The sequence below is a fragment of the Panthera leo genome, chromosome F3 (assembly GCF_018350215.1).
Source record: "Panthera leo isolate Ple1 chromosome F3, P.leo_Ple1_pat1.1, whole genome shotgun sequence".
NCBI lineage: Eukaryota > Metazoa > Chordata > Mammalia > Carnivora > Felidae > Panthera > Panthera leo.
The window spans coordinates 37,656,261-37,728,349 of NC_056696.1; the positions used below are offsets into that span (position 1 = coordinate 37,656,261).

The following is a 72,089-nucleotide window of genomic DNA, read 5'->3' on the forward strand; positions in this document are numbered from 1 at the left end:
AGCATAAAACACAGGCGAACAGAATGCGTGTGTAACCCTACACACATGCACATGCACAACCACCAAAAGAGCATGGAGAGGACCAAGACAAAAACACTTTGTTTTACAAATATATGTAGCTAAGTGCCTCATCTCATTGAGGGAGGGCTGGCATCTGAGACTAGCACTCCAATGTAGTTATAGATGAACAGGTAAACGAAAAACAATTGCTTTTTGTTGGCCTGTGAACATTCACTGAAGCTTACCTTGTAGTAAACATGACTTTGGTTGTTCTAGACAAAACTGTGTAGTACTTCCAAATTTAACAAAGAAGAGAAACTGAAGACTAGATGTATTGTTAAGAAAGGACCCCCATTCCAGTAGGATCCAACTGAAACCCAAGTCAAGACTATCATATTCAAAGTGAGGAAGCCAGAGCCTGTTGGTGGCTCTCTGCTATTTTTGCAATGCAGGGTCTACATCTGCATCCATCCACATCATTGACATCTCTTGGATCTTCTTCCTTCTCTTGGTTCTCAGTCATTGTACTGCCCGGGGCTCGGGTCTTCTCGTCTTTCATTTGTTACAATACAATGCAAATTAATGTAAGTTTGAAGACATCTGGTACGTCTAGCAGCAAATTTGTGCTTAAGTTTCTTTCTCATGCTCCCTCAAAGTATCCCATATTTTGGCTCATTGTGGACATATTTCCTCTTCCCGCCACACAAGTGACACGCTTTGATATCTTCTCACTATTTCTTCTACATTCAACCTTTTGAGGAAGAGGAAAAAACACTAAAACACATGATTTTGAAGGCCTTTACCTTACTGATTGTGAAACTGTGATATGGTTCCTCAGTTTTCTTATCTGTAAAATGAAGATAACAATACCTACCTTACAATCTGGTTTCAAAATTAAATTAGAAAGTATGATTATGTAGTGGTCCTGCACTGGTGCTGGGTAGAGAGAAAGTTCCAAGTAAATACTAGTCTCTTTCTTGCAAAAGCATCCTACCCCCAAAATACTTTGTTGACTCTGGGCCAAATTAGTTACATGAATCACATCACATCATTATTCATTGTGAGAAAAAGAGGAAAAAGAAAACAAGAATATGGCTTGTCAACTATGTTGGTGGTCATTCTCTGTTACCAAAACAAAGGATAACTGTATGCTGTAGATAAACTCTCTGATAGGAGACTTTAGGGAATATTGTGATTAGGGAAGGATTAGGGAATTCTTGAAATGATGAATTTACCTTGGCAAGAAGAAGAATTGCAACCAAGACTATAGACTCAGGAGAACATGAGTACATTTTTAACTCTATATAGGAAGATCATATTCTATTCCCTAAAATACTCTGTGGGTTGAATGAAAAGCAGGCAGTGGATATTTTAAAGATAATACATCATGAGGTCACATTTGTATAAGTTGTTTTAAAGATTGGTATTACCGTCTCCCTTCCTCTTTTGTATGTGTAATATTGTGATTTCTAATAAGAAATGTATATTTGGTCTTCATTTTCATTTCTGGCACAGAGCTCCTAAAACCTTTGGGATTTCTTAAGTGAGGAGAATGACAAAGATTCCTTTGTTATGATAGTGTGGTAACTTTTGAAATGTCTCTGGGTCACCTAAGGATAGGGGATTGGTCACCAGAAAAACCAACCATATGATTAGAAGATTGGAACTTCCTTTTTTTTTTTCTTAATATGAAATTTATTGTCAAATTGGTTTCCATACAACACCCAGTGCTCATCCCAACAGGCGCCCTCCTCAATACCCCTCACCCACCCTCCCCTCCCTCCCACCCCCCATCAATCCTCAGTTTGTTCTCAGTTTTTAAGAGTCTTTTGGTTTGGCTCCCTCCTCTCCAACTTTTTTTTTCCCCTTCCCCTGGTCTTCTGTTAAGTTTTTCAGGATCCACATAAGAGTGACAACATATGGTATCTGTGTTTCTCTGTATGACTTATTTCACTTAGCATAACACTCTCCAGTTCCATCCACGTGGCTACAAAAGGCCACATTTCATTCTTTCTCATTGCCACGTAGTATTCCATTGTGTATGATGAAGGGATAAAGAGGATTGAAACTTCCATTAGCCTCCTCCTTCGGGGAGGGTAGAGGGGCGGGGGGTAGAATCAATCCCCAGTGGCCAGTGATGGAATCAATCATGCCTTTGTCACGAAGCCTCCATAAAAACCCAAAAGGTAGGGTTTGGCGAGCTTCTGGGGCTGTGAGCTCATGGTGGTGCTGGAAGAATGGCATAGTCAGAGAGGGCACGGAAATTTTCTGCTCCTTCCCTATACTTCGCCCTTTGCATCCCCTCCATCTGGTTGCTGTTGAGATATCCTTTTATGACAAACCTGTAACCTGGTAGGTAAGCAAAATGTCTTACTGACTTCTGGGAGCTGCTCTAGCAAAGTAATTGAACCTGAGGAGGAGGTGTGGGAACCTATAGTCTATAGGTGGTCGCCCAGAAGCATAGGTAATGACCTGGAATTGTGAATTGTGCCTGAAGTGTGTGTGAGAGGATGGAGGGTGGGGTGAGGAGTCTTGTAGGACTGAGCCCCGAATCTGTGGGATCTGATGCTGTCTATAGATAGACAGCCTCATAGCTGAGTTGTATTGTAAGACACTCCTCTGCCAGTGTTCAAGAACTTCTTGGTGGTTGGGAAACCATCCCCCTTACACACACACACACACACACACACACACACACACACACACGTATACACACACTGGAATTGATGTCAGACCTTTAGTATCTCTGTCTAGAAAAATGTAAAAAATATTGCTATTTCTTCAAAGGGTGAGATACTGGCAAACACTATCATTTCAGGTGGGGCTATTCATCAAGAGCTTCGTTTAGAGGGATGGCCAACTGTATCTTTCCGTGTCATAGTATAATATTTGAAATATAAAGATATATTTCTCTGATATTTTCTTTTACTTTTTGGCCTTTCATGGAATCAACGGCTAGATATGCATTGCCTCAAGGAAAGAGCAATGCAACAGTGAGAACTTTGCACTGAAATTTTTACCGGGTTGTTGAGTTTACAAAACAAAGACCATAGACAGGAACAAACAAATCTCCCAAAACAAAACCCTGGAGAATATGCGATGTCATTGCAGGGCATATCACCAAGTCTGGACAAGGTGCGTCAGGGAGGAAAAAGAGACCCTAAGGAGGGAAGTATTGATACTCTGAGTCTTTGGGAAAGACTCAAGGCTTGTATTTCACCAAACCTTAGCTCTTTTCCCAGGTTGGGGCAAAAAAAAAATCCCTGAAGGGATCTGGAGGAATTTAATCGTAGAGGCGTTTGGTGCTTCTCTTCCCGGGTAGAGCCCTGGTGTACAAGAAGACCCTAGACATGAGGTGGCTCCAGGATGTGTCAGTGAAATAACATGTGTGTGACAAATGGCCTTGGGTAGCACCATACGACCTACCATAGCTCTTAGGGTATTCAGGAGTAGGCAGTTCTGATGCTTTCATGGAGGAGACGTGAGCAGCTGGGTGAGTAAGATCTAGAGCCGTCTTGGGGAGCGTAAGTGAGGGGTGACTCAGTAGGAAGTCTTGTGGGCTTCTGAGGAACAGATGGAAATGCAGTCGGCTGGGTGGATGTCCCTCCCCCTACTGCTTCGACACTAGAGAAAACTTAGCTTTAACTTCAGAGAAAAGGGAACATCCATGTTGACTGAGATTGAGATCCTGTTAGGAAGACAGGTGGCTCAAATCAGATTTAAATTGGATTGTAGAAAAATAAAGGTGTTTTTGCACACATTGAGGACCAAAATAGTCAACCTGCAATTCTATATAACCTCTAGGGAAGGAGCATGATCTGGAAAATATTCATTTTGTAAATGTAAGCATCATCTGTGGGTTCACTGGATAGCTGACTTTATCTCTGGACATTCAAGGTTCAATTAGAGTGCCCTCACTGAAGAGTTTAAAAAAAGATGCAAGCAGGCGGGGCACCTGGGTGGCTGAGTCGGTTAAGTGTCCGTCAGACCTCTGCTCAGGTCATGATCTCGCTGTTTGTGAGTTCAAGCCTGGTGTCAGTCTCTCTGCTGACAGCTCAGAGCCTGGAGCCCACTTTGGATTCTGTGTCTCCCTCTCTCTCTTTGCCCCTCCCCCCCTCACGCTGTGTCTCTTTCTGTCTCAAAAATAAATAAATATACACTAAAAAAAAGACGCAAGCAGGCGATTGCTAGAGTTTTAGTTCTGTCTACCACAGTGGAGGCTGTGTAACCTTGGGCAAGTTTCATAACATTTTTGTGCCTTGGTTCCTCAACAGTCCACAAAATGGGAATACCTGTGACTCCTACTTTGTAAGATCGTGGTGAAGATTGAATTAGATACCATGTAAAGTGTTAAGAGCTCACTAAACGTTCATCAAAATAAATGTTTTCCATGTGATTTTGAGGATGTGATTTTACAAAAAGTCAACTATGAAGGAAGACACTTAGAACAGGAGTTAGAGTGAGCATCTAATGAAGCTTACTCAGGGCCTAGGGCTACACTCAGTAACACTGGTGCTTGCTTTTGCAAGGCTCATAGTACCTAATACCAACAAGAGTCATATGTATATGGTTCGATCAAATATGTACAATGTTTTCTCGTCTCTGATGCTTTTCCAACATCTTGACACACCATCAATTAGAACTTACAGCTTTTTTTTCATGCACAGTTCAATACTTTTTATGGGCATTCATGCAAATAAAGAAAAAAGTCTCAATATATTTCCAGCAGCTAGAATTTCCTTCGCTTGACTTTGTCTTTGGATGTAAGAACAGCACACAGTTGCAATGGATTGATACAAAGTATATAATCAGACAAGGAGACTCTCCTCTTTGAAGGAGGGAAGTAAAAAGTTTGAGGAGGGAAACTATTTCAAGGTGGGAAACAGAAAGAGAGTTTTAGTGCCACTATTTTAATTCGTTGGCCTGTTAAGTTGGAACCTTTCTAGAAAGATGAGCTCTTAGGATGCTATTTTTCCTTCTGCAGACAGGTGATTTTGCACCGTGGTTCCACTCCCTGGGAGCGTGCTGTTCTGAGGATGGAGCTGAACAGCCAGGCTCTCATTAAGCTTATTTGCATATCAGCTCTTTGGACTGTGTGCGATCTGTTTTCTCCTTATGTAAAATGAGCATAAAAATGCTACATCCCAGGGGCGCCTGGGTGGCTCAGTCAGTTAAGCATCCGACTTTGCCTCAGGTCATGATCTCAACAGTTTGTTGAGTTCGAGCCCAGCATCGGGCTCTGTGCTGACAGCTCAGAGCCTGGAGCCTCCTTTGGATTCTGCGTCTCCTTCTCTCTCTGCCTCTCCCTTGCTCATGCTCTGTCTGTCGCTCTCACTCAAAAATAAATAAACATTAAAAAATATTAAAAAGAATACTACATCCCAGGGTTATCTTTATCATATAAAAACATACATATAAAATACTATGCAAGTTTTAAAGAATTATACAAAATGAAGGATTACTTTTCATATAATGTTTTTATATATTTTATATAATATATTAAATATATATTTTCATATAATGTTTACTTTTTTTTTTTTTTTATGACTACAACGTTGGTAGAGTTTTTGGCATACAGCATCTTCTCCTAAGTCTTGCCATAGGTACTTGGCTTCTGTCCTTAGAAGAGAAAATAGCTTTTGGGTAGATATTAAGTATGTGCCTTAAGGAATTGTGGCCAGGTGACTTAAGTCTTAGCTGTGGAACAAATCAAGTGCCTGGTTACTCAGTATACTTCTTTCATATATTTATACCTTCATCCACTCATTCACCTCTTCATTCATTCATTTAATTATTTATTTATGTATTCATCATTCATCAAATATTTGTTGAATACCTGCCCAGGTGGAAAGGATCAGGACTCAGGCATGAATAAAGGGGTTGTGATCCATTATTGAATTTGAGATAAAAAATAGATCTGGTGTCAGTCCGCCTTTTCACTATCCTGTCATATATCTCTCTGTCTCTCTATCTCTGTCTTTGTCTCTCTCTCGCTTGCACAGCCCAGCCACAACAGTCTTATTTCAATCACTCAATCAAAGCGTTCTTATTCCTGACCCCAGGACCTTTGCACTTGCTTGTTGTTCCCAGTTCTTCACCTGATAGATCCTTCTGCCATTCAGGCAATAATCAAACTCACCTCTGCTGAAGCTCCTTTCCTGAGCCCTCTAGCTACGTAGCTCTATACTGTTTCCTGTGTTATAGTCTTTATAGTTCTTATTGCTAGCTGGAATTACCCTGTATATTTGTTCCATCTCCCACTACCCCCAGCCTTCCCCAGAATGTTATCTTCAGATCGGGGACGTGGCTATCTCCAGTGTCTCAAGCAGTGCCTGCCTCAGGTCTTCACATGGCTTACACAGAATAGGAGCTCAAAAATCTTTATTAAAAGAATAAGTGAAGCGGAAACCTAGCCTCTAGCTCTGGCTGAAAGTCAGGGCAGATGAGAAATAATTCACATTTAGCATCCATCATCCTTCAACAAAGTCATTACTGATCTTAAAGATAAGTGAAAATGGATACTGTCTTTCTCCCAGGGATTGTGGAGAATAAGCGAACTACATTCAGTTCTCTGACAATGAGCTGGGGAAAAACAGTATCTATAGCTACGTGAACTGGTGGGAAAAACATCCTAGCTGCATACTGGGTGAGAATAAGCAATAGCTAATATCCACAAACGTGACTTTTTGTTATGTACTTTTAAATAGACAAAACCTTCCTCTTAGGGAGAAGTGAAGAAGCCAGAGGTGGACCTTAATCTTATTTGGTATCTGCCTCTCCCCCCTTCCCAACCGGGCTGGACTAAATGCTCTTCATCTGTTCTAACCCAATGGGGATATTTTTATGGTTATACGTTGTACATTGTACACCACAGTGATCACTTTCTCTGCTGCATCTGTCCTAGACGCCCAGCTCTGTTTTTTGTATACCTTTGCTTTCCTGGAGTCAGACATGAGGCCTGAACAAAGCAGGTAACTAGCCATTGTTTCTGGACAATTCCTTTGTGCAATGGAAAGAGAAGCATCTGTGTGTGAGGGATGGTGGCAGTTAGAGAATAACCCTGTTATTTGCTTCACAGTTACAGCAATAATATGGATAGTCACCGTTCACTTCCAACTGTTAGACAGCAATAAATAGTTTAGCAAAGGAAAAGGATGGAAAAGGATGGGAAGGAGGGCCTTGATTTGATTGCAGAGTCTTACGTTATGCTAGATGGCAGAATCATTTCTAATAGATTTTGGTTAACCCCAAACATTAAACATTTAATAGGAATTATATTAATTAATTAATTAATAGGAATTAATTAATAGGTTATAATGTGATGCTTGTTACATCGAACTGCGTAGCATTGAGCAAAACATCATGACTAACGTTATTAGGAAACTGTTTTCTTTAGATATAAAAATTGTGTTGCTACTTTCTGAAATAATAGAGTGGTCTAAGTATTTCCAGTAAAAGATCTGGCCTGTAGAAAAAATGCTCCCAGAAATAAAAGCCAAAACTGCAGTGTAATTTAAAGCTCTCCTGGTCTCTTCTCTATCTTTCCTGTATTTGCCAAGGAGCAGATTATACTATTAGTCTGAGTTCAATGGAGGACTTTAATTATACGTAAGAGTTGGAATTCAATGATTCATTATTTCATTCAGCAACTATTTCCTGAGGACCTACTATGTGCCTGACACCATTCTACACTCCAGGAATAAAGGTAACAGTGGAAGGAAGGCAGGCAGTGCAAGCGAGGTTGGAAATGGCCAAGCTGATTTTAAATAATAAAATGAGATTGAAAAGAAAACTAGGTGGTTGGAAATGGGAGCGATTTGAGGTGGGATGGTCAAGAATATCTCCTTGACACGCAGATTTAAGAAAGCAATAGTCTGTATAGTTGAAAAGCTGGGAAAATAGGAGAAAAATCAATATGTCTGCGATATAAGAATGAGCCACATATGGTAGTATGTTTACCGTAAAAAAGGTCAGCATAGATCTTCCTAACAGTCTTAACACCTCTTTATCAAGGAAGAATGGCACTCCCCCAAATATATTACGTTAGCAAGTTGGCATGGAAATGCTACACTGATTACTGATACTATTTCAAGGTCATATTTACTACCATTTTGCAGTAATGATGTTTGGATCATGTATTCGCAGCCAGTGTGACCATTCCGGAGGGAAATTTCTTATGGTTTGAATTATCTTCTACTACTGTAGAGTGAAGGACAATTAAAGAAGAAAGCAAAACAACTTTATACTAGCTAAATATCGTACTTATGTGTGATATTTGCTAGGTCAGATACTTGCACAGGTTGAGAAATTAGCCTCTCAAAAATGTTTATTGGTTTAATGTTATAAGCAAGGCCCTGTCCTACCTACTGAGGATAGAAGTCGACCTTCAAGGATCTTACAGTCTAATTGGAGGACTAAATGTGTGCACATACACGCACATATCTTGCAATGTAATAGTGTGTAATTTAATAAGGCACCAGCAATAACTCCAGGAAATGAATAGATATAACACATGATTTATTCAGACACCAATCTATATTGTCCAAGCACCATTCTGATGGAGAATTCCTTTCCTGGTTTTCCCATTGTATGGATTAAACTTTGGATGACAATTATAGTGAATGAGGCCCATCTATTTCAGGGATCTTTTCCTTTTAACTGGAGCAGTTGACGTAAAAGACGATAAAAAAAGATTAGTTACGAGTCCCATATTGTGAAATCAAATTTATAGCAGCTTACCAAACAACTCACTTTGGCAACAAATACGTACACGCAGTCTGATCTTGATGTTCAACAATATATGCTCACTCCAAACTGGTGAAGCCCATAGCCCTCTATGGTCAAGGGGCATTTTCTCTGTCTTGATATTAGTAGAAGCATTTTCTTCTAGGTCTCTGATTCTGACTCCTATTCGACATTATTTCATCCCCTATACTCTGTGTATCACATACAGTGCAGTGGTTTAGATCACAGACGCAAGGGTTACACCACCCGGGTTTGAATATGGTTGTCCTCACTGTATAGATGTGAGATGGCTGCTGAACCTATAGGCCTTAGTTTACATTCTGCATAATGAAGATGATTATAATACTGTAATGGGATGAATGGTGGTCTCCAAAAATTTATTTTCACATCCTAATCTCTGGAACCCGCGAATGTTACCTTATTTGGACAAAGGATCCTTGTGGCTGTAATTAAATTGAGGATCTTGAGAAAAGATCATCTTGAGTTGGGCCCTCAATCCAACAAGTATGTTTATAAGACCTAGAAGAGGAGAAGATACAGACAGCACAGGAGAAAGTGATGTGAAGGAAGAGGCAGAGGCAGCATAAGGTGACCGCAAGCCATGGAAGCCATGGACTGCGGCAGCCATCGGAAACTGAAAGAGGCAAGGAGGATTCTCCCCAGAGCTTCCAGCCCTGCCGGGAGTACAGCCTACTGAAACCTTGACCTCAGACTCCTGGGCTCCCGAATTACGACAGAATACATTTCTGTGTGTTTCAGCCGCCTGGCTTGCGGCCATTTGTTTCACAGCCTCAAGACACTCCTATGGGTACCCGCATCTGAAATTTGTTGTGAGGGTGTACACCAGTTGGTGCAAGGCTCGGCACTCAGTAAAGTTTGGCTGTCGTTATTGGAACGATTGCCTTCTGTAGCAAGGTTGTTTTTCGTGCCCGACATTCATTCCTCTAACTTCTCAACGTCACCTTGACTTCCCTTTTGCGAACTACTGATTTTATGTCCTGAATGATACATGGACACAAAATGATTGCTGCTAATTTCATTCATCTAGGTGTCCGAAAGTGACTTCATTTTCTCTTGTCGTCAGACTTCACGATGCCCCATTTCTTGGTCTCTTACTCCATTTGGCGGCCTGCACCACACATAACCTCTTTCCCCTTGAGTCGCACTTGTGTGTAATATACAGGCGGTATCTGGAATGTGCATAAGCATCAATTGCCATGTGGTCAGTGCTAAATAAAAGAAGCTATTAGTATGATTTCTGGTCAGGCTCTCCCACTAATTTTGAGACTAGTTTTCAAATTGATAGATGTTTCCACTTGGCTGTTTTGAGATGGTTTCACTCTGAGTATGTGTAACATACAACTATCTTCCTCAAAGGCTCTATTTTTAGATTATCCTTTCCTGATAATTACATTAACTTTTTCTTATTCAAGTTTTGTTTTAACCGTCTTTAACATTTCTTTTTTTTTTTTTTATGTTTATTTATTTTTGAGAGAAAAAGAGGATGCCCGCGCGAGCTGGGGAGGGGCAGGGAAAGAGGGAGACAGAGGATCCGAAATGGGCTCTGTGCTGACAGCAGAGAGCCGCATCCAGGGCTCAAATCCACCATGAGATCATGACTTGAGCCGAAGTCAAGAGTTGGACGCTTCACTGACTGAACCCCCCAGGTGCCCCTTTAACTTATTTCTATCATGACTATTCCCCTATTAGGGCCGCACAATATCATTCAAAATTCATCAACATCTATCCTTTTTTTTCTCTCAATACTCAGCTTAGTCCTGATTCACAGTCTCTCCTAGTGAGACTAAGATAAATATTTAGCTGAATGAAAGATTTTCCCCTACTCTTTATTTACAACCCAGACTCCTGAAGGTAAGCCTTTCTTAAATACTGTTTTCATGCATGACATTTTCCTACAAAAAATTATAATTCCACTTATCTAACAATAGAACATGACAAAATAATGGATCCAGCAGTTACACAGTGGAAGGTTTGTTGTGATTAACAACGTAGGATACAAAACTGCATAGGCAATATGATCTCAATTTTGTTATATATAAGCACTCATATAGAAAAAGATTAATGAAATATGTCCAAATGAAACTAGCAGTTACTGGGGAGCCTGGGTGGCTCAGTCATGATCTCATGGTTCATGGGTTCAAGCCCTGCGTCAGGCTCTGTGCTGACAGCTCAGAACCTGGAGCCTGCTTTGGATTCTGTGTCTCCCTCTCTCTCTCCCTTCCCCTCTTGCGCTCTGTCTCTGTTTCTCTCTCAAAAATAAATAAACATCAAAAAAAAGAAAATAACGGTTCTCTTTAAGTAATGTTATTAGAGTAATTTTACTTCCTTTTTACGTTATTTCCCCCCCGACTTCTCTACAGTGGGTGTGTAAACCTTTTATAAGTAGATATAGGAAATATAAATTTAAGACACATTCATGCTCTGTAATAAAATTTGGATTCCCTTGGCTGTCCTTCAAGATCTCCTGTAATGTGACCCAGTTAACCTTATGTCCTGTTCTTTCCCAAGCAGAGATGTGCCCATTCCTGCCTAGTGTTTTCACTTACTTTGTCCAGTTCGGCGGATGCCTTTTATATCCAAATCTCACCCGTCTCTCAAGGCCCAGACCTGTGAAGACACTCTGAGACAGCCCTTCTTGATCTCTTTCTTTTTGAGAATCTTTGTGCCTTCTTCATCATTGACTAATTCAGCTGTGCATTCTGTTCTATCTCATGACTGTAAGCTACTGTTGTACATGTACAGGTCATAACACCTCAAAGACCAAACTTCCCGAGTGTGGCATTGTATAGCCCCCGTAGTCTTCCAGGGAGAGTTCAAAGCACAGCAGAGATGTCTCAGCTAAACATTTTTAGGTTGTAAATGAGAGAAGCCACACTCAAACCAGTTTTTAAACAGGGGCATTTGTTGGTTATGTAAATGGAAATCTAGAGGTGGGGTGAGCCTCATGGTGGCTTTGACCTGTTTCTCTGAGGGTTTCTAGGTTTTTCTCTCACTGTGTGTCTGCTTCATCCTCAGGCAGACTTGCCTCAGGGTAGCAAAGTGCTTGCTGTGATTATAGGCACTATGTCTGCTGAGACATACAATGTTCAACAATCCTCAGATTCATGCTAATGGGGCAGGACTGGGTCACATGACCACCTGGCACCAATATCTCTGACCACGGTTTAAAAGCATTGGTTGGCTGACTTGTGTCAATTTTGTCTTCGTTAGATTTGTGTCTGGAAGGTCTTTCGTCAACCACGTAAACCTATAGAAATCAGGGGATGATGGGAAGGCAAAGGGAGATGCACAAGTTCCACTATGGCGGGAATCCTATAAACAGTGGCTATACAAACTATAGCATGCCTGAAAAATTGGCTAATGCCATTGGTTCATCTCTGCATGTTGCCACAAGATTCAATTACAATGTGTCATTTACTCAAGGAAAGCTTTAAAGAACTGAAATATTTCACATATCAAAGTGCTTAATCCAGTATGTTTTCATGATATTTGCTTCAACAGGAGTTTCAGAATGAGACTGGCTGAACAATTGTTTGCTAAACCAACTGACTACTTTCAGAGAATAAGTTCACTGATGCTTTGCACATGCGATTATCATGACTTATAAATTTTTATTAACTACAAATTGACATATTGAGAAACAACCCTGGGCTTAGGACCGTTCCAAAATAATAATCTTCCAGAATCTTATCTTAAACATTTAATAAAGACTTTGTATTTTAAAAAGTCATTGGAGCCTGCTTAAAATTCTCTCTCTCTCTCTCTCTCTCTTTATCTTGCCCCTCTCTCTTGCTTGCACTCCCTCTTTCTCTCTCTCTCAAATACAACCCCCCCCCAAAAGCACATATGAAATAATTGTCAAAAGTATGGCACAAATTAGAAACAGTTTAAGTTTTACGCAGTTCTAATACCTTAACTCCTGTTCTCGTGCTTTAGATAAGCTTCAATCACTGCTGACAAATTCAAAGGACTTACGAAATGACAGATACGAGAACGCTTTTTATGTTCAATTTTTGCTTTCTAATATGTGATGTCTTTAATAAGTTAGTTTATTAAAAACTACTGTATTATCACTTACAGTTGTCACAGAATAATATTGTGCTCTGGAGTTGTGTTTACGTCTTTGCGATTCAGGAAGCCTTTGGGATGGCATATCAAAGCCAGAAGTTTTTACTCTAAAATGAACTTAGTAGAAAAGACATTCGCAGAAACAATAGAAGTCTTTTTGAACTGGGAAAAAAAAATTCAATTTCTATCCTCGAATTTCCATGCTCTTTATCTTCTCTCCTTCCCCCACCCCTCCTGCCATTCGAATGGACTAGAGATTGCATATTCAATGAGTCATAATTCTAGGCTGAAATTGTCCTGATTTCCTGGGCCGGCCGGCAGAGCGCTGATGGATACGCGATGGTAGACACACAGAAGAGAAGAGTCCAAAGACGCTGGGGCATCGCTGCCTGGTAGAGTGTGGAAAGAGACAGGAAGCCCCAACAGGAAGGTGGGGGGGGGGGGAGGTGTGTCTCTTTCAGACTTCTAACCCTTAAGATTGGTTAAATCTATCTATACGTAGCTAACATCAGCTGTAACCTGGGAATGTGGAAAAAGAGTTTGCAGTAGGAGTGCACTTTTGAGAATATAGAAAAGTTTACCCAGCCTGGGGTACTTCATTTGTTGGAACCTGGGAGAGAAAGCCTCAGGATAGGAGGAGAGCTTCAGAAAGAGAGGGGTAAGTAAGTTGCAACTTACTTGGTACAGGCAGCAAGCAGCTAATTGCAAGTAGCTTTTTTCAGTTAAGTCAAGGGAAGTGCTCAGCCTTTTAGAGGATTAGTGAAGTTATCATCATCGCTCCCAAGGACTGATTTGGGTGTGGGGAGCAAGGACATTGGAGAGTCCCTTGTCACAATGATACTGCTTGTAACTTTCACGGTGAAGGGCAAATCTCCCCATAGCTTGTTATAATGAAAGAGATTCAGAAGCAGCTGTGCCCTCTTCTGGCTCTGGGATGAAAGGGTCTGACAGAAAACACTGGAACAAGTCACATTAACCCACCTGAATTCATGGAGCTCTGGGGCTGTGACGGGAAAGAGCACATTGGAAGAGGCTTCTTGAAGTGAGAGAGAAATAAAGAATATAGAATTCTAGCTGTGGTGGGAAAACAAAGGAAAATGGACACAATAGCAGAGGGTAAATAAGAGGTTGTTCCGGGAGAGCAGCAGGAAGAAGACGGCTCATGAAGATAGAGAGCACTTCACGAAAGAGCTTTGTCTGAGTCCCGAGATGAAAAGCAAAGAGGAGGAAAAGAATCATAGAATTGAATGCCGGGAAAAGCAAAGGAAATGGGAATAATAGGTCTTCTGTAGATGGGACCCAGGCCCAAGACAGAGAGAGGGAGGGCTATGGAGCTTGAGCCGAGGGTAAAGCTTCATGCCTGAGGAGTGGAAAGAAAATGAGCCTTTGGAGAATGGAACCTAAAATTTTACAAATATGGAGCTAGTGCAGCTTCAAGTAGAAATATATTCTGACACTTAAGAATATGGCAACTAGCAATACAGTCTCTCAAACTCTGGAAGCAGCAAAATATGGTCTTCTTGTAATATGACTCAAAAGACTAACATGTATTTTAGACCTAGGTTCTGGATTTAAGATTTCTAAGTGGCCAAAAATGAAGGGCCCCTCCTGAGCAGGTTACTACCAGAATACAGTGCATACGTAAGGCATTTAAGGAATGGTAGAATGGCTACCCTAGCTCCTACCATATTCAAACGCTGAATCTTCTCAAGGTCAGGGAGAATGAGGGAAGCTCCTTTGGTAGTACCAATGTTCCAAGTGAGAGAAGTAAAATTGCTAGGTCATACGGCGAATGAGACAATTTCCGTGATATTCTTTGGATTTACATACACTCGGGTTGAAGCCCCTGTCTTACCAGTTACTGGCTCTGTGACTTGGAACACATCATTTAACCTCTCTGGGCTTTAGTTTTGTCATCTCTAACACGGGGAGAAAGGCGATTTCAACAGATCTGGCCTATAACGTGAAGGCGGCAAGCCAGTTGCCAGCACCTTCTTTTGATCACTTTGCAGATTGATGCTGGAGAAACTTCATCCTAAACTCCAGAGCAGAGGCAAGCCTAGGACATCTCTCCAGCCACTTACAGAGAACAGAAGGAAGGGTGGCAGCTGGCTGTAGGCTGAAGGACCAACATCTGTGACTGTGACCTCTGTCTGGAGACAGCGAACTTTGACATCAACCTCCTAGGTTGATAAGAAGACAGAAAAAAATGGTGCATGGAAAGAACTTGGTTCTGTGACTGGAAACAGGTAAGTGATGTACGTGAGGGTGATACTACTGTGGCTTTGTGAGTATTGTCAAAAATGTGAATCAGACAAGGACTGGAACTGCAGACTTATACTCCAGGATTCTTTCTACCGAGTGGGCAGCTAAATATGAAACCTGGACTGAGAATACATACACAGATGTGACTTCAAAATGAAGGAATGTTAGACTCTGGAATGTGAATAGTCGTTTTTTGAAAGACATGGGAAGGTATTTCCACTGGGCATGGGAAACAGTGATAGAAATCGTTAATAGTGATGAAAATAGTCTAAATGTTATATACAGATTTAAATATTTCCAAGGTTGATCACTACTTATTTAGACGAATATGTTAAAAGTTGGGTACTGTCATTGTTCCAGATCTCTCAGCTTATTTCATATTTGTGTTTATTAAAACAAGCCAAAATTTTGGGAGGTGAGGTGTGTGTGTGTGTGTGTGTGTGTGTGTGTGTGTATGTACTCATGTGTGCTGTCATAACTACACAATGTCATTTTGCTCAAATTGCCAAATTCTTAATGACAAAGCAGATGACAAACAATTCCTGTTTAAAATGTGAGCAGTTATGGGTCACCTGACTGGGCTCAGTCAGTAGACTGTGTGACTCTTGATCTCGCTGTTGTGAGTTCAAGCCCCATGTTGGGTAGACAGATTACTTAAAAATAAATCTTTAAAAAATTTTTAAAAATGTGAGGAGTAGTACAGGGCAGATTTAGATATTTTTTAACAGCTAAGTACCTCCACCTATTAGAGAGGTAATAGCATTCATTTCATTTTAACACTTGGAGCCCTCACCAAATTCATCTCAACATTTTTCTAGACAAGCTTCACACTTTCAAAATGTGCTTTTTAATCCTGAATCCAATCAGCCCTAATTCAACCTTTATAGTTATGTCTGTAGAAAGACATATAAAAGATAAGCTAACCACTGACATTCCCAATATCGCAGACCACTTAAATCACAGTAGAACACTTAGAGCCGAACCTGTGATTCATTAGATAGGCACAGGGCTGCCCTTGTTATTAATTTCACTATAATTTCCTAGAGATAGTAAGGGAATGTTTAGGTTGAGCTATTGCCCAAAAATGAACTCAATATTTCAGAACGTTTTGAATAAAGCATTGCATTAAAGTGAAATGTACTGAGTAAAGAAAAACTTGATATGACAGGAGTCTCAAAGAAAGTAATATTAATAACGAGTGTTACAGTGCAAGGCTGAGACCTTTTCTTTTTACCAGAAGAAAAGGAGGCCATGTAATTAATAGGAGTAAGAGGCCAGAGGAAGAGAGATGGTAAAAATAATGGAACATTCTTCCTTCCCTAAAGTTAATGTTTCCAAAACTTGGAAACATTGCAGAAATCTATAGAAGGTGAGCAAATTACTGTTAGAAGGAGAAGACATCAAAAATAGGTGAGAAGTCTTGGGGGCACCTGAGTGGCTCAGTCAAGTGTTCCACTCTTGATTTAGGCTCAGGTCATGATCTCACTGTTCACAGGGTTGAGCCCCATGCTGACAGTGAGGACCCTGCTTGAGATTTTCTGCCTCCCTCTCTCTCTGCCCTTTGCTGCTCATGCTCTATCTTTTTCTCTCTCAAAATAAATAAATAAGCATTTAAAAAAATAGGGGGGTGTCCCTGGGTGGCTCAGGCAGTTAAGCTTCCGACTCTTGGTTTCAGCTCAGATCATGATCTCACAGCCTGTGTGTTTGAACCCTGCATTTGGCTCTGCACGGACAGCATGGTGCCTGCTTGGGATTCTCTCTCTTCCTCTCTCTCTCTGCTCCTCCCCTGCTCTCTCTCTGTCTATCTCTCTCAAAATAAATAAATAAAAATAAGCTTTAAAAAATTTTAAGGGGCGCCTGGGTGGCTCAGCCGGTTGAGTGTCCAACTTTGGCTCAGGTCATATCTCGCGGTTTGTGAGTTCGAGTTCTGCGTTCAGCTCTGTGCTGACAGCTCGGAGCCTGGAGCCTGCTTCGGATTCTGTGTCTCCTTCTCTCTCTGCCCCTCCCCGACTTGTGCTCTGTCTCTCTCTGCCTATCAAAAATAAATAAATGTAAAAACAAATTTTTTTAAATTTTAAAATAAGACAAATATGTGGGAAATCTTGCATGTTTTCAGACCAGAGGACAGTGGTAGGGAATGCTACCCCATAGACTATGAAGATAGAAAACATTCTAGAAAGGAGGAAAGTGGAAGACTGTGAAGCGCAAAATGAGCTTGAATAGTTTCTGGAGATTGATAGAATGCACTGGCTGATACACACTCATTGCATAAGGTATATCAGGAATAGCAACAGGAGAGAAATACTCATAAGACAAGGTTTAAGTGACACACGAAGATAAAGAGTTTGAGCAGGGAGAGAAGAGGCACAGAATCCGGGGGTCTTGGGGCATTTGGAGTGGTCAGTTACAGACCAAGACGGATGCCTAGGTGGCTCAGCTGGTTAAACATTTGACTCTGCTTCAGATCAGGTCATGATCTCACGGTTTCATGGGTTCAAGCCCTGCGTTGGGCTCTGTGCTGGCAGTGCGGACCTGCTTGAGATTCTCCCTCTCTGTCTCTCTCTCTGACTCTTCCCCTCCCACCCTTGTATCTGTGTCTCTCGAAAATGAATAAATAAAACTAAAAAAATAAAATTGACAGACAAAGAAAAACTGTGAATGATGGAGAAGCTCTTAAGCACCTTGCTCAAAAGCAAGAAAAAACCGCTCAGAGAAGAGACAATGTGAATTAATGTCACTTCGAAGTGGAGAGAAGGAAATGAATTAGTTCCTCAAAAAATTGAAAATAGAGCTACCCTATGACCCAGCAATTGCACTACTCGGTATTTATCCAAGGGATACAGGTATGTTGTTTCAAAGGGGCACATGCACCCCTATGTTTATAGTAGCACTATTGACAACAGATAGCCAAAGTATGGAAAGAGCCCAAATGTCCATCGATGGATGAATGGATAAAGAAGATGTGGTATATAAATACAATGGAATATTACTCGGGGATGGAAAAGAATGAAATCTTGCCATTTGCAACTACGTGGGTAGAATTGGAGGGTATTATGCTGAGCAAAATTAGTCAGAGAAAGACAAATATCATATGACCTCACTCATATGAGGACTTTAAGAGACAAAACAGATGAGCATAAGGGAAGGGAAGCAGAAAAAATATACAAACAGGGAGGGGGACAAAAGGTAAGAGACTCTTAAATGTGGAGAACAAACTGAGGGTTGCTGGAGGGGTTGTGGGAGGGGGGGATGGGCTAAGTGGGGAAGGGGCCCTAAGGAATCTACTGCTGAAATCACTGTTGCACTATCTGCTAACTAACTTGGATGTAAATTAACAAGAGACACATAAATAATAAAAGTGTGGAAAAAAACACAGAAGGCACAGGTCAGGACAAGAGGGCTGTGATGGGACTTGATGGAGGTGAGGTGTTCTCTGGTCCAAAGTTATCCCACTGGACTCCATGCACATTTGATCACCAGCGGGGAAAGCTTCCTTAGTTTCATTTTTCAGTGGCAGGTAAAGGGGGAAAAGGTGAAATGATTGGCACCACTGCTAGACAATGATACGTTTAAAAGGAAATGTGAAGAATGTAAAAATTGAACATAATAAATGTAGAGAATATAAGAATTGAAGAGAATATATGTAGCGAATATAAAAAATGTCAAAATATTGAGTTTTCAACTTTCTATGGGATCTTGCTTATAAAATTTCTATGAAGTGGAGCTTAACTTGATGACAAGGCCTGCCTGACTTTTCCCTCCGTTTGACATACCTTTGCTACCTACAGCAGCAAATTTCTTCTTGATCTTTGGGGGTTGCTCAAATGCTACTTTCCTTTAAATGCCTTTCTTTTCTTGCTGGGGCATCACCACTTCTCCTCTGCTCTAGCACTGTCCCCACAGGCCTCCCATGTTTCAGCAGGCATGAAATTAAATTCTAGCTCTGCAAATTCAGGGGCACCTGGGTGGCTCAGTTGGTTAGGTGTCCGACTTCAGCTCAGGTCATGATCTCACAGTTCATGGACTTGAGCCCCACATCAGGTTCTGCGTTGACAGCTTGGAGCCTGGAGCCTGCTTCAGATTCTCTCTCTCTCTCTCTCTCTCTCTCTCTCTTTGCTCCTCCCCTGCTTGTGCTCTGTCTCTCAAAAATGAAAAATAACCACTAAAAAAATCTACCTCTGCAAGTGTAATAGCTGTGGCATCTTGTGCCAGATATTTAATGTTTGGGAGCCTTGAAGTTTTCACCTGTGAAATAGGGAGAATGCTAAGTTCCTGAATAAAGGATGACATTTCTTCAGAAAAATAGGAAACGAGCAAATATGTAATGCTGTTCAGGAGAATAAAGAAAATCCAGTAAAAGCATAAAGCTAAAATGAATGATGAAAAATGAAAATATTATTCAAGCAATACTTGGCCATTAAAGCTATATACCACACTATTAAAGCCATAGACATGGGAGGAAATGAAAATATTACACTGTTAAAGATATCAATGGAGGCTTTTAATGAAACATTTTACTGTTTGAATTAAGGAGCAATAACATAGCAAGAGGAAGTTAGTAAGTTAAAATAAAAGAAGAACATTACTTCTATAAACAGAGATTTAAAAACAATATAAGATGACTATAGCAAAAAAAAAAAAAGAAGAAAAAAGAAAACAAGATGAAAACAAGAATTTCAACTTCTGTTATCGAAAATAAAAAGACTGTTCTTCTTTTAAAAAATAAGCCAATTTCCTTGTACATTTCTTTGTGTCTGGCCTCTATGATTATTCTGTACAGGTACTGGAGACATTTTGGTGGTCCTGCATAGCTGTAAGAACCTCTTAGAAGACACATCTGGCAGGAATGCTAAGCATAATTTACAATTGCTTTATACTATAATGTGATTCACCTTAAGAAAGGGGAAGATTCCAACAACCCCGGGTCAAATTTTGTATTCCATTTTCTAGGTAATATGACCAATAGAAATAGAATATTCTGTTGAAAAGAATGTTCTGAAAAGAAAAGGGCACTTGGCGACCCAAGAAAAGGACACGGCAAAGAAGGAGGCAGAGTGGAGGATAAAAGTCAACGACTTGAAAAGGAAAACCTGGATAGCTACAGAGAACGATCAAGGAACTTGATACTTTGAAAAATAAATGTACGCAGAACCTGCGGATAAGGACTGGAGGGTATTTGAAAGGTTTATGGAAATGGAACTCAGAGAAAGCAGAAATGTCTTGTGAAACGTTCGAGCTCTGGGGTTGGGGGGGGGGATGCTGCCTTCTCAGTGGAAAGTGAAATCAAGAAAAGGAATACATCTTTTGAGCTGCAAGTATGTACCAGGCTGTGTACTAGGCTCTTTACTTTTTCCTTTATCTAATGTTTGCAGAAAATGTGTGAGTTAGCATTATGTGTTCTGCTTTTTAAAATGGACAGACTGAGTCTCCCAGAGGGTGCTGTAACTTGCTGAGGGCTAACTGTACAGTTTGATGAGCCAGGATTTCAATTAAGAGATGCCTACCTTGAACATAGCTTTGTCTCCTACTTCTCCGCCTAGAACCATTAATGGTCTACAGCAAAAGATTTTGGAACCACTGAGGATGAAAAGAAAAGCAGTTGGCAAATGTATCACAAAAAAGAAGTATGTAAAGGAAATGTAAAAGGGAGAAAAGCGACAAAGAGAGAATATTAAGAATAAAGAAATAGTTACACACACACACACACACACACACACACACACACGAATGGATAACAGGCCAAAAGAAATCTAATTGTGGAGGAAGAAGATGAATTAAATAGTAGACGGGTTCTGTGAAAATTTTATTAGGTTTTTTTTTGAAGGTTTTATTTGTACCACTTGCTTTTATTTATACAATTAAGTATAAATCCTGGTAGGTTATTTTTAAGCAAAAGTTCAAGCCCTAAAAAATAAAACACGTGCTATTTATTTTATAATGAATAATTCAACACAATGCACATCTATAGTGTCATCTCAATTTCTTTCTCACTCAATTTTCTCTTTTCAACGTCCCACGTTTAACACACTCACGCTTGGCTTGCGTCTCATGCACTTTATTTTTTCTGTCTCTAAATTTATACAAATATTATTCTTCACAAAAGCGTCTATTTTTTTTAATCTACCCTCAATAAAATGTAAGCTTATAGTACAGTTCGTTACCTATTTGTATATTGTTATACACCAGATCTCTAGAACTTTTTCAACTTACTGACTAAAACCCCGTACCCATTGGATAACAACTCTCCATTCCCTCATCTCCAACCCCTGGCAAATTCGATTCTACTCTCTGCTTCTATGAGTCTGACTATTTTAGATATAAGTGAAATCATGCAGTATTTGTTCTTCTGTGACTGGCTTATTTCACTTAGCATAATTTCCTCAAGATTTAAATTTCCTCAAGATTTATCTGTGCTGTGGCATTTGACAGAATTTCTTTCTTTTAAAAGACTGGATAACATTTCTTGGTACATAGATACCACACTCTCTTTATCCCTTTAATGTCAATGGACACTGAGGTTGTTTCCACCTCTTGCCTATTTGAATATGTTGCAATGAACATGGGACTGCAAATATCGTTCTGAAATCCTGTTTTTAAGTCTTTAGGATAAATACCCAGGAATGGGGTTGCTGATCATATGCTATTTTATTTTATTTTATTTTATTTTATTTTATACAAGTTAATATTCTCATATCTATTTTTATTTTATTTTTTTTTTATTTTTTAATATATGAAATTTACTGTCAAATTGGTTTCCATACAACACCCAGTGCTCATCCCAAAAGGTGCCCTCGATCATATGCTATTTTAATGTTTTGAGGAAACTCCATGCCGGTTTTCATATTACTGGCACCACCTTGCATTTCTACTAATATGCATAAGTGTTCGAATTTCTCCACATCCTGGTCAACACTTCTTATTTTCTTTTCTGTTGTTTTGTTGTTTGTTTGCTTTTTGATAATGGCCGTCCTAGCAGGTGTGAGGTACAAACTCACAGTGGGTTTAATTTGCTTTTCTCTGAGACAGAGTCCATATAATCCAGTGATCTGGGTGTATGTCTTTTTGCCAGTCCCATGTTGTTTGATTACCGTTTTGTTTTGAAATCAGTAAGTTTTGAAATTAGGAATCGTAAGCCCTCCAACCTTGCTCTTTGTTCAGTGTTGTTTTGGCTGTTCAAGTTCCCTTGAGATTTCCTATGAATTTTAGGATAGATTTTTCTATTCCTGCAAAAAAATGTCATTGGAATTTAGAAGGGAGCTTCATGAAATCTGCAGATCACCTTGGTTAGTATTGACATTTTAAGAATATTCAGCCATCCAATTTATAAACACGGGATGTCTTTTCATTTATTTATATCTTTTTAAATTGCTTTCATAAATGTTTTCTGGTTTCCATCGCACAAGTCTTTCACCTCATTATTTAATTCCTAAGTACTGTATTCTTTTTGATGATACTGTAACTGGGATTTTTTCTTAATTTCCTTTTTGGATTGTTCACTGCTGATGGATAGAAATACAGTTGACGTTGTGCCCTGCAACTTTATTGAATTTGTTTATTAGATCTAAGTTATTTTGTGTGTAATCTTTGGGAGTTTTTACATATACGATCATGTCATCTGCAAACAGACCGTGCTCACCCTTAGGATGAAACCCTCGCCATCGCAGGTGAAGCAGCAGAAAGTGAAGATCTTCATGCCATGACTGGAAACCAGATCTTTATGTCATCATCAGATCAAGCCTCATCTGAATTAAGCTCCATTGCTGGAAGTTTTAGTTATCTTAAGCCAAAAAGTCCCCTTTATTGTGTGAACCAATTTAAATGGAATTTACTGCTGTCACAAACAAAAGCATGATAGCCAACAGTCTTCAAATCTAGAGCTACAATCAGGCCCATATTATACTGCAAAAATCCAACCAAGCCCAACGTGCCTCATGTCCCCACAGAACCTGCAGACTTGTCGTTGCTGAAGAAAAACCGACAAGTAAATGAGAAAGAAATAATGGTACTAAAGACTAGGATTGGGAAAAAAACATATATATAGATCAGCAAGACATAGCTTCTGCACTTGAGGAATCAGAATCCAGGGGGATGTATATACACTTATATGCACACATATAAAAATATATATCCAAATGTTTGTTCAGTGAAGTAGCTCACTAAGAGGTGAGCAAGAATGGCCAAATATGGATTATGCTTCTATCCAAGTTTTCTTATTATTTCTTCTTCCTCTTTTCTGTCCTTTCTTCTCTTATCATTTTCTTAAAATTCTAAGATACGACATTTGGTTTTAAAAAAAGGTTGGGGGAAAAGTATAGTTTTCCAAATTCTGAAACATTCTCCTCCCATCCTTGTTAAAGGGGCTCTTTACTGAGCTACAGGGCACAACCCACGTCAAAATTTTTAAAAATATATATGTTTTTTCATGCTTCTGCTCATCAGATAAGTTGTTGGACTTCTGACTTTGGAAGCCCCTGGTGAATGGAGTCCTTGTAGTACACAAGGAGACTCTAAAACATTTCTAGTAGCTTCTCACCATAGTTAACACCAGATTCAGATTATTCGTGGTTTTGCCCTCTACTTTCATAATCTCTACCTCTTTGACCTTTTTCTTTTTCTTTCTTTTTCCTTCTTGCTCTTTTTCTCTCTCTCTTCCTCCCTCCCTCCCTCCCCCTCCCTTCCTTCCTTCTACCCTCTTTGCCCTGCTGACTTCATACTTTGAGAAACTGAAACCCCCAAATCAAATCCCCCCAGATATGAAACTTTTTAATAGTAATACCTGCCATTTATTTTATTCGAGTGTATTTTATGTTCTAGGCACTGTCTAAGCATTTTATATTTTACAACAGTCTTATAAGGTGCATTATCATTAGCCTCATTTTATAAATAAAAAACAATCCAAAGCATTACATTCTCACAGTTTGTAAGTATTGGATCTGGGAGTTGAACTCAGGCTGTCCAGCTCCAGAGTCTACATGCCCAGCATTATCTCATACTACCTTTATTTAGGTATCATGTATTTGGATACATGATATCTTGATGTCTTTTCCAGTGTATTTTCATAAAATTTTGCGTCTGATTTATGCTATCCTTTTGTTATTTACTCTGACATCATGTGCTCTCTATTTTTACCTGAATTCTATTCATCTACTTAAAATGACAACTTCTAGTGTGATGGAGTAAAAATTTAATCCCAGTATACATATTCTCTGAACTAAAAAATGTTCAGTAATATGAAAATTCTATGCATGGAAGCCACCTCCCACACACCTTTAAATGGAAACTGTTTATTCCCTTTCTGCTGGTTCTTTCTAATGTCCATGATGTTAACTCTAAGCCCTCCCCACTGAAATGAGAAATGTGTCTAGCTTGTTCCTTTCTCTCCCTCCTGCCTCTGATGCTCAGAAATAATGCTGTTACCATAAGGAAAGGGAAGAAGTCATTGCCACACTTGTGGGGCCGAATTTCCTCAGATTGTTTCTAGCATCTGGAGTGGAACTCAAATTTTTCACTGAAATGGTAGTCAATAATTGAGTCTTACAAACATTTCTCAAAGGAAAGCATCACCAAGCAATCACCTGCATCAGAATCACCAAGAGCGCCTGGTAAGCAGTTTCATGGACCACACTTCAGACCTACTGAATCAAATTCTCTATAGTGGGGTCCCCAAATCCACTATTTTAAGAAGATAATTTTTTTTAAATTTTTTTAACGTTTATTTATTTTTGACAGAGAGAGACACAGCATGAGGGGAGGGGCAGAGAGAGAGGGAGACACAGAATCGGAAGCAAGCTCCAGGCTCTGAGCCATCAGCCCAGAGCCCGACGCGGGGCTTGAACTCTCGGACTGCGAGATCGTGACCTGAGCCGAAGTCAGATGCTTAACCGACTGAGCCACCCAGGTGCCCCAAGAAGATAAATTTAAAACCCAGTGTTACCATGCCTTCCTGGAATTTAAGATTTGTTGCATCCTGCAGAAGGAATGTTCTATGGATTATCCTGGGAACTTGTGTAGCGTAACTAATTTAAGGTTAGGGGCTTTGTCACTTAAAATCCCCTACTGCCTTAGCAGAGGTTGGTTCCTGGTAGCTGGATGATTCTTTGCTGAGCAAAGTGATGGATATGAGAATATTACTTTTGGAGATAGAAGTTGATGTTCTATTTAATTATCCTTGTTACACAGGGAATATACAATGTGAGGGGTGAGCAGGAAGGGAGGGAAAGGAAGACAATTTAAGAAAGGAAATACCAGAAGGAAAGCTAGGTGGCTGGTCTCTGTGCTATTGGGGATGGCAGAGCATGATTGCCTGAAGGAATGGCCAGAGAGACCTGGGGGGAGGGACAGATGCAAAAGGAACTTTTCAAAGGAAATGCTGCAGGTAAGGGCATGAATAATCTCTTTGACTCCAGCAATATTCAGGAAAAATATAAAACCCCTGAGATGCGTGGGGCCATGAGCTCTCTTGAGAAAGCTGAGGATGACGTGGGTTTCCTCCAGGTTATCACAGGTCAGAGCAGAGTCCACCCACGTATGTCAGAAGTCGGCTGTATTTCCTGTGGAGTAACGGGTATGTAGAACCTGCAAAGCTATTTGACACATCCCCCGACCCTCCCAGGTCTCCAGCCTGTGTCGTTTGGTACTATTTAGGGGCTGGGGGAGGAGGCAATGGCCTGGGCTGGAAGGTATTAGGGGATCGAGATGAAAAGAGCTAGACAAAAACTGGGAGGCAAGATTCTGGTGGGAAGAAGGGGGGAGGCAGAAGTTGTGGCAGGTCAAAGGAGACAACTTGGAATTCAATAGGATTTCATACTCAGTAAATTAGTCACGTCTCTACTTAGTCTCGGCTTCTGCATAAGAGGACAACCGTGGGAGTGGAAGAGGGAGCTACTCGTAGTTCACCAAGAAAACAGGTATCACCTGGGTCTGTCTGGCATGAGGGAGCCTGGCTGTATGCTCTGCCCACTTTTGCAGGACTGCTCATGTCTGGCTGTCCTCCTTGTCCTCAAGGACTGTTTCCTCTCAGTGCTCAGTCTTTTATCCCTTGAATTCTCCTTAAAATATCATGGCCTTTAACATTCTGTCATGTTCTCTGTTTCTTCTCTCTGTGCTCTCCCCCTCTTTTTTCATATCCAGCTAGTTCACAGTCCTACCTCTTTATTATCTCTTTATCCTCTTATGTCCATTCCTGCTGTAGATTAAGGACCTGCTTATCACCCTCCCAGATTCCTACAACAGCCTCTGAAGAAGTGCCTTGGTCTCTAGTCCCGTCTCCGTTTCAGACCTGCTGGACGCAACCTGCTCGATACGTGAATAATTCTAATCATGTTGCTCTGCCTCTCACAGCTGCTCCGAAGCTTTCCATCCATTTCTTTTGTTTGTAATTTTTTTAATGTCTATTTATTATTGAGAGACAGAGACAGAGCACAAGCATGGGAGGGACAGAGAGAGAGGGAGACACAGAATCTGAAACAGGCTCCAGGCTCCGAGCTGTCAGCACAGAGCCCCACGCGGGGCTCGAACCCACAGACCGTGAGATCATAACTTGAGCCGAAGTCAGACACTCAACCAACTGAGCCACCAGGGCGCCCCGTCCCCATCCATTTCAAGTAAAGATCGAACAACTTCGCGTGGCCTAAAATACTCTTCAAAATCCCCTCCTCGAACCTCTTCAACGGCAATTGAAGTCTTCTTCTCCCTAAACGCTGGCTTTCTATGTCTGCCTCCTATTTTCTCCACCTCTGGCCTTCGCACATGTTTTCTCTCTGGTGATAGCACCCCCGCCTCCTGCACCACCCCATATTCACCCGGCTAACTCCTCATCAGCCTCATGTTTTTGGCAGACCTGTAGGAGATTCCGAAAACCTTTTTAAGTTCTAATGCTGTGAGATTCTTGTTGCAATATTCATGAGACACTATTCCCACATCATAACCTAACTACTGATTGCTTACGGACATTAAATTTGTTAATAAAGACAATGTGCCAAGCACTGAGTTAGGCCTTAGGAGATAAAGATGAGTAAGACATAGTTTCTGCACTTGAGGACTCACAGTCTAGGAGGAGACATGTGTGACTAAGTATCTTCCAATATGGCAAGTGTTATAATAGAGCTATAAAATCACCAATGAAGTCATGGCCCCTTTCCTAGGGGAGTTGGGTAAGACTTCCCAAATTAGTCAAACCTTAAACGCTACTTAAAACACGACAAAACCTAGGGACACCTGGGCGCCTCAGTCGGTTAAGTGTCCGACTCTTGGTTTCGCTCGGGTCATGATGTCACGGTTCACGGGTTCAAGCCCTGCATCGGGCTCTGTGCTGGCAGTGCAAAGCCTGTTCGGAATTCTCTTTCTCCCTCTCTTTCTCTGCCCCTCCCTGACTTGTGCTGTCTTTGTCTCTCTCAAAAAACAAACACCCCCAAAAAACAACCCAGTAGGATTGGCCAGGTTAAGAAGGAAACAAGAGAAAGTCTAGACAAAGTGTATAGTACATTATTATAATAATGGGCCTTAACATTGTTCTTTCATTTGCTAACACTTCTGCTTTGACTTCCTCACCATTTGCAAGGCCTTAACTTGCGGTATAGAGAGTGGCACCGGTTAATTTTTACCAGACCCATTTACTTATTTCACATCTGGGGTAGGGAGTGGCGGTGTGTTGGCGCATATTTATTGCCTGAGTGTTCCTGGTTCCTTTCTGTGTGGTCATAGACAACTTGGGAAGTTTCTTCATAAACGGCGGCATGTGCGAGTTTCAGTTGGCAAGACCACAGCTCTTTCAAACTTTGCTGATGCCTGGGTTGTCACCGTGAGAAACTTTCTGCCTCTTGGGTAGACTGAAATGTGTATCACATTCGGTGCCGGCGGTTTATTTGGGGTGTTTAGACATATTTACATTTTTGCTTAGGAAAGCATCTTTCTGAACTGTGATGAGAAACTGTGAATTCCACTAGGAAACAGGTCTTTATAATATTGGCAAGGTTCTCATGTTCCTGTAAGCTCTATTTAAATATCTTTGGGGTTTGTCTGTGGAACACATATGTTCTTATTAATTGATTACACATTAATAAAAATGATAACCAATTAGCAGTTGTAGATGATTGTTCAATGGAAGTGCTAGCATGATAAAACAGGCTTCGTTAAACCTCTGTTCCATTGAATCCTATTTACCCAAACAGAAACAGTTAAGACTTGCTCTACTTCAAAAAGGAGGTAATAGTTTACTTACACTGGCTGCGAAAGTAAATTACAGTGATGTTCTGCCTTTCCTTCCCTTCCCACCCCCTTCTACACTCATTCTATCCTTAAATAAGCTTTTTTTGTGTGTAGTTCCTTTTTCAACTGCAATATTAACTGACATTATTATTATAAGCATGTATGTCACTCATGATGTGCTAGGTAGGTAACATTCAGAGCATGTTATGGGCACGTAGTTATTTAATACTTAGAGTAACTCTGTGGTAAAACTAGCATAGTCTATTTTACAGATGAGGGAATTAAAACAAGAGAGGTTGGTAACATGCTCAAGGTCATGGAGTTAATAACTGATGGTGCTGGGATATGAATCCAGACAGCCTGGTCCCAGGGATGATGCCCTTAACAACACTGCCTTCTTTGTCATAGTAATATGCTTTTTTTTTTTGTCATAGTAAATATGCTTTTCTTCACACTGTCATAGGACAGGTCCAATTCATTTAAACAATCAAACACAGGGAACCTCGTGCACTCAAAAGTTACATGGTCTTAAACTGGAAGTGAGATCTTGAGTCACAGGAGATGGCAGGAATAAGAATATGAGACTTGTCCGTTATGGTAATGTCCACGGCTATGTTTCCAAAACCAATCTCAAATGTGTGATACATAATAGGATTCAGCAATCTTAATTGAATAAATGAAAGAGTGAATGAATGATTCGTACTGCACGGGATGTAAGATCTCCCAGTTATGTCATTGGTAAGTAGCTCCTTCAGGCTACTCTTAGAAGTGAGAAAAGAAACTCACTGCCCTAACCACTTCCTGCAGTGCCAACATCCGGCAGCACCAAGAGAATGGAGGTAGGGGGATGGGATATGGGACAATCACATAGAAATAACAGCGGTTATATTTCTTCCCCTGGATGAAATAGAAGCATTACATTTTTAAAGTTTATTTATTTTGAAAGAGAGAGAGAGAAAGAGAGAAGGACTGAGAGAGAGAGAGAGAGAGAGAGAGAGAGAATCCCAATCCCAACCAGGCTTCACACTGGCAGCCAGGGCTGACAAGGCTCAAACTCATGAACTGTGAGATCATGACCTGAGTCAAAACCAAGAATCAGATGCTTAACTGACTGAGTCATCCAGGTGCCCCAGAATCATTACATTTTTAATGGCCTCTGTGCTTAGATTCTTAGCTTTATTTTATCATACTTTCCTTCCAATAATCTTGTTCTCTTTAAATTTAGGAATACAGTATCCATGCTGAGGAGAATTATCCCAGTTCAACTTGAGAGCTGAAAGAAAAAGAACAAGGGAGCTGATGTCAGGTCTCAGTTCAGAAGTTGAGAGGTGGAACCAGACTCTGCCTCCCCCATGCCTACACCTGAGCAGCTCCCCATCACCAGACAAAAGCACACAACTGACTTTATTTCATTTTACAAGTACGACAATATGTCTCCTTTGGACACTCAACCCTGCTTGACAGTCTTATTATAATTCCCCAGCACAGTCATCTGGTCACTTTCTAAAACAACCATTCACTCTTTCTCTTGTCTGGATAAGTCTCCTGAAATTTCTGTTCATTCTCGCCTAATCATTTCCCTCATATTTATTTTGAAAACACCAGTCAATCAGACAGGAACTTTCTCATCTCCCTACTGCTAGACCTACCTACCACCTGTATGTCAAACTCCACTTGTATGTCATCTTCCTGTTAGTGTCAGGTCAACTCTTTTACTTCAGATGGGAATCCTATGCTTCCTGCCCTCTCAGGGACTTTGCTTCCGCAATAGTTTTCTTCTGTTCTTTAGAGAAATATTTTCTTCTCTGGGAGAACTTCAATTGGTGTACGAATATGCTCTCGCATTTCCTATCCAAACAAAAACACATGTTTGCCACATCTCCCCTTCATGTGGTAGCCCCATCTCTGACCATTTTCGTAGTTTTCTAGTTAGCCTGTAGCTGGTGTCTCTCATTTGCTCACCATGCATCTCCTCCTCAAAGGCCTCCTTCACAGATCTGAGTCTGACAGTCACATATCTGTCTTATTGTCCTCCCTCCTCTTTTAAAGCGATAGCTAATGGGGATATCAGTTAGCTATTGCTTCATAACACATCACCCTAAAACTTCGGGGCTTAAAATAACAATTTATCATTGCTCTTGAGACTGTAGGTCTTCTAAGTGGTTTATATGGTCTTCACTTTTCTCACTTATGTGTTTATGGGCCGCCGTGGGCAATGTGGCTCTGTTGACCTCTGTTGATCTAGGTTGGATTTTTCCATGTTGAGGATTGGATGTTTCCAGAGTAGCCTCATCTGGAGATTTAGAAATTGGCAGGTTTTCATACACTGGCCAACTCCATTCTCCTAGTTCTGTTCATCTAGAAAATAATAGTGCTGATCTATTGGTGGCAATTCTTGAATTTGTGCGTGTTTGTGTGTAATACAGAGAAATAAATCAGAAACCATTTTATTCCTCTACATCCTGTAAATTGCATGGCTTTGCTTTTAGGTACAATGGAAATAAGTAAGAACTTAATGGAGTCATTTTTCATTTTGCAGTTTCTGATCGTGCCAACGATCAAAAGAAGGACGAAGGACGATTAAACACATTCTTACTTTATTCCATTTCTGTGTGAAGACCTGTATGAACAGGAAAATTATTTTAGGATAAGTACCTGTGCAAAAAAAAAAAGTCAACATTTTTTTTGTGACTGAGAAAGCTGTCATAGATAAGTGAGTTGTCTCTGAAATATGTAAAACCTTTTTCATATGTAAATAAAGTAAAACCTGGCAGCTTAGCCATCTGTGGGAGTGTGAGAGCTCTTGAAAAATGACTCATTCAGTTAGGCATAGATGTGAAACCATATTTGAGTGTAAAAACTACACTTTTACAGAGCTACAGAGCTAAGAATGCTGGAGATCACCACATATTCCTGCCAACACAGTATGTTTGCTTCTTCCATCCTTTTTGGTTCTTCGGATAGTCTAGTAATCAAATTAATATAGGACAGATTAACAGAAGGAAAATAAATTTAATTGCACACATACAGGATGCCCATGAGAAGATTAGACCTGAGGACAGTGGGACAATTGAAGCTTAAATGCCATCTTACACGAGGGGACAAGATAAGGGCCTGGAGTTTCAAAAAGAAGGAGGGTGATTCACAGGATAATAAAAGGAGCAGATGTTTGGTAATTAGATGTTTGTCCTGCCACACAGATAGGTCATTAGATGCAAAAGTTATCTCTTGGTAATAGCTCTCTTTCTCAAATTCTTGTAGGTAGTTTAAGGGAGAGGTAAAGATTTTTCTTGAGTCTGCTGGGTCTTGATTGCTTTCAGCTCAAAATAGCCCACATGCCAAAGTGGCACACTTTGGGGAGATGTTCTGAAATAGTTCAGATGTTGAGAATAGATGTGGGGTCATTAAAAACATTAACAAATACTACAGAAGTGAGAAAACTACAGGTAATGAGTACTGACTTTTGCAAATGGTCTGATTTAGTATGTAGAATTGAATATTGAAGGGCCTATGGAGATCATTTAGTTGAATGCCATTTTGTCTATTAAAACATTGAAAAAGAATCTGAGACCAGCGAGATTGAGTAAATTGCCAACAGGACATAGAGAGTGTGGGGCACAGCCAGGACCAGACACAGAGGCTAGTGACACCCAATCTTCACCACTGTCTTCCGGCTGTCGTAGCTCCTTTACTGCTGAGAAAAATCCTCTACCGATTTTAGTGTATTTCTATTGCATTTAAGCCTAAAAAAACATCCCGTGTAGGCTCAGGAATTTATCAACTTGTGTGTTCCAGATTACATATTCAAGCTTTTCTTACACAGAAAATTGACATCTCGATAGTTTTCATAATAAGGTATTTAAGATATTTTTCATGAGGTAAGATATGTAAGGCAAATCACAAGGCTATGTCTTTTAGAATTATCTTTTCACATGGCAATTTTTCAAAAGTGCAGTTTTGGTCATTGTTTTACATAACTCACCTCTGAAGGAGTAATCAAAATCTCCAAATCTGTGTTAAAGTGGAAATCCTCCGTGGCTGTCCTCATTTGAGGGAGGCAACTTTACTTGATGTCTTGCCTTCGTTCCCCCTCTACCCCCCAAAACTAAAGGACATCGTTCCTAGGAAAGGTTGATACCCTTCTGGTCATTAATTGGAGAATCAGTTGTCTTTCTGGCAAATAGAGAAATCTATTTGAAATTTTAAAAAAACTAACCTGTTTGGGTTTCCTTGCCCAACAAGTTGGGAAAAACAAATGATATTAAATTTTTCATCCATTTGCCCAATATCAATATAAAATTGAATGTTTCTGAGATTTAAGACTATGGTAAAATTTAATTTTGTCTGCTAGAGGGGGACCTACATCTAATGTAGGTTAATCTAAAACAGTGATCAATTAGAATAATTTTAGTCTATATTTGGAATTGAGTAATTTGGTAATGATTAAAATTTACCAGTTAAATTTTGTTTCAACTGGAACTAAATTTTGTCTGCATATATTCTTGGAAAAGCAGAGTACTCTGAGATTCTTAATGATGTAAATATAGAAACTTTTCGGGGAGTAAGTAATGAAGGGTGAGGACATTGGAGTCATTGGCCAGACTGGAAGTCCCATGTCACGGTCATTCAAGCAACTGCGGACAAGTTCCTTAATTGCTATTTCCCATTTTGTAAAACAGGGATGCGTGCTAACACAACCACAATAATGGGATCAAGATAATTCATACGTTGTACTTAAAGTGCCCGGTACCTAACAAGAATTTAGTGATTACTGTCTAGGTGGCTGGGCTAATGGCATACTGTCTGCATCGGTTTGGGGCGGGGGCTGCTATAACCAAGTACCAAACACACTGGGTGGCTTATAAATAACAGAAAATTTATTTTTCATAGTTCTAGAGGCTGGAAGTCTGAGATTAGGGTACCAGCATGGTCAGGGGCTGGTGAGAGCCCTCTTCCGGGTTGCAGATTGCCAACTTCTCCTGAGTGAACTAGCTCTCTGGTGTCTTCTTATAGGGGCGCGAATTCTAATCACAAGGGCTCCACTCTCCTGACTCAATTACTTATTAAATGGCCCATCTCCAAATACGGTGACCCTGGGGATTAGATTTTAACATATAAATTTTGGGAGGGACACAAACATTCAATTCATAATACATACTAACCTGCTACATCACCTGGGGCTTTTTTTGTTTGTTTGTTTGTTTGTTTGTTTTAATGATTGATTGATTGATTGATTGATTGTTTTTAAGCCTAAACACCTATGCTAACAGCTCATTTAATTATCATTCACTTTTCTCTTTTAAAAAATGATAATTGAGGGGCGCCTGGTTGGCTCAGTTGGCTAAGTGTCCACTTCGTCTTAGATCATGATCTCATGGCTCCTGAGTTCGAGCCCCACATCAGGCTCTGTGCTGACAGCTCAGAGCCTGGAACCTGCTTCAGATTCCGCGTCTCCATCTCTCTCTGCCCCTCCCCCACTAGCGCTCATGCATGCTCTCTCTCTCTCTCTCCTTCAAAAATAAATAAACATTAAAAAAATAAAAATTAAAAAATGATAGTTGAAAGAAGAATATCTGGTTAGTTGAAGGTAGGTAGAGAGAATGGTTACATAACCAACTCATATCTTTTTCTGTATCATCTCTCTCTCTCTCTCTCTCTAATCTCTATCTATCTATCATCTATCTTATTTAGGGGGAGAGTGGCAGAGGAAGAGGGAGAGGGAGAGAGAGAGAGAGTGTGTGGAGAAGGCTCCACACTCAGAGTGGAACCCAAGGTGGGGCTTGATCCCACTACCCTGGGATCATGACCTGAGCCACAATCAAGAGTCAGACACTCAACAGACTGAGCCACCCAGGTGCCTCTATATCTATCTATCTATCTATCTATCTATCTATCTATCTATCTATCTATCTATCATTTATCTATTTTTCTATCATTTCTGTAGCTATGACATTCTTACTGTTCTTTGAATTAGTGGTAACATCTTACTGATTTCCTCATTGATTAATGACTGGTTTCCTCACTAATGACTTAAACAAAATCCTTGACATCTGTTCATTTTATATCTGTCTGAGATAGAAATCTTTCTTTAAAAATGATCTTTTAACAGCTACAACAAAGAAAACATTTTCTAAATTGCTCAGAAGCAGCATTTTTTTTTCCCCCTAAACCTCATACTCGCTAAAAAGTGGCCAGGTTCACATTTTTCTGCCAAGTGTCAGAAAATATGTTACTCTGCCGGCTCGATTTACTTTACGTTAAATGACAAGTCACGCCCGTTACCGAGAAAGATATAACAACTTTTTGTTTGTTTGCTTTTAAATTCAGTGCTTATGTGTGAATTATGTCACATTGAAATCTGTAAATGTCTAGTGAATTTAAGATTTACATTTCAAATTTCATGCACATACCATTTATTGAGCAGTAGGGTGCACGTTTAGTGGGTAGCTCTGTAGTTTACGTGGATTCCCGGCTTCACGTCGCAAACCATGTTCAAAAGCTGTTTCAGCACGACTTCCATGTACTTGTTGTAGCTTCCATTCAATTCTTTTACCTTCCCGAGTGTTCGCTCGTCTACTTCCTCTGAGAGATTACTTTGAGACCCCATTACCTGACAAAATACAACGGACAGAATTCACCACACTATCCATAGTAAAGTGTCACTGGTCTACTACTTAAACTTGTTTTGGCCTATTTATTAAAGATTGTTCTAGAGTGTACACATTGCGTATTATTTTTCTAGAACTTTCTCAGAGAATGGATACGATCACCAATACCATAAGTGGGATGGATAAACTTTCCTAAAAAATGAAAGGTGGCCATGGTCAGTTACTTCTACTTCTAGGCTGGTCTCCACACAGTGCAAATTGGAGGCACATTCACAATCATCCTCCGTACTCAGGAGGTTTTTCCTGTACTGCATTTTTCATATGTTTGTAAGAGTTGCCATTCAGTTCCTCTATCTTCCCCATTGCTTACTTTTCTGAATTAAAAGTCTGGAAAGTAAAGTGGTAAGACATCATTAAACCCCTTGTGCTGGTTTTCAAAAAGCAAATAACTGATTTGCCGATTTTTTAAATATATTATCTGAACTGATTAATTGTTGTTTTCCAGGAAGATATAGTCACGATATGCCCAGTAAGGTACTTTTACATGCATACGTATCTCTTTTTGGATGATAGATAATTTTGAAAATTTTAATATAAAGTGGATTTCTTTCATATTAAGACATACTTGTCCATTTACTTACATTATATATTTAGATACAGTTTAATATATCTTTCTGGTTGCTCTTTTATTGACAGTGATTCCCAGTATTTCCATTTATCTCCAAGAGATTCGACCAAAATATAATTTCACCAGGGGAGTTACTAATTTAAAGGGATTCTTCAGTGAAATCCTTTGAAAAGTTACCCTTTGTAAAGCAATCAACTCCTAATTCATCTCCTTTGTAAACTCAGCCTTTCTTAAACATGGTATTGTTAAGGCAACACAGCTGTTTTTTGTTTGTTTTTCTCTTCTGTGAATGTTTACACACAAGGAAGGTATGCATTAAGTTCAGTCCAAGAGACTCCACTAATGATTGACTTCTATTTCAGGGTTGTTAGACTATTCTAAATTCTAGAATTCGCATTATCTTTCTGGGTCCTAAACTTGAAATCAAACACAATCGAAAGCTATCAGGTTCAAGTTCTTTTCTGTTTATATACCATGCAATAAGGGCTTCCCAGTTCAAAGAAAATCATTTTAAGGAAATATAGCTTCTAAGACATCAAGTAACTTTTATAAAATAACATTGAGATAAGTGAGCATACAAGGAGCAGACATATGGACTGAATTTCTCTTGCTAGGTAGAAGTTTAAAAATGGAAGAGAACTATTTACCAAAATAATTCTACCAAAATCAATTTTTTCCTCTAAATCTACTATATTAAGTGAGATTCTACCCCACTAAAAAAGGTCCTAAATCCAATGTTTTAAGGGTTGAAATATTTAAAAGACAAACTATTATAAAATTATTATCATTTTTTTCTTTGGAGCAGTGTTAAAATAGCTATTATTAGGTTAGATTTCTGCACTATCCTGCAGGACTTTGGAAAAGTTTATTTCAACCTTAGGTTCTTTTTTTTAAATTAAATTAAATTAAATTAAATTAAATTAAATTAAATTCTATTTTATTTTATTATTTTATTTTTTAATTTTTTAAAATGTTTATTTATTTCTGAGACAGAGAGAGACAGAGCATGAGTGCAGAAGGGGCAGAGAGAGAGGGAGACACAGAATCCAAAGCAGGCTCCAGGCTCCTAGCTGTCAGCGCTGAGCCCGATGTGGGGCTCAAACCCACAAACCGTGATATCATGACCTGAGCCGAAGTTGGTCGCTCAACCGACTGAGCCACCCAGGCGCCCCTCAACCTTAGGTTCTTTATTTCAAAGCTGTCCAATAGAAATGTAATATGACCCACAAAGAAAATCATACAAATGATTTAAAATTTTCTAGAGTCACATTCAAAAGGTAAAAAGACTGGGTAAAATTAATTTTCGTAATATATATATATATTTGAGAGAACATGTGTGCACGCGTGTGCATATCCCTCCTCCATCTCCCCCACACACATACACACATCTGTGTGAGTGGGAGAAGAGCAAAGGGAAAGAGAGAATCTTAAGCAGGCTCCACACTCCATGACCTTGGGATCGTGACCTGAGACAAAATCAAGAGTCGGATGCTCGACCAACTGAGCCACCCAGATGCCCCTAATAATATTTTTTATTTAAGCTTATATTCTTAATATTATTATTTTAAGGTACAAGCAATACAAAAATTATTCCATTGTTTTTCATATGAAGTTTTTTGTAATCTGGTATGTCTTTTATACTTACAGAATATCTTAATGTGGACTAATTACATTTCAAGTTTAATTAGCTATATGTGAAGTGGCCACCTTTTTTTTTTTTTTAATAGAATTGACTGTCAAGTTAGTTCACATACAGCGTATGCAGTGTGCTCTTGGCTTTGGGAGTAGATTCCCATGATTCATCGCTTACCTCTAACACCCAGTGCTCATCCCAACAAGTGCCCTCCTCATGTTCATCACCCTCTTCCCCTCTCCCCCACCTCGCCCCATCAACCCTTAGGTTTGCTCTCTGTATTTAAGAGTCTCTTATGGTTTGCCTCCCTCTCTGAAACTATTTTTCCCCTTCCCTTCCCCCATGGTCTTCTGTTAAGTTTTTCAAATTCCACATACGAGTGAAAACATATCTTTCTCTGACTGACTTACTTCACTTAGCATGATACCCTCCAGTTCCATCCACATTGCTGCAAATGGCAAGATTTCAGTCTTTCTCATTGCCAAGTAGTATTCCACTGTATATATAAACCACATCTTCTTTATCCATTCATCAGTTGATGGATATTTGGGCTCTTTCAGTAATTTGGCTATTGTTGATAGTGCTGCTATAAACATTGGGGTACATGTGCCCCTGTGAATCAGTACTCCTGTATCCTTTGGATAAATTCCTAGTAGTGCTATTGCTGGATCATATGGTAACTCTATTTTTAATTTTTTGAGGAACCTCCACACTGTTTTCCAGAGTGGCTGCACCAGTTTGCATTCCCACCAACAAAGCAAGAGGGCTCCCCTTTCTCCATATCCTTGCCAACATCGATTGTTTCTTAAGTTGTTGATTTTAGCCCTCTGACCAGTGTCAGGTGGTATCTCAAGGTGGTTTTGATTTGTTTTTCCCTGATGATAAGTGATGTTGAGCATCTTTTCATGTGTCTGTTTGGTGGCCACCCTTTTTGACAGTGCAGGTTTAATCCACAGATGACAGCTACTACTATTAGTTGTGTTCTTAACGTGGTTTTCTAAGACAACATGATCATTTTCTGAAAGGATTATAGTATAGACGGTACATAGCAAGGAGCCTAGCACTGAGCGACTAATCAGTAAGTGTTAGTGATTATTATTATGATTTTTCACTGATTGTGTTGCTTGTACTTTCTAGTTTTTTAAAGCCATTATACACTTTCAGAAACATTGGGATACCCTTAAAAAATGGCTCATAATCTCATGTCTCATCCTGCATAATTAAATATAATATTTTTTTCTGAGTTTATTTAATGCACAGTAATTTGAGTTCCTACATTGTTCCCTAGACATTACTATACCAATAACTAACCATGCACTATTTTTTTTTACTTTATTTTTTACCTTATTTTAAATTCTTATATAGTTAACATACAATCTTATGTTAATTTCAGGTGTACAATATAGTGATTCAACAATTCTATATATTACTCAGTGCTCATTAAGTGTCCTCTTAAACCCCTTCACCTATTTCACCCATCCCCCCACACACCTCCCCTCTGGCACCATATACTATTTTAGACGGCCTTCCATGGAAAGAATTCCATACCTTTATATCTGCAGACAGTGTTGATTTAAACCACGCAGGTGAGTAAAGAAATGAACATAAGCTCCACAAAGGATCAGTGGCATCTTGTCCACTGATGTATTACAAGTGCCTCAAACACCTCAAAGTGGATGCCCAATACATATTTGTTGAACTGAATAGAACGATCAGATCTCTAGATATTACAGAGAACTTATTACCTGTGTTCTATTGCTCTCATTGGCAGAAGCCTTCTATCTGAATGCTTAGGACACTACAGAAATTAGAAGTTGATCATTGTGTGACAGGGCAGGTACATTTGATCAAAGGACACCCTTTAAGGACTTCCCACTGTTGATTTTCAAAACTTCAGTGTTGAGACTGATACATATAGATTTACAGCTAAATGGCTGATGCTGGTGAAATCTTTCAATATTCAGTACGTTTCTTTATAAATTGTTCAAATGTTCCTGTCTAAGAGAAAGCGGAAGTCCGGGCCCCACTATCATAAGCAAAACACCGTTTGGCATGCTCAATATATGGTTGCTTCAAGGAAACAAAATGTTTTCATGATATGAATTCAGGAAGGAAGATGAAGATACAAAAATCATCATTATGCTCCAGGCGACTATTTTCATTTCTCCTGTTGGGATTCATGATCCCACTGACTTCGGCATTAATAATAGATTTAATGTCTCCACTGTGGTCCGATTCCTTTTAGCAATGTCATATCTCCTTTAGAAGATGTTATATTTGGTAGCAATGATAAGGAAGGGAGAAATAAATCTTCAATAAAACAATATTTGTTGTTATACAACCGACATCGGGATACCTGCTTTTGTTGATATGTCAGGGGAATGGAAACAACACATACATTAACAAGAGCTAAGACACAACTAAAAAAAGTAACATCGAGGTGTCTCACCCACAGCAGGCAGAAAACTGGCTTCTTGGGTCTCCTCCCAGGCCTCCTACTTGCCCTGGGTTAATGATGATGAGATTTAACTGGAATAGCAATATGTCTGACATATGGAGGTCATGCCAAGGAAGGAATATCTGTGCTAATGGTTTTACAATATGCTTGAAGTTAGTGGAGGCCTAAACATGTTGACCTTTCGATGTGAGCTTTTGATCAACTAGCTGTAAAATTGGCTTAGAGCTCTAATTATGAGAGCAATGAGGAGTTTTAATTATTTTCCAAAGCAGAGAACAAATATCCTGAGCCAGATTTACATCTTATGAGATTCTTCTGAAGAAATAACATTTCAAGAGATTTAACCCAGTTACTTTCTAAAATTACAGTCAGTTTTGTTATGACTTAGAAATATAAGTACATCAGAAATATCCTGCATAGAATAATAAATGCTGACTGGTATTAGGGATAACTATTTTCTCAGGTCCCAATATGTTATGGGTCATGACAGGACTCAATAAGAAAGATAAAGTCACAGAAGTAATGTTAGTTACTTATTCTCTCAATGAATATTTATCGTACTTACTATGGAACAGACACTATTTCATTGTTGGGGAAAATAACAGAGAACAACACATAGACCTTATTGTTTTGGTGTTTATAGTTCAGAAGAAAAGACAGGCAATAAGTAAAAAATGTAAATATATGATGTATCTAGTAGTGTTGCATGATATGAATATAATGGAAAACTACTTTCTTTTCTAATGAAAGACACAGTTTTAAATAAGGTGATCTGAAAGATGAGCTAACAAATGAACAGAGATTGAAGAAGGATGAATATGTCTAGAAGATAATGATTCCAGGGAGCAAATACAGGATGTGCAAAGGCACAGTTGGCAGTTGTGTGTTCAATCTGTTTGGGGAAGAACAGGAAGACCGATATGGCTGCAAGAGACCAAGTGGAGACAAAAGTAGTAGAAAACGTTACAAATGACCAAAGCAGATCTTGTTGCACGTTGCGGAAAAGTGTTCTGGTATTCCCTTATGATTTCCTTCTCATTTGGCTGGTTTCTTTCAATAAATCTTTCATAAGAATATAAAGAAATGCTTTTCCCTACACGAGCATTTAAAAAATATCTGCAGTTCACAGTAAAAAGTGGGTGCATGACATTTTCAGAACTGACAGGTTAGAGAGATAGCCAAGGGCCAATCACGGAGGGCTGTATACACATGTATAGACCTAGGATTTTATGATTCGATTTTTGAAAGGCTGATGAGAAGCATTTACTTTTGCTGAGTGGTCCACTTCATTCTGGGAAGGACTTTTTCTTTTAAGAAGGAGCCCCCCTGGAAAAGTTTTTCCTATCATGGGATTCGATTTCCCTGACCCTCTACCAGCCCCACATCTACTCCCACTAAAATAGAAGTTGTAAGTAAGGGGATTTCCAAAGTGCTTGTAGTTCATCTTTCAATGTCAGGCTTTACTTATGTTTCTATTGGGGGGAAAAACCCTTATATCATATAAACTTTAGTTGTAACACACAGAATTAAAAAAAAAATTCTTAGTCATATCGCAGTAGGAAAAGGAGGATGTTGGTTCTGAAATTTTCATGCACTTTTTTTTTTTCACTATAAACTATAGATACATTTAAAGTGCTAGTGGAGGAAAAACCTTTTATTTTATTTTATTTTATTTTATTTTATTTTATTTATTTTATTTTATTTTTTTTAAGAATTTTTTCTAACGTTTATTTATTTTTGAGACAGAGAGAGACAGAGCATGAATGGGGGAGGCGCAGAGAGAGAGGGAGACACAGAATCGGAAGCAGGCTCCAGGCTCCGAGCCATCAGCCCAGAGCCGGATGCGGGGCTTGAACTCACGGACTATGAGATCGTGACCTGAGCTGAAGTCGGACGCTTAACCGACTGAGCCACCCAGGCGCCCCGGAAAAACCTTTCAAAAATATTTTCATGAAACATTTGTTGAATGGAGCCAGACAATTGAAAAGGAAATAATAAAAAAAAAAATACCAGAAGACTTTGTAGCAATTTGCTGAATCTACCATATCTACTTTGGTCATTTGTAAATCTTGAATATGCCAAAGAAAGTTGACCAAGAAACTCATTCTATAACAGTGTGAAACACTTTTTATTGATTGTAGTGGTAAATATTAGTAGGCACAAAAATATGTTTTCTGAAGTGTTTTTTCTTAATAAAATGTGTTCATCATCTGTGGTGGGAATAATACTTCAACCAGTCCCTTCAGTTTGAATATTTGAAAATATGATTTTTAATATGGACTACATATTAGACATTCACTATTGATTGATACTTTAAACAGCAAATCGAAAAGTCTGGAAAGTGAACATGTAAAATCAGTAATTCTGTAACGTATAAGATTTAGTCTGATGTTCAGGCTTAGTTGAACTGTGTCTGCTCAATCTGTTGCATTTTTCCCCCTTGATATTCTGCATTACACCTCTTGAATATTAATGTATTATAATCTATACCACATAGAAAAGCTGTGCTAACTTTCTTACTTACCTTAGATTGTTTCAGTCGAAACTCCTTATCTCTCTGCATTCTGTACTGGTTAATTTCTGCCACGGCTTCCTCCTTAGCTTGCTTCAATCGCTTCTCTTTCCCTGAATATTAACGGTGGCAAAGGAGGAATGAATTTTTTAATCGACATGGAATTTCAAACTTCAATTCTAAAAAAATAAAATAGGCGAGGTCTACATTGTTTTCCTGATAAATTTCTCTAAAATGGTGAAGTTCATTAAAGAACAGTATTGAAAAACACCTTACTTTTTCAATTGGGTTTTTTAGAGCATGGAAATGACAACTTTCTTTCACACTTACATGTTTAAATAAAATATCTGCCCATTTACTCACAGCAGTAACAGCCAGAGAACAGATTTTAGCTGTCACTTATTCGGAAAGACATTATTTGGTCAGATTTTCTGTCCTGATTTGCTGCCAGGAATACTTCAGTCCACACCAACTGGATCCGATTTAACACTGGCAGATCTCCAAAAACACTACAAACATGCAATTCAGACTCTATCAAACTGACTTACAATTTTTTACAGCATTTTATTGGGATTTTTTTTCTTAGCATTTGTTGACTCTAGAATGTCTGATTAAGCCCCACAGCACATCAAAGTAGGTATTTTTTTGTAGTAGCTTTCTCTGAGGGGGACTTGAAAGTGGCTGTAAAACCAATTGTTTTTAATGGTTAGGAGACTTAGTTAAATAGCTCTCTTTTCTTTTATTAAGAGCAAAGGTGTAAGCCTTAAGCCAGCAGACAGCAATGTAGATGAAAGTTTCAGACAAATACAATGCTGCGGGGATCATTAGCTAGACACATGACTTTTTTTTTTGACAACCAGAGTAAATTTGGGGTGGGGGGTTATAGACTAATATTAATTGCTGCTATGCCCCCCAGCACCTTCAGGGGGTTAGGTACTAATGCTTTGTGGTCATTAAAACTTTAAAGAAACTCCAAACTGTATTAAATTTTTTTTTTATCTGAACCCATTGTCCTTCAATTTCAGTTAAATGCCTTCATTCTTTTGCTTATTTAACAGTTTCTCTGATAGTGTCTCAAGCTTTTGCTTAGAATTTTTGTCAACTGTTTGTTATATTGTGCAGACCTTGAACTAAGTAAGCGTGTTTTCATTAAGCAGCGTGAAAGAAAATCTTAACATAAACTTCTGTCATCCACATACATACATGTTTTTATATGCCTTCATTTTTACATACCTCTGTAGCATTTGAGTGTAAATGGTTCCTGAAGCTCTCTCCCTTCTAAGCATGTGGTGTTTTGCCAGTTACTGTACATATATGCGGAATAAAGATAGATTTCCCGAGTTACAAACTGACGTGTCTCTTTTAATGCCTATTGTCCTTGAATGGGACTGAGTAAGCCTCATGCAGAGCAGACATTTAGCTACGTCTTTACTCTCTATAAAATCCAAGGTCTGGTGAAAATTAGTGTTCTTCTGATGCTTGAGGCTTAATGGAACATTAACAACACTGCTTACTTTTTTTCTACTTAGTTAATGCTCATTATCATTTTGTATTTACAGATTCCTTAATTCTCTACATTTCTAACCATTTTGTGGCAACTAAACACTATTCACGGAACAAATGCACAATATGTTGATAGGGGAAACTATCCCCTGATCCTCAGCCTTCTTTCTTATCACGGCTGTCATTAACATTAGGACAAACATATATTTAATGTGTATTAACGTTCTGTTGGTAATAATGGGTTGTAGGATTCATAATCACTTATAACACAAATGACCTGAGACGTCACTACTCTTCCACGTTAATTGCATAATGTATAAAAATATTGGGTTCAAAGTCACAACTCTAGTACATTAAAAAATAATAATAATAATAATAGGAAAAGCTCTGTGTGCCCTACCCTGGAGCAGAATCCAGTGCTCTACTTAAAAGGCTGTATATTACCTCCATCATACAGTGACAGGCTCAGAGTGTGTCTGTGATTCCCCCGTCATGGCACCAGTCACCTGCTGGTTCTCATTCAATTAAATAGGAGAGCCACAGGGAAATTGCTGCTGGCACAGCCATTTTCTGGACAGACTCAGCAGCTGCCGCTGTGTGAGAGCCTGCATATGCTACACCTGATTTAATCCAGTGGAAGAAACTGGAGCCTAAAGCCTGCTGTTTGACTAGAGGTGAAGCAAAATGCATGCATGAAATCAACTTCCATTAACCTCTAGCTTTCTTCTCTGTCTGTGTAGGAAGATTTCCAAATTTTAATATTATGCCTTATCTTCTTAAGCATTAAAAGTACTCTGGGACCTAAGAAGCATTTAGGTTTATATTCTTATTTCTCAACACTGTCTGTATCAAACATGAGGATGATCCTATGGAACAGTCCAGATTTTAAATATTTCAATCAAATATTTGGTCCCAAACTTCCTACAAGGTCATACAGGCTTATCAGGCCCAAGGCTTGTTTGCTTTAGAAGACGTGGTTATCTTATACTACTAAAGCAGGTGCTCCAGAGTTGTGCAGGAAAGGATGGTTTTGATTTGTCCATCCAGTATTCACTCATTGTTTATTGAACACCTACTATACATTCTGCATAGGGCTACAGATAGAAGATAGTGAAATGCATGTGGTATGGTCCTTGCACAAATACAGTGTAATTTGGAAATGTGTACATGGTGCTCTGGCTTCCAAGAAGAAAATGCAAAATACATAAAATTGTGAAGAATATATGTAATCAAGTAGGAAAACAACGGAACATATGTTTTGGTTCTGTTTGTTCCATGGCAATTGAAAATCACACATTTATGGAAATTTTCATTACTTAAATTCTAGACAGTCAGTGCTTGCCATCCATCCCAATAGTTGTGTTATGTCTTATGTTATTAGGGTAAGCAGGGGCGCCTGGGTGGCTCAGTCGGTTAAGCATCAGACTTCGGCTCAGGTCACGATCTCTCGGTTCACGAGTTTGAGTCCCATGTCAGGCTCTGTGCTGACAGTTTGGAGCCTGTAGCCTGCTGCGTGTTCTGTGTCTCCCTCTTTCTCCGCCCCGCCCCCCTACTCTGTCTCTCTTGCTCTCAAAAACAAATAAAACATTAAAAAAGTTTTTAAAAATTATGTTATTAGGGTCAGTCAAAATATAAACAACTGGACCCAGATATGTAGAATGGGGGTCAGAGGAGGCTGCCAAGCGGGGTCAGGGGAGACTTCTCAGGGGGGGATGATTGAGCTGACTTTTTAGGCAGGACAGCCATGGGGATGAATATTTCATTTTGGAGATTAGAACAAAGCACAGAGACCCTTCCTAAGCTAGTTTTGGACACTCTTTGTAAATGGCTACACCTTAATAAAGGTATTCATTTTTTAGACATGTGGCTTGTCATGCAAATATGCCCTACATTCAACATGCCCTGATTGAGATATTTTACGGGAAATTTTGTGGAAGGGAAAGAGAAGGGGAAAGATGTTTGAATTGATTTCCAGGTGATTGGTAGGAAAAGAATTAAAAACTCAATTTGGGCAGGTAAAACTCAATTTGGGAGGAGGGAGTGCAATGTGAAGGATGGGGTCTCCCTGGTTTTGTGGTTAGGAGAGGCCATGTAAATTGAGTGTCCCAAATGCGAATGAGCCCTTGAGACACAGAGACCCTGTTCTGTTGACTGGATTGTTATATTGGTTTTGGAATTTGTTTAGGGATGAGGATGATGGGATGTATATTATTATTTCAGAAGAGAATCAAAATTATACACTAGGCACAACGGCAGTAAGATATTAGAAGCTTTGTAACCTGAAGCAAATTAGTGTGTCTGAGCCTGAGTTTTCTCATCTATAAAACAGATTTAATAATTTACCGCAATAAGTCATTAGATGTTTTAGGGAAAAAAAATGTAATTAAAATGCTTGACAAAGAACAGCTATTTGATTATTTTTAATCATGATGAGGAAAATGAGCCCAGTTTCTGGGGAACTTTGATTAAGAACAAAGATAATTAATACAATGTGAGTTTGAGGAAAAGTCCTGAGGCTGTCACTAGAAAAGCCTCTGTGGGCTTCCCTGAGGATATCCAAATGGAGATAGTTAAGGCATCTGGACAGACAAGTTTGGATCCAGAAGCAAGTTCTGAAATGGATGTCAGTCGTCTGGGTTTGTACATGTGTCATAGGGATAGGATTTGGGCTGCAACCAAGGGTGAGTGTACAGAAGGAGGAGAAAAGAGAGCTAAGGTCTCAAACTGGGGGACTGCCAACATTCAAGAGATAAGAAAAGGAGGAGAACTCTCAGGAAGAGCCTGAGAGTTAGTGGTCAGAGGAGTAGGGGAAATCAAAGAAACATTCAAGAAGGATGTGGCCAACAGTGTCAAATGCTACAGAGAATGGAAAAAAGAGACATTTAAGCAGCGAATATTACTGAATATCCTCTTTGTGCCACACACTGTTTCTAGATCTATAAATACAACAGTGAAAACCATAAACAGACCAACTTTCTATTCTCATGGAGCTTGTAATTTGAACGTATTAGGTGGAGATAGAAGGCAGAGAGTTTAGGGGCACCTGGGTGGCTCAGTTGTTTGGGCGTCCGACTTCGGCTCAGGTCATGATCTCATGGCTCGTGAGTTGGAGCCCCGTGTTGAGTTCTGTGCTGACAGCTCATAACCTGGAGCCTGCTTCGGATTCTGTGTCTCCCTGTCTCTCTGCCCGTCCCCCACTCATGCTCTGTCTCTCTCTCTCTCAAAAATAAATAAACATTAAAAAAAAAAAAGAAAACAGAGTTTATGATATGATAGTGATAATAAGTGCTATGAAGAAGAAAGAAGGAGCCTAAGGGATAGAGAGATGGTGTTAACTTAGGTAAGCCTTGTCTTTTGGATGAAGTGATATATGAACAGAGACCTAAAAGAAGAAGACAATTAGCCATGCAGCTATCTGAAGGGAAAGAGCATTCCAAGTAGAGGCAACAGCAGATGCAAAAACCTTGGGTATGTGACATGCTCGAGAAGCAGCAAAACACTATCATGGCTGGAAGAAAGAGAACAAGATGACTGAATGTTAGGAGACGATACTAGAGAGGTAGCAGTGACGGCAGGTCACACAGAGCTCATGGGGCACGATAAGGCTTGTTTGGTCCTTGAGATGCTAAATTCATGAAGGGTATTTAGCAAAGGTGGGGCATGACATTATGTATGATTTAAAAGAATTTCTTTGGCCGGTGTGGTGAGAATAGATTGTAGGGGCAAAAGAGAATCAGGAAGACCAGTTTGCAATCTATTGCAATAGTTCAGATAAATGTTAACCGGAAATGGTAAAGTAGCAGAGGAATTAGCAAGAAGCTGTATATACTTTGAAGGCAGAGTTGATGGATGAACATGAGAGAGAGAGATAAGGCAATGATGACTCCAATATTTGATTTTGGGAATAGAGTTGAGGATGCAATTTAACTGAGATGCCTGGTAAACAACTAGCGACGGTAATGAGAAGGCTGATGTTCGCATGACTTTGGAGATTGAAGAAGCACCCAGGGCTGGAAATAGCAAGTTTAGGAATCATCATTTACGGAGCTGGTTTTTAAAGCCATGGGTTAGATGTGATCACATAGGCAATATCTACAGATATAGAAGAAAACAGGTTCAAATTGGGACCCCAACTTTAGAGATTAGAAAGGTGGCAGATAGCCAACTGTGAAAGTGGTGTCCCAAGGTCAAATGAAGGAAAAGTTTCAAAGATGAAAGAGGGATCCAGTTGTGACCGAGGTATCTAATTAATAAAAAGGTTAACAATATTTGTGGTCTCGGCAAAGGGAACTTTGGTGGAGTTATAGCGACAACAATCTGGTTGAAGAGGGTATTATGCTAAGTGAAATCTGTCAGGCTGAGAAAGACAAGTACCATATGATCTCCCTCATATGTGGAATCTGCACAAAGCCACAAATGAATAAATAAACAAAAAGCAGAATTAGACCTATAAGTACAGAGAACAAACTCATGGTTGCCAGAGGGAAGAGTAGTGGGGGGATTGGCAAAATGGGTGAAGAGGAATGAGAGAGACAGACTTCCAGTTATGGAATGAGTAAGTCACAGGAATAGAAGGCACAGCACAAAGAATATAGATAATGATATTGCACCAGCGTTGTATGGTGACACATGGTAGCTACCCTTGTGGTAAGCATAGTGTAACGTATAGAGAAGTTGAATCCCTATATCGTACATCTGAAACTAATGTAGCATTGTGTGTTAACTACACTCAAATAAAAAAAAAATAATGAAAAAGGGGAGTTCAGGAGAAATTTGAATAAAAAAAGGTAGACACAAGGAATACAGGCACCTTTTTACAAAAGGGAACAAAGAAGATAAAGGCTCAAGACAGTCAGTCAAGTGGATTTGACAGAAGATGTTGTGAGTTCAATTGTGTCCTTCAGAAGGATATGTTTAAATCCTAACCTGTGGTACCTGTGAAGGTGACCTTATTTGGAAATAAGGTCTTTGCAGATGCAATCAAGTTCAGATGAGGTCATACCGAATTAAGATGGGGCCTACATCTTATAGGAGTGTCCCTACAGGAGAGGGAAATTTGGACATAGAGACAAAGAGGCACAGAGAAGACACATAAGGGAGAAGGTCTGTACTTACAGAGGTAAAGATTAGAATGATGCAGCTCCAAACTAAGGAAGGCCAAGGATTGTTGGCAATCACTGGAAGCTGGAAGAGAGGCGTGACAGATTCTTCTCCCTTAGTGCCTCCAGAAGGGACCAACCATGCCAGCGCCTTGTGTTTGGACTTCTGGCCTCCAGAACTGTGAGAGAATACATTTCTGATCTTTTTTTTTTTTTTTAACCATCCTGTTTGTGGTAATAGTCACAGAAGCTCTAGGAAACTAATACAGGGGCGCACAAGAAATAGACTGAAGTGTCAGCTGAGCACTGGAAGCAAGGCCAGGTATCCACGTGCGTGGGAGGGAGAGTAGACATCCAAGTGAATGAGCCACCTGACAAAAATATGCACGAACCGAACAGAGGCTGCCTTACTTGATGTGAAAACAAAGAGCACTTTGTGAATGGAGATTGCGGTCTGTTACGAATAGCCATTTTTATTCTGTTGTGCAGAAGAAAAACAACAACAACCTTCCTTGGCTTTTGGGGATTGTGAATAGTATGATAAAACCAACCTGGTTCAAAGAATGTCATTATCTTGCTCACTTGCTACAAACATTGGATAAAGTCATGTCACCAGAAAAACAGAGCAGCAGAGTTCCTTTGGTTACACAGTTTCTCTGCCGACCCTAATCTCTCATTTCATATCTTTGCTTCCTTGGTATTTCTTTTGCAATTCTTTGTACTTGTATTTTCCTTATTAAAAAAATCGTTAGTAGTTTTGTGTAGATTCTGGATTGAATATAATCAATTGCTATTCCTAGATGAAAATGTTCTGTGGCTGTTTTAATATGTCCCACTTGAAGAAATGAAAGTCCAATATACTTACAAATACCCCATTAGTCTGTGGACTGTTAAAAAAAAAGAGAAAAAATTTACAGGCCTACAAAACACACAAGACAGGACCATGAAATTCTAATATAACAACTTTTATTTTATTAGTTTATTAAAAGCCATGTCTTCATGAACCAAAGTATTCACTTGCATAGAGAAGAATTTATTAAATCAAATCAAGGTGCTTGTTTAAATAATTTGGAATATCTGTCTATTTGGAAGCAAATAGGCAATTAGATGATTTAAAAAAATATTTATGGTTGGTGTCCTATAGACCCAACACAAACGAATCTGCATTATTATATTAGCTGATGTATCATCAAAGTAGATAGTCAAAATATTGTCTTAACTATTTATTTTGCTCTAAAGTATAATTCAGAGAGGCCCTCATGGAAGATTGTGCTTCAGAGATCAGTGGAGCTCTATTATTCTGCTGTACTTTTTGACAGAATTCTTTTTATTAAGTAGTGGAAGAATATTCATAGTTAACTTTTATTGAACACCTACTATGTGCCAAGTAGTGTTTTAAGTCCTTTATACACATTAACTCAGGCAATCTTGAAAATTCCATGAGGCAGATAGTGTTATCTCCATTTTGAGGCCAAGGAAACTGAGGTTCAAAGATAATCTGGCCAATTCACCCACCCAGTAGGAGGCAAAAACTGGATTTGCCACCAGGCAGACCAGATCCAGAAAGCGAGCACTGACCACACCATCTTGGCAGAAAATTCTAGGTGTGTCCTTCACTGTTATTAAGATTGTCTATTGCTTTTAGAACATTTTAAATATACCTACTTGTTCAGTTTTTCTCACGTTCAGATTTGAACATTTACATTGTTTACCACACCTTCCAATCTATATTCTGTAATACAAGTTCTAATTTTGAGTTAAACACTATTTTTGTCAGCTGCCAAAGTAGATAGACTGAGTGTTTATTTGTGAGAAAGGCTATGGTTCATCTTTGGAAATAATTAGGGATTATGGATTCTCTATGTGATGTTGAGTCACCTGTATTTGAGCATTTCAAAAGAGCTGTAGAGTTTTCCAAGTTTCAATGGGTGTAAACGGAATAAATGCTGATCTCATAACAAGTCATAACTACAAGTAAAAATACCAAATATTTCAGAGGAACACAAGTCTTTTTTCCTCCTATTGATGATGGTACCTTGAATTTCAAATCTAATTCTGTTGGAAGTAGTTCAGTTGCCCATACCTGGAACTCCAGGACAGGTCTGATGTTCTGCTGTAAAATATGTAACTTGCCTTGGGCCCACACACTCACTTTTATGTTTTGATTAATGCAAATTTTTAAGGCAGAAGGTGTTAATTTCAAGTAAGATAATTTAAAATAGTGCCAAACTACTGTGATTCCATCTAAAATCGACCTAACAGCAAGACTATTTTGCACGTAAAAATTTGTGTCTTAACTGATAAATATAATTTAATCCGTAATCAGTAAACACAGGCCGATATCTGAGCTTTTCTAGCCATCTACTAAAGGCAGTCCAACTCTCCCTCATTACAGGAAAAGCTGACCCAGAACTAGCAGCAATTGTTAAAAAAAAAAAATTAGATCGTCCTAATCTTTTATTCCATTCTCTTATTTTTATTACTTATAGTAATATATAAGTATACATATTATGTTAGTTAAAAATAAAAATAACTATTTTGATTATACTCTATCTTAGGTATAGTTTTCTGATCCTTAAAACATCATGGCCATCTATCTATCTATCTATCATACATATGGCATATATATATCTAACTGATATTTATATATTTCATATATATATCTTGTATTTCTATCTAAAAAAGAGTCAAACTCAGAGATGTGGAAACATAAGAAAAAAACCAATGCTTTTTCTACTCTGTTGTTTCACAGCCCAACTTTTTGAGTCTGCTCACCATTTTCCCTCACATCAGCCCAGCCACAATGTTCTCTCGTGACCGGTGAGTGTCTTGAGAGCAGAGACCTGTATATTTCATTTCCAGAGACCTAACAGCCTTCAGGAGAATTCCTGATACATCAGGTCTACAAACTCTTATCTATATCCTTTAAGGCAAAGCATTTATACCTTGTATTGTATTATGTAGCAACTTCACTGAGCTCCAAGGCAGTCCTTTTTAATGGAATATATTAATATTTTTGCAGCATTATATATAAATATACTACCTTACTAACCTTGCATTTTTCTAAAATGATTAACATGTGAATTGCCATTGCTTTTTTCCCGCCTCTCCGTCCTTCCCTGTCTCCCTCTCCCTCTCTTTTTCTCTTTCTTTCTTTTAGATATATATTAAGGAGTCCTTCCATGTGCAGATTTCTGAGAAGCTTTCACATAAATGGATTTAACAAAGAGAAAGTGATCCTAGACTTCCCATGATGGTGGCCACTATTGCGATGTATTGGTTTTCATCTGAAACTATTCTGTCAGCTATTCAAATGAATTGCTTTTTGGGGGGGAAAAAAGTGAAATATATGGGTTTACAAAAATGATGGCTATCTGTACCTCTCATTGCATTATTCCTTTCTTCTTTTTATGTTCATTTATGCATTTATCTCACTAGAATTGTTTACGGAAGAGTCTAGGTCTACTCATTAGTGTATATAACAAAATGGCTTGGAAACAGTAGGCCCTCAATAAATATTTACTAAATTAAATAAATTAATAAATTGCAAAACCAGTGAAATATGAGAAAGGTGGCAAAATACCGGGTACAAAAGGTAGTATTTTATTTGCTACAGAAGCTTGAGAAGTCAGTATGACGGGCGCAGTAACTGAAGTTGTAACCATAAACTGTTACCTGCTCATAGCTACGTAAGAAAGCAGCTACTATCTGGAGAAAACTGTCCTTAAAGCCTATGCTTTGTGAGGCAAAGAGGACAGACTGACATTCTCTGTAAAATACAGCCCAAAGGTTGGTTGTGCAAATAACATTTGAAAAAATATTTTCCAAAATGTTTTTATGGCCTGGATACTTATGATTACCGGTTGCATATTGGCTTGAATATTTATGACTGAAGACCAAGGGAAAAGGTACACAAGTAACTTCAAGTTACTGGCAAATCAAATGAATGTTTTGTATGAAAATAAGATAATATGTGGTTTACAACACTGCCTTCTGGGAAAGATTGTCCAAGGACAGCATATTCGCTCGCCGAAAGGCAAACAAGGTTGGCTTTTATTTTTACTATGAAATCTGTGTCTAGAAAGTTTTGAGTGGTCCTCTCCTCCAAACAACTTGCATGATTCACAAAGCCTTTCTTCTCGAACGGCTTTGCAAAAGACACACTGGCAAAAAGCAACTGAATCATATGATAGTATTAATGTGCTCAATATTGTAATTTTGCTTTTTCCATGATGAGGAAGCAAAGGTAATGCAATTCTAACATCTTAAAATAAGTTGGCCTTCTGTTCTGGAAGTGGTTAAAAATTTGCATAAAAGATAAGGAAGTTTTCTACACTGCTTCAATCAGCAGGTCCTTGACTGCTTTGTTTTCTATAAAATTACTCTGCATTCATACCATTTTGCAGTCATTTGCATGGTTTGTTATAGAAAAAGAAATGGAGAAGTAGGTACAGTTTGTCTTGAGTTTTTCTCCTTCCTTTTCTCTTTGAGCACCTTCCACATGATGAAGTAAGTCCTCCTTTTGCCGCTGTCGGTAGTTACATTGCCCATCGCTCAAGAGATCAACTTAAGAAAGAAAAATGATTTTACCTGTGATCAAAAAACCCTGTGGAATGAGTACTGCCTCGCTCCTGGTCTCGTCGCTTGCATTATAATGCTCTGTTACAGCATCCCATTCCATACATCTAAACAAGCTTTTGCACTACGTACTCTGTTCCCATCACTATATTCACCCAAAGAGTTGCATCAACATTTTTAAGACGGGGCCACTTCTTACTGAATTTTGAATCTAATTGCAGGGGCAAGACATGTCTTTAGGAAGAAGCTAATAGACGCAAATTATTATGGATTAAATAATAATGTGATATGAAACAGGATAGTGGAAAAAGCATAGTTCTTATTCCTAAATTCGAGTTGTTCATTGACAACATGTTAGTTTATTCATTATGAAAATTATGAAAGTTTTGTATAGTGCAGTTGTTAAGATCTTCTCTGTACCATTCGTACTATGTGTGACTTTAGGCAAGTTGCCTAATTTATCTGAGCATCATTTCTCCTCTTTGCCAAAAGAGTTGGTGTGAGTAAATAAAGTAAGAATTAAGCATGGCGCCTGCGTGATATTTTCTATCTTTAAAATATGACCTTTGGCAAATGATGAATTCTCAGTTTTTACATACATCATGTGGAAATAATAGTAACATCTCATTCATATGGTTGTGGTGTATATCAAAGAGCATAGGAAGGGGGTTGACATTTACTGAGATCATTCTGTACTGATATAGAGATGCATGACTACATAAAAAGAAGGTTAGAAAATGAGAATAAAATGGAAATATTTAAAAAATATTGGCAGTTAAAAGCCAATATTAAATTTTTTTTTTTAATGTTTATTTATTTTTGAGACAGAGAGAGACAGAGCATGAACGGGGGAGGGTCACAGAGAGAAGGAGACACAGAATCTGAAACAGGCTCCAGGCTCTGAGCTGTCAGCACAGAGCCCGACGCGGGGCTCGAACCCACGAACCGTGAGATCATGACCTGAGCCGAAGTCGGACGCTTAACCGACTGAGCCACCCAGGCGCCCCAAAAGCCAATATTAAAGAGGGATGGGAACCAACTGTTAACTGTTACTGTCACAATTTTATAGGAACAGAAACTGATGCTTACAGAGGGTAAGTAATTTGCTCACGTTCACTCACAAGTAGATTCAGTCTGGAAGTTGTCTATCTCTTAACCGTTTCACAATATTGAGAAACCGAGGCGTGGCAACATTAAGGAAGGTGCAGAGACAAGCCTCAAGGCCTTGTCTCCTTGTAAACTCAATGTCCACTGTCATTTCATTTAGCACATGACCTCTTTGGAGGATCTGGGTTAGAGAACTTCGTCCTCTGGGTAGCCAGAGGGACATATGACTGGGTAGTTTCAGTGAACTGGCCAAGCTTTCTGAGGGTGTGGTGGAAACAGGGTTTGAAGCAGAGTCTGTCTGCCCCTAAAGGCCCATGCTCATTTCGTCGCACCCGCCTCAATCATTTTGTGACAAATCCCTTCTAAGTAAGACAGGACGGAGACTTACTCTTCTTGGCTTCCTCTAGCTTGTCCTTGGCCCTTTTTTCTGCCTGAAGGAGCTGGTGGATCCCCTGAGACTGGCTGGTCATGGCAGCCTGCTTCGAGTTAGGTGGCTTCTGTGAAATCTGGGAAGTGGCACATCTATTTATCCTTTAAGAAATCACCACATAACTCAGATTGTTGTGTCAACAGCGAGTTCTAAACACAGGTGTTTGTTCCCAAATGGCCTGATTGGGCCAGATAGCTGGGCCCCAAGGAGAGCCCAAGGGTGGAATCCAGAAAAACAAGTTCAGTCAAAATGAGGAAGCTGAAAACTTGTCATTTCAGCTAACTTCAGTCTTCTATACAAAATAAGATTTTCATGGGGTATTGAGTCTACTTATAAAAAAAACAGGTAAGATACCTTTTGGCAGATTAGCTTCTTTCTTCCAAGAAATATTGACTTATTTATGATTTTTTTTCTTTTTTTAAATGTTTATTTATTTTTGAGAGAGGGAGAGAAAGGGAGGCGAGTGGGAGAGGGGCAGAGAGAGAGAGGGAGACACAGAATCCAAAGCAGGCTCCAGGCTCCGAGAGGTCAGCAGATCCTGATACAGGGCTCGAACTCACGAATCATGAGATCATGACCTGAGCCAAAGTTGGATGCTAAACAGACTGAGCCATGCAGGCGCCCCACAAAATTTTTCTTTCAAGTTGAAAGACCTTTCTTTGTTCTTGTCCATGCAGTTCTGGTTTTAGAGGTTTTTTGTTTTACTTGTTTCTGCGGGTACAATTTTCTGTTTTGGGTAAATTTATTAACTTTTTGCTAAGAAGGAGATGTCCTGGCTTTGTGCACACAACATAGACTAGGAATCTATTCTTTTCTTTTTGTAGGCCTCAGGTGATAATAATGAAAAGATTTCTTTGGGGCATTGAGTGCTTTTTAGTTAGTAATGCTATATGCTAGAGTTTCAGGGAGATCTCAGTGTGGTGACAAAATCAGGATAAAGGGAAATTATAACTGTAGGTCTTGAGGTTCAATTAAAATAAATTAAACATGCATTTTATATTACTCAGTGCTTATACTGGGTGTTGTCCTAACATAGTAAGTACAGTGAAATCCACCTTGATTTGATTCAATCCAGTAGTGATTGGAACAAGTGAGAATGTTAATCAAAATGGAAAACTATAAAATATAATTCATATGCATCTAAAATTGTTATAGAAGAATGAAAAGCTAATATGTTGACTTATGGCCAAGGCTTTTCTTTTTCCTGAAATGGTCTGCAAATTGGAATTTCACATATTGTTACTTCCATTAACTACGCCTCTGTTGCCTCACTTATAAACACCAGGTCGAATTTCTTTCAAGAGGCACGTGGATTTAAAAATAATTGCAAAATAATCTGAGAGCTAAATCTTTTAAGGCTTTACTGATAACTTTCCCCTGATATTCTAGAGTTATCTCGTTGTCCATGCCTGTAGCGCAATGTTATGTGTACGTCGTTTTTAGCAAATCTTTCTGAAAGGAGCAGCTCTTTTTCACAGGAATGCCTTTCTTTTTGCATTCATATGTAATCAGTTTATAAAATTTAATTTCTATTGCATAATTACGATGATTGGTGTAGCTGGGATAAACAGATATGTGAACAAATACTGGCTGGAAAACATATTTCAACTCATAGGAGCAGATGTTGAAGGCAAACTGGAGTTCATTACCTTCAGGTTGGGCTTGTCTTAGGCATCAGTTAGGATTCTTTTAGCAGCAGAGAGAATGGAGGTTTTCAATGATTTCTGTGAATAGTTATGTAGCGATTATGATAAGAAACCTGCCTTAATTTTGTAGTAACAGAATTTATTAACTATTTCCTGCCTACATTTCCCTGAACGAGGGCCAATCTTGAATTACTGAGAAAGGATAATTCAGATGGAGTGAGATTACTAGAGTGGAATTAGGTAGGAAGGATTTTGTGACAAAGATAATCCTTCCTGTGGCATAGGAAACGACAATGTCTCCTAAAAGCTTGAAGAGACAGATATGACTGTCATAATCTGAACAAGGTACTTAATGAAATTCTCACCAGCAACGTCTTCCCGCGTCCACAATGAACACGTGCCTGGCCCAATTTTATTCCTTTCCCGTGTGCTTAATTTTTTTCATTAGAATCAGTTTGCAGAAATACTATCATATGAATCTGCATGTATCTTAAGTCATCTTAGAGGACATTATACTTTCAGACATCTGCTTAGAACCGAAAATATATATTATGTGAAATGCAAAAGAAACTTAACATCACTTCCTGCCCCTACCACCAGGAAATATACATCTGTGATTCACACTGGGACTAATTGTACTGCTAGCAAATTCAATCACTTGTAACTCAGCAATACCTTGATTAAATTTCAGTCTGACAGGGGTGCCTGGGTTAAATTGGTTGGTTAAGCATTGGACTCTTGATTTCAACTCAGGTCATGATTTCATAGTCATGGGAATGAGCCCTGGGTTGGGCTCCACACTGAGCTTGGAGCCTGCTTAAGATTCTCTCCCTCCGTCTCCCTCTGCTTTTCCCCCACTCGTGTGCATATGCATGCTAGCTCTCAAAAAATAAAAACAAAAAAAGTTTTAGTCTGACAAAGTTCTCACACTCCTATCAGAATCCTGCATGTAATGTCAGATAGCAGTCATGACAATTTTCAATAACCTAGATCTTCAATGGAACACAAGAATCACCTGTTGGTAGTTGCTGCTAATACAATAATATTGTTAGACCCCCTTCTAAATGTCTGTTATGCTCAGTAAGCAAATCAATGGCAGAAAATTTTAATCATATTTTCTTTACGATCAAAACACACAATTTTTAATTTCATGGTGGAAGTTTTTTCTTCTTTTATTTAATGGAAATGTCTCCGCTGGGCACAAAAATATAGACAGGACATTGCATAATCTCTATTGACGAAAAGATGCAAAGTGGAATATCCGAGACTGTCTACTGAGGAGATAAAGACTTAGGGCATAACTCAAAGTAGGGAGTTAGAATGGATTCTGTTTTCTCTTGACCCACAAAGGATTACCCTCCTAATGAAAAGGAGGGATGGAAAAAAACCACCTATAACAGAGAAAAATGGAAAGGAAGCTACTTTTCCATTTTGGGCTCTAGGTGAAAAGAAAAAAACAAGTAAAAATGTGTGGGTTTGAAATTATATTACCAGGGTGTTCCGTAGAGATAAAGCCATCCTGAACAGAAGCTTACAATCTAAATTGCAAAAGAAATGAGAAGGTGAAGTCAAGGAGAAGTGGGCAGTATAGTGGTAGATAGAGTCAGATGCCTGGCAATGGAATTTAAACTTTATCATGCAAGCAATGGGTTATTTTTTATCATATTTATTTACTGTATTATTATTATATTATTACTACATGTTATTAACTTACTATAACTGAGTTATTCCCTTTTTTAAAGCAAAGCTAATTCCTGATATGTCTACTTATTGATAAAATTTACACTTTAAGGATAATCCTATTTTGAAAAAATTTATCTGCTAATGACCTGGATTTTGAGTTGTGCTTTTAAGGTTTTGTAGCATTGAGGTATCAGTGGACAAGCATTTCTTTTTGTATTCACTAATAAAATACGTTTTATTTTATTACTACGTTTCAAAACTGGGTCTAATAGTTTACAATTTATAATGCATATTTCCATACATGAGCTCATTTGATTCTCACAGTAGCACTGGCCACAGGTATTGTTATCACACATCACATTGACTTTACCAATAGAGAGGCCAAAGCTTCTATCAAATAAGCAAGACTAATGGTTGAGAAACTTTGGCTCAGAAAATATGAATAACAGGCCCAAGGTCAGAGTTCCTAAGTGGAAGGACCGAACTGATCTCAAGGTCAATCATCTTCCTGCTGCACAGTGCTCTTTCTATTCTCAGAAAAACTTTCCTTCCATATTTCATTTTTCTTGATGAAAAATATAAACAGAAAATAAGGACTATCTGCTGGCTTTTCCCTCTGTATAAAAAACTATTAAAATACAAATCAATTAAAATGCTAGATGCTCAAACAGTTGATAATAAAAATATCAAAACAAAGTGAGATTTGGCTTTACCAAGGTCTTGCTTGTTAAAGATTCCCCCTCTTTTTTTTTTTAAATTTAATTTATTTATCTATTTTTAATTTAATTTTTTTTTTTTATTTATGAGAGAGAGAGCACGAGTGGGGGAGAGGGAGCAGAGGGAGAGAGAAAATTTTAAGCAGCCTCCATGCTCAGGGCAGAGCCTGACGTGAGGCTTAATCCCATGATGCTGGGATCATAAACTGCACCAAAATCAAGGATCTGATGCCTGAACAATTGACCCACCCAGGCATCCCAGGAATGCTCATTTTAAGCAACTAGACTTCTTCCTATTCTGTTTATTTGGGACCACTTGCTCTGGTCTTATGGTTTATTATATTCTTTTTTTATTCTTTTATATTTAGAAATTAAACCAAATAACAGAATTTTCTTTAATTTGAGTGGTATAAATCATTTGGGGTTTCTATGTTAACGGAATATTAACATTGTTGATTTTTATGAGTGACCATATAAGAAACACAATTTACTGATACGATTACTTATTATTTATATTATATTATATTATATTATATTATATTATATTATATTATTTTATTAGTGAATATTATTTTCAAAGATAGATTAAGTACCTAGCTAAACATTTTTATAAAAATTCCAAGGAATGGAAGGAATTAGGCTTTTCAGATGAAGTACAGAAATGGATATATCACTCATAGTAACTTTGTGAAAAGGAAATGTAAAACCAGTATAGCACATATTTAGGTCACAGTTGTTTGATGACTTTTTCTAAATACTTTCATACTTATTTTTTATTAGTGAAAAATGAAAAAAATATTAAAAAGGACAAAATCTTAAAAACAAAATCTGTGCCCTTCCGAAAAGTTTTAAATGTTGAATTAAAGTGAAGGATTACAGGGAAATGCCTCTTATTTTTACTTGCACTTAACCTGAAAAAAATTTAATATAAAACATTTTGAACAGTGGTAATTATAAATTTAGCAAGTGTTCAGAATAGATACATATTTTTTTGGTTTTTCTTATTTGACGTTTCATTTCTACTCAGACTTCCTCTTATTATCCATTGTATCATCACCTCGGCATATTTCAACTAATCATATGATCCTTCTCTCTTTTGCCCATTTCGGTTTAGCCCCTGAATCTGATAATAATGAAAAGTAGATTAGCCCCTGGTTTCCTGAAGGCCTGGGGCTTCCAGGTATTTCAAAGCTGTCAACTTCAATCATTAAGCAAAACTCTAAGACTTAGCCTGGGTGCTTCTACAGAGCACAATATTATGCCATGTTAAATGGCTTCCCCATTTCTAGTGAAGCTCATGCTACTTCTCAACATGGATTCTCTGGGAAATCTGGATAGTTCTAGTCTGAGGAAGTTCTGAGATTGTTGTGTAATTGTCTCCCTTCCCCACTAGCTCTTTCTTCTACCACATACTGGTATAGTAAGTTTCACTGGAGTATGTGGGTGTTTATTCAAACAGATTAAAGATAAAATAACCATGTTGTTCTGATAGGTAGGCAGGGGCATCTTTGGAGTTTCTTTTACTCCATCCCATTACTCTTAGTGGATGTTTTCTTTAAAAAAAATTTTTTAATGCTTGTTTATTTATTTAATTTTTTTTGAGAGAAAGAGAGAGAGACTGAGAAAGACAGAAAGAATAGGCATGGGAGGGGCAGAGAGAGAGGGAAACACAGAATCCAAAGCAGATTCCAGCCTCTGAGCTGTCAGCACAGAGCCCGATGCGGGGCTCGAACCCACAAACCCCAAGATCCTTAAATGAACCAAAGTCGGATGCTTAACTGACTGAGCTACCCAGATGCCCCTCATAGTTGAATGTCTTGAAATACTTCTTTCACATACCTTGGACACCAACATTTTGAATTTTTTTTCTACTTCTGGATGCTCCCATTCAGTCTCTTTTTCTTTATTTGGCTTCTTCTTATTTTCCTTCCCTTCCCTTCCTTCCTTCCTTCCTTCCTTCCTTCCTTCCTTCTCTCTCTTCTTTCTTTCTTTCTTTCTTTCTTTCTTTCTTTCTTTCTTTCCCTTCTTTCCTTCCTTCCTTGTCCCTCTTTTTCTTTCTTTCTTTCTTTCTTTCTTTCTTTCTTTCCCTTCCTTCCTTCCTTGTCTCTCTCTCTTTCTTTTTTCTTTCTTTCTCTTTCTTTCTTTCTTTCTTTCTTTCTTTCTTTTCCTTCCTTCCTTGTCTCTTTCTTTCTTTCTTTCTTTCTTTCTTTCTTTCTTTCTTTCCCTTCCTTCCTTCCTCTCTCCCTCCTTCCCTCTGTCTCTCTCTCTCTCCTCCCCTCCCTCTGTCCCTGCCTCCTTCCCTCCCTCTCTCCCTCCCCCTCTCCCCTTCTTCCTTCCTTTCTTACAAATGTTGCAGTTACCCAGGATTCAGGTTTTGGACCATTTCCCTTTTTCATTTATATTCACTCCCTGGGTGATCTTATCCTGGCTCATGGGATTAAATGCCATCTATATGCTGATGACTCACAAATTAAATTCCTACTTTTCACCCTTCCTCTGAATGTCAGCCCCATATTGACTTAGGTGCTTAAAAGTATTCTGGACTTTACATGCCCTATCAGAGTTCCTGAACCCCAACAAATCTGCTTCTCCTATATTTTTCCTTATTTAAAAAAATGATAGTTCCATTCACATATTTGCTCAAAGCAGAGTCTTTCTTTCTCTTATTCCCCATATCCAATCTTTCAATACATCTGTTGACTCTCCCTTCAAAATAAATTCCGAATCTGACCTCTTTCCATCTCCCTACTAATGCTCTGGTCAAAGCCACATCATTTCCTGAGTAGATGATTTGTCACAGTCTACTAAGTGTTCTTCTATTTTTATTCTTGACCCCACTTAAATGTGTTTTCAATATAGCAGTGAGAATAATCCTATTAAAACAGTGAGGACAATCTCATTCCTCTGTTCAAGGCCTTATAATGACTGTCCAGTGCATTTAGGGTCAAAATCAGATTCTTATCAAGGCATCTAAAGGTTTCCACCATTCATTCCACTCAAGTTCCTCTGACCTCCCTGCTCCTGCGTGCCACATGCTGCTGCCTCAAAACCCATATACTCGTTTTTCTGTCTGCAATGCTACTCTTAGGTATCCACGTGGCTTGCTTCTTCGCCTTCATGTTCTGATTCAGAGACGACTTCTTTGAACACCCGATCTAAATTTACAGACTTATCCTCTCTCTCCTACCCAGATACTCACTACCTTATTTATTTTACTCCGTAACCATACTCTACCTCTTTCCATTAGAATACTATATTCCACTAAGGCATAGACTTTGCCTATTTAATTCATTCCCTTATGAGCAGCATCTGGAACAGTCCCTGGTAAATGTTCAGATATTGTCGCATGAGCAGATGAATATGAGGCTACCAGGGAGAGTATGATCCCTGAAACTAATCTATCTGGTAATAAAGGTGAATGTGTGTGTAAGAGGTCTGTGGAGATCTGTTTCTTACAGTACATTCACCACCATGTTACCTCTTTTCTCTCCTTCCTGTACATATTAATCAAATGTATACTTAAAGCTTAATGAAGCAGAAAAGAGGGAAGAAAAGAAAGAAGGAATTGAGGAAAAGAAGAAGAGAAAGAGCAATCAATTATTTTTTTTATTTAAATTTTTTTTTAACGTTTATTTATTTTTGAGACAAAGAGAGACAGAGCATGAACGGGGGAGGGGCAGAGAGAGAGGGAGACACAGAAGCGGAAGCAGGTTCCAGGCTCTGAGCCATCAGCCCAGAGCCCTACGCGGGGCTCGAAGCCACTGACCGCGAGATCGTGACCTGAGCTGAAGTCGGACGCTCAACCGACTGAGCCACCCAGGCGCCCCACAATCAATTATTTTTAATCGACTAGTTGGTTTCTACTACCGGGAGAAAAAGCATGTTTAAAAATTTTTCTGTATAACTTATTCTTTGCAAAGAAGTTCAATTAGGTTTAAACAATACTACGACACATTCCAAAATTATTGGGCAAGTCATTAAGTGAGTATATCTTAATTTCCATGCCCTCACATTCTAGCTGGTATTATACATTGTCACTAATAAACCACATGAAACTAGTTAAAAGCATGGGTTTGGGAGCCAGCCATTTCTCTATCTGAGCCTGTTTCTTCATCTGTAAAATGAGAGATAAAACCAGTACCTACCTTGCAGGTTTGCCCTGAAGTTAAATTAGTTGACCATGTGCCTGACTAGTCAGTTCTTGCTAGAAGTTTGTGAGAAGCAGCACCAAAAGCTTTAGCCTCTTTCTTAATCAATGTTAGTACAACTATAAACACAGTCCTGTCAAACCTTCAGACAAACCAGTGTCTTTCACCAGGCAAACATGCAAACAGAAACACCACATAGGCCATATAACCCATCTGGGTCTGCTTACCACAAGACAGATGTTTTTCTTGAAGATTTTACTCAGGTAATTATTATTGTGGTTATCTCATGGTGGAAAGAGCCGTACACATTGGATCCACACTGGGCTTAGGTTTTGACTATACCATTTTGGAGCCATACAGCCTTCAAAGCGTTGCTCACCTTGACTGCCACTCTGTTTCCATTCTTTGTAAATGATTATAATTGCACCCACCTTTGGTCGTTGTAGGCCTCAGAGATAACACGTGAAAGATGCCTATTGTAATGATTATCCCTATAAATGGCCAGTTTATGCCAGTTGTTGGAGTGGTGAGAATAAAGGAATTGACAGTGGCAATAGTGAAGAGTCCTACCTCTGGGGTTGACTTGTGTCTGATAAAGTCCATGGCTTGACCATGTCAAGATATATGTAAAACTTGGTTTACTTAGATTTGCATAACTATGTATAGTAATTCCATGCATCCTAAAGTTTGAGTACCACTGACTTAGTACCAAAGAAAGAACCAAAGGAAAAAGTATCTGGGGGGTGGGGAGGGGTACTGGGTGGCTCAGTCAGTTAAGCATCTGACTTGATTTTGGCTCAGCTCATGATCTCACGGTTCATGAGTTCAAGCCCCGTGTCGGGCTCTGCACTGAGAGCACGGGGCTGCTTGGGATTCCCTGTCTTCCTCTCTCTGTGCCTCTCCCCTGCTCTTTCTCTCGAAATAAATAAAATAAACATTAAAAAAAAAAGTACCTGGGTATTCTAGTTTTCTGGCTTTCAGGCAGTTCTCAAATGCCTAATGGCGAATGGGAGGTTGGACAATTGGGAAGTATTCCTGATGGCCTGGAATGTTTGCTTTACTTGGTTGTACTATTAATCTGTAACCATAACATATGCCATTAGATTTGCTTAGTTTTATGAACATTAAGCAAGATAATGGAAAAGCAAGTCATTCAGAGTTTTTTGTTTGTTTGTTTGTTTTTATGTCAATGTAGTAGACTTACATTGAGCCTTCACCCTTGGTCTTTCAGACATGGCTCTACAGCAAAGGAAAATAAACGGCATAAAAATGCATTTTTAAAAATTTGGGATATTTTAGATCAGCCTAGAAGTTATAGGTTATGGAAAGCCAATATATCATCCAGCCTTTTTGTGATACAAATTATTTGACTTGATCTCCACAAATTTCACAGTCCTCCTAATACTTGACACTTTGCTCAGCACTTTCATATATATTTACCCCATTTGAATTTTGCAATGGTGCCATGAGGCAGGCTTTACCAGCATAATTTGGTCCATTTTACATACAAAGAAACTGAGATGAGGGAATTCAGGTAATTTGCTCAACTCATATGACTCTTAAAAGGTCAAGTTAGGACCAGGATTTGACATTTAGTGTGACTCTTAATATTCTCCCTCCTTAGGGGCGCCTGGGTGGCTCAGTCTGTTGGGCGGCCGACTTTGGCTCAGGTCATGATCTCACGGTCTGTGAGTTCGAGCCCCGAGTCGGGCTCTGTGCTGACAGCTCGGAGCCTGTTTCAGATTCTGTCTCCCTCTCTCTCACCCTCCCCCGTTCATGCTCTGTCTCTCTCTGCCTCAAAAATAAATAAACGTTAAAAAAAATATTCTTCCTCCTTAACATTTTATCTTACTCTTAAGAGACTTAAGAATTTAAAAAATACTCATGGATTTGCCTGGAAGAGCCTGAGTATTCTACAGGTAAGTCGGATTGTTTGGAGGTCGCTGGAGGAGGGCAGTATATCCAAACATTTTGTAAGCTTTCACCATCAACAGCCACTGTAGTTGTCTTCTCTACCTTTCACCACCCTCACCAAAATGAAGAAAGCTGCAGGTAAAAGCTTGAGATGGAGTCTGAAAATGAGTAGCCTCCACACTAGTACTTTGAGGTAAAGTGGGATTGAGACACCTCATGTTGAACCATTGTTAAAGTATTGACGAGGCTGTCCTTGGTGTCCCCAAGTCCTTGGCTGGGGTAAAAATTGCTCCTGGGAGACTTAGGACATCATAAGATTGGAGAGAAGAGGGTGTTTCCCAGCTTGTCTTATAGAGAACCAACACTGATTTGCACACCATCTGCCCATAACCTCCCTCACTAGAAGCTTCTGTCAGAGAGATGTGGAGGCGGGAGGGTGTTCCTCTTTCCTTTCACCTTCCCTGAGGCTGCACTTTTATGACCTTTTATTTTAATCTTCTAGGACTGTCCCAAATGTTCCTTTAGCCTTGTTTCCCCTTTGTAGGTACATGAGAGGAAAAGAAGAAACCCCCATGGAGCCACTCACAAGGGACCCCAGAGAATGTCAGAAACCTCAACAAAAGGGAGTATCAAAGAGAAAGGGCCAAGTACCAAACCTAGAGAAAGAGCTGCCTAGTGCACTTTTTTCACCCGGACAGGTTCTGTCCCCATGCACTCTTTCTGTATTCTGGGACACTCTCAGCTCTGAGACTCTGGCTCCAAAGATGTCATCTCCCCTTGGCCAAAGAAGCACCTGACTGCGGTAGACATAAGAGGGTATTGCCACGGGAGAGTTCAAAGCTATTAGGGAGCCGACAAGAACCAACTGAAACCCAAGAAGAGCTCAGAGAAAGAGGGGTGGTTGGAAGAACCACGTGGAGCAGAAGCTGTACACCCACGCAGAAGGAAATGGATCACGGTGGGAAAAGGAGAAAGAAGGCGGCCTCATGTTGCAGCGTGGAACTGAGGCATGTGATGAAACGTGAGCGGCTGAGCTCATCTGCATGAAACGGGTTCCCATTCTCTTCAAATGTACGCAACATTCAATTCTCAGTGTGTGGCCACCATGTACCTTTCAAGTCAAAGTAGACATAAAATACTTGCATTACTGTTTAGAACTGCTGTATATTTATGTACGTCGGATGTACACACCCAAAATGAAACTGACACTGGCCAACAGCATGCGTGAAAAAATGTCCAGACTCTAGAACTTCCTTGTGCAAGATGCCAGCTACTTGTCATACCTGCCTATTGAGATCTTAAAGTGTGACTCTACCCCCAAATGAGATATGCTACAAATGTAGCTACATACTGGATTTTGAAAATTTGATATGCATCAAAGAATGTAAATATCTCATTTTTTATCAATTGCGTGTCGAAATAGTATCTTGAATGGGCCAAGTGAAATAAAATGCATAAAAACTAATTTCATCCATTCTTTTTTACTTCTTTGAATGTGACTGCTAGAGAGTTTAAAACTACATAGGTGGCTCGTAATTTATTTGTATTGGGCAGTGCTGCTCTTGAGCCTAATTCTGCCATTTATTTGCTGTGTATCCTTGGGGAAGTTAGTTAACTTCTCTGTACCTCCAATTCTTCAACAGTAAAGTGATTGAGTTATGAAGATGAAATGACTAGATATGTGAAAAGTCTTTGGAAGAATATCTGGGATATAGATAATTTAGGCATCTATCTATCTTTCTATCTACCTATATATCTATCTATCATCTATCATCACATATTGGCTGTTAACTTTGTCACCTAAAACAAATGTGTATTTGTATGTGCAGCACAGGATGTGACAGAAGCATTAAATAATACAAAGTGCTTTTATCATAGTTTTATTTCTGGTTTTCTCTCCCTCTTTCATTCTCTCTCTCTTTTTCTTCTTTAATTTTCCTTTTTGTCTTTGTCTCCATCTTCTTTTTTGTTAGCGTTTCAGTGAACTACAATTATAAATTAGACATGAATCCTAAGGAAAGAGTTGAACGGGGATGCGTTTCTGTATTTCCTGCTAACTATTATAGCTATGAAAAACATCTCAAGTGTTTTACTGACAGTTGGAATAATCATAATTTAATCATTTTTCAAAATAGTTTCCCAGTCTTTTAAAACTGTGAGCTCCCATGATGCATTCTTGCTTTGTGACTATCGTGATGGGAAACACACAATGGAAGGTCCATCAAGTAGGGCGGATATTTTAGTATAAACAAACAAATGTTTTTGGTTGTTTACTGTAAATAAGAAGAAATTACACTGGAATTAGTGACTTGTTTAATTAGAATCTTCAGATTATTTGTGTGATTGCTTTAGCTAGTTTCGTCTCTTAAACTACTTTTAATTTGCTTAGAGGTGAACCTAAAACCCACAACATGTGAACACTTCTAAAGACAGGGAAAATCCAAAAGCTGTGGTGGGATTGGAGAAGTGTGATTAAAAAGGAAAAGAGGAAATAGGAAAATTGTGCTTGGTGTAGTTTAAGGGACTCGATAGGATATCAAGAATATGATATGTTATTCAAGAATTGCTTTCACAAATAGAAATCTATCCACATAACCCTGGGATATATAAACAAGAGTAGAATAGTAGGAGAGTTCCTCTTTTATGTGATATGTATTATTGCTCCAGTGCTTTTTAGGGGAATGATTTTAAGTTTTGGCTCCATAATTTAAAATGAATGTGACGGATATAGAGAGAACAGCAAACATGATCAAAAGATTAGAAAACGAAGTATCTGAGAACCGAGTATTTTACCACAGAGTTTTTAACCCTTAAAAAAATAACACAGAGTTTTCAAACTGGAAGAAGGATAAGTGACAATTTACCAAAATTGGAAATGACCGATGAGACTGGGGCATTAAGGGTAACACACAGATACAGGCATTATCATGTGATAATCTCAATCAAATCTCTGCCTGAGAATCTACCAGAGTACTTTCAACCTTGTGCTGCTTTAATTGATGTCATTTTGGGGGGATATTTTTAAGGAAGGGGGATATAGATCTCCTTCTTCTGCATGCTGGCAATACCTTATGCACCTCTTAAAAATGGTGCTCAGCTCTCTGCATCAAGATTTTCAACTTATGTGCGGATATCTTCAGATCTTGAAGGACAGGAACTCAAGGCTTCGTTGTCTATACCACCTCAGAACCTGGCAATGTCTTTGCCATATAGCAGTAGGTATTTAACACATACTTGTTGCCTCAATGCATGAATAAACATAGGAAAATTTGACTTTCTTGAAAGGATACTTTAGAATAATTTAAGGTAATTATTTTGTTTACATAAGGGCCAGTATCAAATGGTTCATCAATTATTCTTGATTGTAAGACTGAAGGTGAGATGGGATGGTGGTGCATTGCTATAGGAGTTTTAGAATCAGACAGCTGTGTCTAGCTTGGGCAAGTTGCCTAACCTTTCTGAAGTTCATCTTCTTGTTTGTAAAATAGGAACAGTAATAATGCCCTGCAGGGCATTAAGGTTGTAAATTTAATGCAATGATGTACAAAAAGTAAAGCTAGGGGTCTATCACAATGCAAGCACTACATTCATTCATTCATTTGACAACTATCTACGACTACACGATAAGCACTATTCTAGATGTTAAGAATGTAACAGTGAACAGGATCGTTGTCAATATAAGACTGTATAGTTTTAAGTAAGATTACTAGCCTATGAATGATGCTCTGTCTCCCATTTCTGGAAGCCAATTCCCAGGGCTGCTGCTATGGACCAGTAAACACCTATCTAATGTAGAGTATTGGAAATGCAGATGATCCTGTCTACCAATCTACAAGCTGAAGCATTCATAAAAACAGTGTAGTCTCAAGACTGACTTAGGGATTTGGGTCCATGCTTTAGAACTTTCCCCATTGGCCTTGAGCTTCCAGTGTTCAGGAAAGCTCAGCTGACTCAAAAGAGTTTCCAGACTGTTCTGCCTGAAATTACTAGCATTAGGATTGGCCGAAAAAATATACCTTAGCCCTTTCTGCAATCTATTGCTTTTTAGAATTTAGCTTTATTAAGGAAAGCTAAATATTTAATCAGAAGAAAGCAGATTTCCTGATTGCAGTTCATGCATCAGTGGTTTTGCGTTCACACACCTAGGTCCTTTGCAACTTCTGGGCCTGTTGCCAGAATGGACTTTAATTTCTTTTTACCTTCATTGTGTTTCTCTTCTCTCTACTGTGATCTCAATAGGAACAGGGAGACAAACCGAAGCCCATGATACCCCTCATCACTCAATCTGGAAAATTCAGTATGCCCAAATCCAAAAACTAAGCTCTGAAAGAAACTGAGTCCTCGAAACCAGCAAGTCAGAGCAGCAGATCCAAAGGCAGGATTATTGTATTCTTAGTTTCTTTTTATATCCCTCTTTGATTTCTTATTCATATGAGTCTATCTGGTGTGCTATTTCTGAGATTATTTTCTCTGACAGAGGTTTTACTTTCTTAATTTAGGAAAAAGAAGAGCTGGAGAAAAAAAAAATAACATGGAGGAGCGAGAGAGAGTTAACATTGAAAAATATATAATCACAGCACCTGGATGGCTCAGTCAGTTAAGCCTTGGACTTCAGCTCATGACCTTCACAACGTCATGATCTTGTGGTTTATGAGTTCCAGCCCTGCGTTGGGCTGTGTGCTGACAGCTTGAAGCCTGGAGTCTGCTTCAGATTCTGTGTCTCCCTCTCTCTCTCTGCTCCTCTCCCGTTCATGCTCTGTCTCTCTCTCTTTCACAAAAAAATAAACATTAAACTTAAAAAAAAATTAAAAAATATATATGATCAAAAACAGATTCTAGTGCTTTAGCTCAATTAGAAAATTTTGTTCGATAACTTTGAAAGACTATTGAAGTCTAAATTTAATAGAAAAATTAATTTTATTGGAGAGATTTGTGTCTACAATTTAGTGGTTTCATTGGATGTGTAATACAGAACTACAGCATGCCACAAGGTGAGTATTAACAGATTTTTCTTTTGGTCTCTCCTCCAAGAATTCAACTAATTCTTGTTTCATTTTCTTCCTTCCTTCCTTCCTTCCTTCCTTCCTTCCTTCCTTCCTTCCTTCCTTCTTTCCTTTCTTCCTCCCTCTTTCTTTCTTTCTTTCTTTCTTTCTTTCCTTCTGTCTTTCCTTCTTTCTTTCTTTTTCTTTTCCTCCTCCTCCTCCTCCTCCTCCTCCTCCTCCTCCTCCTCCTGATTCAGATTCAGATTCAGACCCAGGCTGGGAGAATGATCCTAGGAGTCTCAGCTGGTCTGGGCTTGCAAATGACCCAGGGAGGTTCTTCCTTCTTCCCTCCCTCCTTCCTTTTTTCTTTCTTTCTTTCTTTCTTTCTTTCTTTCTTTCTTTCTTTCTTTCAAGTTTATTTATCTATTTTGAGAGAGAGAGAGAATGAGCAGGGAAGGGGTAGAGAAAGATGGAGAGAGAGAGAGAATCCGAAGCAGGCTCCCCACTGTCAGCACAGAGCCCATTGCAGGCTCCAACTCACAAACTGTAAGATCAAGACCTGAGCCAAAACCAAGAGTGGGACGCTCAACCGACTGAGCCACCCAGGACCCCTGAGGAGGTTCTCTCTTATTCAAGAAAATCAGGTTGATTTTAAGACCAAATGAGTGTTTGAACTCAATCTTTCCTCAAGTTGGCTTTAGATTATTACTAAGAAATTTTGGTGTGATTGCAATGTTAGACCATCCTTTGACAATTCTCATCTGAATTTTTAGGCAGGATAATGTTTCTCTCTCAGAAGTCTTTGGTCTTAAAAAATGTCTTTGTGCTTGGGGTTAACATTAGGTTAAAGATATGCTAACATTACAGCTGACATCTGACAGATGGAAAGATACTCTCAAATGGAAGGCACAGAGGGAAGGAAGTCAACTACTGCATATTATTGCCAGTCACTCTACTAGAAACGTTGTGTACGTTAGCTCCCAAACTTCAAAACGACTGTCTTAGGTAATTACAACCCCATTTTTAGTTAAGAAAATTAGTGTTCAAATAAGTTAAGTAATTGTGTTAAGGTCATATCGTTAAAAAAAATAGCACTAGAGGAATTTAAACACAGGTCTGTCTGAGTCAAGGTCAGGATCATTCCTGTTTATGCTGATGACTGTTCAGCTAAGAGGAATCCATGTGCACACTATCTTAGTTTCCCTTAAGATCTAAAGTCCTTTTAAAAAATCATGTGTATTGCATTTTCCAGAATAAGTAATGCAAGTTACCACAGAATTGAATCTGAAGAGTTTAGAAAGCAAACCCAAAGTTGTGTTAGAAAATCCTGTGTGCAGCAAAACTAGGAGACGCCATCCAGTTGAGTATAAGATACATCCTGCCCAAACTGAAACAGAAATTGGGATCTACAGATTAAACAAAACAATTTGCTTTTCCAAGGACCAACGTGGGACTAAAGATAAAGACTTAGCCCTTGGATGAGTGGAATATACTAGCCAAAAAGCAATAGAGATTCAAGAACTAGGATTAGAGGAGGGGAAGGATATAAAAAAAAGTTAACAAAGATTGAGTAATCTATACCTAATTTGTACCTCTTCTTATTTCTTTGAACTGAATGTAAAATAAAAATTGTAAATAGCTACTCTCATGTGCTATATTGTGGTGGACATGGAACTGGAATTGTAAGTAACAGGGATGGTTAGAGGTTGAGGGTCATCTGTTGTCTTTATGCCACACCACATCTCCAGGACTGGACTGGGAATACATTTATGTCTAGAAATGTATTTGTGTGTGTGTGTGTGTGTGTGTGTGTGTTTAAGTTTATGTATTTATTTTGAGAGAGAAAAAGAGAGAGAGAGTTGGGGGAGGGGCAGGAAGAAAGGGAGAGAGAGAATCCCAAGTAGGCTCCAAATTGTCAGTGCAGAGCCCAATGTGGGGCTTGATCCCACAAACCCTTAGATCAGGACCTGAGTGGAAATCAAGAGTAGGACGCTCAACTGACGTAGGCATCCAGGTGCCGCAGTAATGTGTTTTATTGGAAGCAAAGGTGAAAGTGGACAGACAGAGGTGGAAGAGGGAAACTGGAATAATTCAATAGGGAATTTTCTTGACTTAAATTAGTCTTCCCAATACACTAAT

At 39.0% G+C, this 72,089-nt stretch overlaps 1 protein-coding gene across 2 annotated transcripts; it reads right to left on the reverse strand.

Annotated features, from left to right (window-relative positions):
* Positions 1-29,440: 29,440 nt before the first annotated feature.
* Positions 29,441-54,970, reverse strand: ATP6V1G3 (ATPase H+ transporting V1 subunit G3). Of its 2 annotated transcripts, none has more exons than XM_042925337.1 (4): positions 54,820-54,970; positions 42,157-42,257; positions 34,716-34,915; positions 29,441-29,578 (listed from the first exon to the last, which is right to left on the reverse strand). In XM_042925337.1, exons 1-3 carry the CDS (start codon positions 54,899-54,901, stop codon positions 34,742-34,744), a joined length of 357 nt encoding a protein of 118 aa, XP_042781271.1. In that variant the 5' UTR covers positions 54,902-54,970; the 3' UTR covers positions 29,441-29,578; positions 34,716-34,741. The 2 variants fall into 2 exon arrangements, with proteins under 2 accessions (XP_042781271.1, XP_042781270.1); XM_042925336.1 differs by lacking the exon at positions 29,441-29,578 and adding an exon at positions 33,167-33,398.
* Between the last annotated feature and the right edge of the window lie 17,119 nt (positions 54,971-72,089).

What these genes read in the sequence shown, in the direction of transcription:
- ATP6V1G3 (XM_042925337.1), bottom strand. Translation starts at nt 54,901, where the DNA reads ATGACCAGCCAGTCTCAGGGGATCCACCAGCTCCTTCAGGCAGAAAAA. An exon ending in GCTAGAGGAAGCCAAGAAGA is followed by an intron (nt 42,258 to 54,819) that starts GTAAGTCTCCGT and finishes GTTAATATTCAG; the next exon opens with GGAAAGAGAAGCGATTGAAG. An exon ending in TTCGACTGAAACAATCTAAG is followed by an intron (nt 34,916 to 42,156) that starts GTAAGTAAGAAA and finishes GTATTTTGTCAG; the next exon opens with GTAATGGGGTCTCAAAGTAA.